The sequence below is a fragment of the Alligator mississippiensis genome, chromosome 2, assembly GCF_030867095.1.
Source record: "Alligator mississippiensis isolate rAllMis1 chromosome 2, rAllMis1, whole genome shotgun sequence".
In the NCBI taxonomy this organism is placed as follows: domain Eukaryota; kingdom Metazoa; phylum Chordata; order Crocodylia; family Alligatoridae; genus Alligator; species Alligator mississippiensis.
In genome coordinates this window covers 82,387,533-82,459,621 of record NC_081825.1, presented here as the reverse complement: position 1 = coordinate 82,459,621, position 72,089 = coordinate 82,387,533, and the positions used below count along the sequence as shown (strand labels likewise).

The window sequence follows — 72,089 nt, the reverse complement described above, 5'->3', positions numbered from 1 at the left end:
ACATTTTTTCTGATGTCCAACTTAAACCTACTCTCCATCAACTTGTGGCCACTGTTTCTGGTTATTCCAAAGGGTGCTCTGGTAAACAGAGCATCTTCTATTCCCTGCTGCCCTCCTCCCCCCAGTTAATTTTTATACTGCCACAAGATGCCCCCTCAGCCTTCTCTTGTGGAGGCTGAAAAGGTCCAGGTCCCTCAGCCTTTCCTCATAAGGCCTTCCCTGCAGGCCTCTAACCATATGAGTGGCTGTCCTCTGGACCCTCTTAAGGTTGTTCACATCCTTCTTAAATTGCAACACCCAGAATTGGATGCAGTACTCTAGCTGTGGCCTGACCAGTGCATCATAGAGGGGGAACATCGCCTCCCTGGACTTGTTCATGATACACCTACTAATGCATGACAAAGTGTGGTTAGCTCTGCTAATTACTTAATCACATTGATGACACATATTCATCTTAGAGTCAACAACAACTCCAAGATCTCTTTCTGTTGCTGTGCTGCTGAGAAGATCATCCCCCAGCCTATAAGTGTGCTAGTGATTCCCTCTCACTCGGTGTGGCACCTTGCACTTGTTCTTGTTGAATTGCATCCTATTGTTCTCTGCCCACTTCTCTAACTTGTCAAGGTCCACCTGGATCCAGTTTCTTTCCCTCAGTGTGTTTGCTTCACTCCATAGTTTGGTGTCATTTGCAAACTTGATCAGAGTGCTTTTCATGCCCTTATCCAGGTTGCTGATGAAAATATTGAACAGCACCAGCTCAAGGACTGAGCCTTGGGTGACCCCGCTGCCCACATCTTTTGAGGTTGGCACCGACCCATCCACCACCACTCTCTGGGTACAACCCTTAAGTCAATTTTCCACCCACATGTTTGTGTAATCATCTGTGGCACAACCATTCAATTTGCTTATCTGAATAGGATGGGAAACTGTTTCGAAGACTTTCTTAAAGTCCAAGTAGATGACATTTACCTCAACATCTGCATCTAAGCTTTTAATGACCTAGTCATAGAAAGAAACAAAGTTAGTCAGGCAGGATCTTCCTGCTACGAACCTGTGCTGGTTGCCCTTCAGCATTATATTACGTGCTGGACTCCTATAAATGTGATCCTTGATAATTTTGTCAAGGGTTTTCCCAAGGATAGAGGTGAGACTGACCAGTCTATAGTTATTTGGATCTTCCTTTCTCCCCTTCTTGAAAATAGGAACCATATTGGCCCTTTTCCAGTCCTCAGGGACCTCACCACGAGTGCTCAAACAGTTATGCCAGTGGCTCTGTTATGACGCTTGCTAATTCTTTCAGCATCCTTGGATGGAGCTCATCCATTCTCACTGATTTAAACACATCCAGCCCTTCCAAGTGTCTCTTTACTAGGTCAGCGCTGACAGTTGGTGGGCTGATGTTTCTCCTGCTTCTGTCAATAATGCATTTGGGAGATTTGTCTAGATCTGAGTTCAAGAATACAGAGGCAAAAAACTCAATGAAGAGCTCTGTCCTTCCTATCTGTCACCAGCTGCCTTTGTTTATCCTGTAGGGGTCCTGTGCTGCCCTGCATTCTAATGCTGCTTTGGCCTTCCTAACTGATTCCCTGCAAGTAGCTACCCCCTGCCTCTATAGCCTGTATGCCTCTTTTTTTTCTCTTAGGCTTTCCTGGATTTCCCTGCTTAGCCAAGAGGGTTTCTTAGCCCCTTTGCCCCCTTTTCTATGCAGTGGGATTGCCTCCTTCTGTGCCTGAAGGATCGCTTCCTTGAGGAACGATCACCCTTCCTGGACCCCCACTTTGTCAATGCTCTTGAGCTTTAATGCCCCACTAACTAATTTCATAAGGGCACACTGTTGGCTCGTATTCAGCTTATTGTCCACTGTAACCCCCAGGTCCTTTTCTGCAGAGCTGCTGTCCATCCAGTCAGCCCCCAGCCTGTACTGGTACATGGGATTGTTCTGTCCTAAGTGAAGGACTTTGAATTCATCCTTGTCAAACCTCATGAAATTTCTTTTGGCCGAATCCTCCAATCTGTTGAGGTCACTCTGAATCCTAGCCCTACCCTCCAGTGTATCTACTACTCCCCACAGCTTGATGTTGTGGCAGAATACCATCCCTGTCTCTCTCCAAAACTCTGCTACCTGACTATATGGTTACCATGGTTACTTCTCTGCCCCCGTCTGTTCATGTGACCCTGAACTGGATACATTCTTGAGGGAGGGGGCAAACCCTCTCCCTCTGTGACTGGCATCACACATCTGGGTGAGGGGCTTATGCTCCCGATTGTTCTAAGCAATGCCAACCTGACTGGGAGGGGGCTAGAGACCCTGCCTGTCTACCCAGCAACCAGTTCTGCATTTCAAATTGTATGGCTGGCAGCCAACAGGTGCTAGCCTCCATTGGACCAGTTAAATGAGGTCATAATGTCTATATAAGATAAGGACTGCCCAGGAGGAGGCGTAGTAGCCAAGATGAAAACTCAGAGAGAGAGAGAGAGAGAGAAGCTAGACCATCTGAAACTTTCTCTCTCTCTTGAAACTCATGATTAATGAACTGCCTGCCTCCAGAGGGAATCTCAACCTACCTCTGGATGATACTTTTAAGTAAGCTACCTGAGATCTAACTAGATACATAGTGTTCAGTAACTCAGATGCTTGATGAAAGGCTATCCAGCCACCCTGTTTGCTCTATGGGATTTCTCTGATATTGCTTTACCCTGTACTCTATTCCAAACCTACTCCGTGTAACCAATAAAGTTCTCCTTTGTACCTAGCATGGGAGACTTATTAGGAGTGGGTTTAGATTATGCCTTGGGGTCACCTTGGCTTGACTGGCTAAGGGAAACCAGTATTTGTGCTTCAGTCTGAGGGAAACCCCCCAAGTTCTTGAAGTGGGTTGAGTACCCTCAAGGGTTACTAGGTCTGTGTTTCCCAGGGGGCACAGAGCCAGGATCACTCCAGACCCTGGGTACTGGTGGTGTTACCCTCAGGCTAGCTTGTGTGCTCCAGGAAGGGTGGTCGGCCAGATGTGAGATGCCACCTCAGGGTGGCACTCAGAGTCTGGAAGGTGGTTGGGCACAGTGAGGTGGGTGGTTCAGCACAGGAGCACCCCCTACTGGCCCGTCACAGGTGTCATCTGCAAACTTGTTCAAGGTGTACACCATGCTATCTTCCAGGTTGTGATGAAGGCATTGAACATTGATTACTACTGTCTGAGCCAAATGCTCCAGTCATTTTTATATCCACTTTATAGTTCATTCATCCAGCCTGTACTTCCTTAGCTGATCTGTGAGAATGTTGTGGGAGAAAGTATCAAAAGCCTCGCTAAAATCAAGGTATACCACAGCCACTGGTCTGCCTGAATCAACAGAGCCAGTCATCTCATCATAGAAGGCAATCATGTTGGTCAGGCATGACTTGCCCTTGGTGACTTCATGTTGACTGGTCCTAATCACCTTGCTCTCCTTCAAGTGCTTAGCAATTGATTTCTTGAGGATCTGCTCCATGACTTTTTCCAGGCACTGGGGTGTGGCTGACTGGTCTGTAGTTCCATGGATCCTCCCTTTTCCCTTTCTTAAATATAGGCACTGTTTGCCCTTTTCCAATTTTCTGGGACCTCTCCTGATCACCATGAGCTTTCAAAGATGATAGCCAGTGGCTCTTTAATCTCATCAGCCAACACCCTCAGCACCCCACAGTACAACCCATCCAGCCCCATGAACTTTTATATGTCCAGCTTTTCTAAATAGTCCCTAACCTGTTATTTCACAACTGTTGGCTGCTCACCTCCTACCCAAACTGTGCTGCCAAGTGCAGTAGTCTGGGAGTGGCCCTAGAAGTTCTGAGACATTGATCTGACTCAGTTCTTTTTCTGCTTTTTTTTATAGGACTAATAGTTTATTATTCAGCTAAAGCAGCAAAGTGGGGTTGCCCTCAAAGATGGTACCACAATATATGCAAAAATGATATGAAAAGATAAGGGGGGAGAACGCAGTTAGCAACTTCAACTCATGCTGCACTACCAAACTGCTGATGTAGCGGAATTGTCGATGAAAGGTGTGGCACCTTGCGACCTGCAGTGCAATCAACAGCTAAAGAAATCCTTTTTGTTCCAACTTGGTGAAATGTGGACTGGTTTGATGCAAGTGACAATAATATTTAAGCCTTCTTTGTGGCCCATTGGGCCATGCACAAAGTTAAACTGAACAACCCCTCCTTTCTTGCAGCTGCAGAAGCTTTCAAGAAATTGTGGTGGTCGAGTGGCAGGCCGAGTCTATGGCCAGTAGTCCGAAATGGCAGGTGGGTACTTTTGACCGATGGAGCAGAATTAGGCACCGAAGCATATTGGTTAAACTAAGATTGTTTTACTTACACTGGTGGTGATTACAGTGCAGGACGGAAAACTGACTTAGGTTACAGTTGCAAACGGAACAAGATGAAAGCTTTCTGAGAACGAAATGAGATGTCCATGAATGACTTACGGGCATGCAGAGCGGGGGATACGTCGGATAGGTCGGTGATGGGGAGTCACTGGTGGGTGATCAGTCTGCCAGGTTTACTCCGAGATGTGCAGAGTTCTCCAACCTGGAGAAATATGCGGAGTTCTCCAACTTGGGCGGAAACTGCTCTAACTTTTATATGACTAACAAGCCAATCGCTAGTCGCCAAATATGAATAATTTGGAATTGGCCAATAGTGGTGTGTGTGTTTGCATAAAGTTGGCGGGAACTTTTTTCTAAGCTGTACTTTTCCACTGTGATGTAGCATTTAGTTACTGGGACAGCAGAATGACTGACAGCGGGATTTTCCACTGTGGCGGGAGATTCCACTGTGCTGCAGGCATCCAGCTACTAATGGGTTCTGACAGAAAACAAAATCTTAAGTGCAGAAAAAGCTGTGGGAGATGGAGGATATGTGGTGCAAAACAAAGCAACAGAACTACAAGCTCTTGTTCATACAAATAACACCCAAGGTTTTTTTCAGGGGTTAAATTCCATCTACAGGCCACAAAGAGCCAATCCTGTCCACTGATGGCACAACCCTCCTGACTGAGCATGATATATTAGAAAGATGGAAAGAACATTTTGTCACTCTTCTCAGTTGTGAGTTGAGCACAAATGATCAAATAGTAGACTTAATTGAGCAAAGACCAGTTCAATATGAACTCAAAGATCCACCAACTTGGGAAGAGACTAAGAACACACTTATGGATATGGCAAACTGAAAGGCAGCTGGAGCAGACAAAATCCCAGCTGAAATGCTCAAATATGGTGGTCCTACACTTCACAGAGCTTTGCTAGACCTATTTACTTTCTGCTGGAATATGAGGCTTTCCCCCAGGATGCCAAAATCATAACAATCTACCAGTGTAAAAGAGGCATGACTGTGACAATTATTGTGGCATTTTGCTCCTCTCTATGGCAAACAAGACCCTTGGTAAGCTGAAAAGGCTCCAGGTTATTGCAGATGATGTACTTCCTGAATCCCAGTGTGGTTTTCATTCATAATGCAGCACTGCCAGCATGATATTTACTACACACCAGCTACAGGAGAAAGCTGCAGAACAAATAACTGCTCCTTGTCAATTTTAGCAAGGTGTTAGACTTTGGTGCCTTCTTGCAAAGTTTGGCTGCCCAGACAAATTCATTAACCTCATACACTGCTTTCATGACAATATGCAGGCCCATGTATCAATGGGTGCTGACTCGTCTGATGCCTTTGCTGAAGCCAATGAGGTTAAACAGGGCTGTGTTCTTGCCCCTACATTATTTACTCTGTTCTTGCCTGGAGTGCTAGAAGTTGCCACATGTACAATCACTGCAGGTGTCATCCTAACAACATGATATTATGGCAGATTTCTAAACCTCCACCGATTTAAGGCAAAAAGCAAATCCCAACAGTGAAGTAAAGGATTTACTGTATGCCAATGACTCAGTGTTTGTCTCACTTTCTGAGAATGACCTGCAATATGTATTGAATTCCTTTGTCCATACTGCAACCCTTTTTTGGCCTTTATATTAATGTGAAGAAAACTGAAGTCCTATACCAACCACCTCCTGGCAGAAACCTATCACCTCCATCACTAACAGAAATAAAATTGAATAACAGCCAGGTGAACAAAATCAAGTCCCTCTGCTATGTAGGTAGCACAGTTCCTGATGACACCAGCATTGACAAAGAACTTTAAACATGGTGAAAGTCAGCTGCCACAGCTTTCGGTCACCTACAAAAAAGACTATGGACAAGATTGTGGGGGGAGGTCAAAGTGTCTACAAAATGCCAAGTTTACAGAGCTGTTCTGTTCCCTTGTCTCCTATACTCATTAGAGACCTGCTGCCTTTATTGTCGCTGTATCAAAAAACTTAACTGCCTGCAACAACGCCATGTACGCAGAATAATGGGAATCAAATGGTCTGACTAAATGACCAACAATGATTTGTCAGTGGAAGCCATACTAGCATGGAAGCAAATGATCTGGGTTGCCCTTGTCATATGTATGGACAACAATCAACTGCCTAAGTGTTCTGTACAGTGAATTTGAAAAAAGCAGTAGGAAGGTTGGCTGTTCCAAACTCCGCTACAAGGACTGCATTAAATGGCACATACAGTTTGGCAGGCTGGACTTAATGTCCTGGAAGGATATGGCCCATGATAGGTGAGCTTGGCACTCTGGTACGGAGGAAGCAGAATGAGCAACAGAACATCATCGCAACACCTTGGCCAGCAATAAGAGGGAGAACATAGACACTAACTTGCCATGGCACATTTCCTGAACTGTACATCTGGAAACTGATTTCCAGTACCAATAGTAGTCATACTAAAATATGAGTGTCAGTCATTATTATTATTATTATTATTATTATTATTATTTAGGCTAAAGCAGCAAAGCGGGGTTGCCCACTATGGCAGTACAATGATTGCAAAAATTATATGAAATCATTCAGTGTCAACATAGAAAGCTGGGAGGAGTGCATAGAATCTTGCCCAATCTGGAACTGGGTGTAGCTCACCATGAAGTGGCTTTGATCCAGAGGTTGGAAGCAGAGTGATAAAGAGGAAAGCAGCATGCTGTAAACTTGGATTCCAACTTAGACAATATATGGATCTGTAAAACTTGTAACAAGCTGTGTCACTCTCAAATTGAACTTGTCAGCCAGAAATGGATTCATCAGGCATATGACTAGACCTCTTATGTGTACACCGTAATCCAGAGGATCGATGGTTGCCTACTAAAGCAACAGCAAAGGCAACCCTTCCACTGATTAGGTGAAACTTCTTTGGCCAGGAACTGGGGGTTTGAATGAAGCTTTCATATGCTCCTTGCCTATTCCTTAACCCTCCCCAATATTCAAGTCTGCTGTGGAGTATGAGTATGCCCTGCTTACTCCTGTGTGCAGGTTCCAAAGCCTGAATAACAGGCTGGGAATTTTGAGAGACTCTTCCTTGACTAGTCATGCAGTCTAAGCTACGGACTAGACCTAAGCATGTACATTTGGGAAGTGTTTCATGAAACAGAAGTTCACACGCAGTTACAGTGTTTACTGCCTGCAGTTTGTTTGTGATCAAAAGCTACACACAGCTGTGACAACATTAGTTGTAATTCTGTCACAAGAGCCTATAAGCAAGTAGGCTGAGGGATAAGAGGAGAGAGAGTTGGGTTGCGCCTGGCTTTTCTTCAGGTGGTATTAAAGTTACTTCAGCCTTATCTAACTAGTACCTGTATCAATATCAACAAATAATAATGTTCCTACTGCAGACAAGGTCATGGTGATCCAGTTACTCGGCTAGTTCAGAGTCTTGAATATTCTTTCTTCCTGATTTTAATTTTCAAATATTGTAGCTTCTTGCTGCACAGCTTCTAATTGGAAGAAATCGGGGGTTGATTTTTGGGGGTAGGATGCAGTGGTACAGTTGAATGTGAGCTGGTTCTAGTTCTCCATGTCCCCAGATGCCCAAGTTCCCTGAAGTCTGGGTAGGAAATGAGGTGAGACCAGAAGGTTGGGGGAGAGGGGTGGTGAGGCATGGCTGGAGCCCTGGCCTCAGTGGAGGCAGGGAGCAGGCACAGGAAAGATGTGCCCAGTAGTGTAACTTGAGGAGGGGATAAGTAGAACACCAGCCCCAGGGTGGCAATGTAGTAGAAGTGCCATAATGGTTCCTTCACCACTCCAGAGTCTGTGCCTTGGCAGCAGAACTAACCCCATGGTGCTGTTATTGTAGCAGTGGCAGCGGCCAGGTACTCGAATACTGTGCTGCTGCTGTTGGAGCAACAACTAGATGTGCAGACCAAGCAGCAGCAGCACACTATGTTTTTTGAGTCCCTGAATAGGTAAGACCCTATCCTCTTCAGAATTCAGCAGCACCTTCTCCCCACCCCTCATGGGCTTTGCCCAGGATGCAAACCCTGTTCTTAGACCCTAGATGACCTGGGCAAGGTGGGGGAGCCCCAGAGTTGCTTCTGTCCTGTTCCAGAACAGGGCTGTAAGGGGAAATGGCTGTGTGAGGTGCCAGCTGAGCCAGGAATATTGGTGATGGGCAGATTCCCTCTTCCTGTTCCTGCTCCTGATTAAGGAAAACCTCCTTTTCTTAATCCTGGATCTGTGCATGGGAGAAATCTGTTTTTATGGAGAATTCTATTGAACGATTAATTATTTTATTTAACAAAACAAATGCATTTACATAATCCATCAACTTCCTTTTGTGTGTGGTGACAAAATAAGAGCCTTTGCTCAGCAGCTGTTTATCTCATTAGAAGCCTTTTCGTCATCTTACCTGTTATGACTTAGTGCCAAATTGCTACCCTGTTCCTTCCCCCACACCTCCCTTGAGCTCTAAAAATACATCACTGAAATCTAGTGTCTCATCAGTCCTCAACCTAAAAGTTTATGAAACAAAAGAAATTTAATCTTTGTAATGGAATAAAATTACTATTGCATGAGGAGAATGGGTGTTTCAAAGTAGTACCTGCTCCTGGTTTGGCAACGTTGTTTATGCAAAAAAAAAAAAAAATCATGGCTCAATATTTCTAACTCTCTCCATTTGCCAGAGCATGTGCTACAGTAGTGAATTAGCTGAGCATGACTGGTAATGTAAGCCTCTCAAGCATAAATTAAAAATGTTCCTAGGCTCAGGGAGCCAAGCATTCAGGAAGTATAACCCTAAATAGATAAAGCCTTGGTTTTTATGAAACTTCACTCTAATGAATGTAAATATCTAAACTATTCAATATTTTTCTTTGATCTTCCATATAACAAGCCATCAGGTAATAAATAGTGAAAATACACATGAAAGCATAAACTGATATTCTTGGCAAAAATGGCCAAAGGAAATAAAGAAAACCAGTATCTCCCATCCATTTCCACATATCATTTGCAGAAGTTACTATTCTTAAATATTTTTATAGCTTCAAGAATCTCTTAGTTGTTTCAGATGCATAAGAAAGCAAGATGTATGCATGGCCAGTTTGTTTAAATAAACAAGTTCAGGATGAGAAGGAAAAGCATTTAAAATCCGTGTGATTGAATGGTAAGATTAAGTGTTTGGGGAACAGTCCCTGCCCCTGAGAAATTTGCCATGTAAGAAGAGAACTGGAAAGAAGAGCCTAATTAGGGGACCAATTTGGCAAGGGGTTCTCTCTTTGGTTCTGACATTGTTTCAGAAACTGACTGACTGCCACAGTTACCTTCATGCCACCAGCTGTCATTCTAGCACCACCACTTGATCCATTGTCTGTAGCCCAGCTCTGCATCACAACAAGATCTGCTCTAATCCCACTGATTGGGATGAACATTTTAAGGATCTGGAGCAGGGTTCCTTTCAATTACAATACAATTCCAAAACTGTAGCGCTCAAATCAACAAAGCCAGACTCAGACCTCACTCTGATCTGCTATGATACCAACCCTGGGATAAGGGCAACAGAATCCCTCTGATGGTACCTAACGCCTACACCTAAAATACCTCATTAATGACTTCCAAACCCTCCTGGAAAAAGTTGGCTTTCTCAAGGTAGCCTTTGTGGACAAACCTGTCCTGGATTACAGACTGTCTCCCAACCTCAAACAGCAGACTAATGAACTCATATCTTTACCAAGGCACAGGCAATGGACCCAAATGCTTGCTGTACCCCCATATCAATACAAACTACATCATTACTGGGCCTAATGACAAGGAATACAACATCCAAGGTTCATTAACTTGCAGCTCTATCAATGTCATGTATGCCATAAGATGCTTACAATGCTCATATGCTGTCTATATTGCACAGACAGAACCATCTGTATGTGTAAGAATGAATGAATATCAGTCTGACATGAGCTGCAGACATATACAAAAGCCTGTGGTAAAACATTTCAACCTTCCTGGACATGCCATTGCTGAGTGAAGAAGGTGATTAGGAACAGTCAGCACAGATTCACCAAGGGCAATTAATTCCTGACCAACCTGTTGGCCTTCTATGATGAGATGACTGGCTCTCTGGATGTGGGGAGATCAGTGACTGTGATATACCTTGAATTTAGCAAGGCTTTTGATATGGTCTCCCACAACATTTTTGCAAGCAAGCTAAGGAAGTATGGGTTGAATGAATGGACTGTGAGGTAGATAAAATAAACAAACAAACAAAAATGGCTGGATCAGCAAGCTCAAAGGGTAGTAATCAGTGGCTCAATGTCTAGTTGGTAGCTAGTATCAGGGGTTGATTCCAGGCCTGGTTTTGTTCAATATCTTCATCAATGACCTGGAAAATAGGATTGAGTGCACCCTCAGCAAGTTTGGAGATGATACTAAGCTGTGGGGAGTAATAGGTGCACTGGATGGTAGGGCTAGAATTCAGAAAGACCTAGACAAATTGGGCAATTGGACCAAAAGAAATCTCATGAAGTTCAACAAGGACAATCTTAAAGTTCTGCATTTAGGACAGAACAATCCCATGTACTGGTACAGGTTGGGGACTGAGTGGCTTAAGCTACAGCCCTGCAGAAAAGGACCTGGAGGTTACAGTGAACAATAAACTGAATATGAGCCAACAGTGTATCCTTGTTGTGAAGACTAATGGCATACTGGGTTGCATTAGCAGGAGCATTGCCAGCAGATTGAGGGAAGTGATTCTTCCCCTCTATTTGGCACTGGTGAGGTCACATCTGGAATATGGGGTCCAATTTTGGGCCCTTCACTACAGAAAGGATATGGATAAATTGGACAACATCCAGCAGAGCACAACAAAAATGGTTATGGCGCTGGGGCACATGAGTTATGAGGAGAGGCTGAGGGAACTGGTTGTTTTGAGTTTGGAGAAAAGAGTAAAGGGAGGTTTTAATAGCAGCCTTCAAAAACTAGCTGAAAGGGGTGATTCCAAAGAGGATGGAGCTAGACTGTTCTTAATGGTGGCACATAACAGAACATGAAGCAGTGTTCTCAAGTTGCCACAAGTGAAGTTTAGATTAGATGTTAGGAAAAACATTCTCACTAGGAGAGTAATAAAGCACTGGAACATGTTACCCAGAGAGGTTTTGGAATCTTCATCCTTGGAAGTTTTTAAGACCTGGCTACACAAAACCTTGGTTGGGATGATCTAATTGGGGATGGTCCTGCTTTGAGCAGGGGGTTGGACTAGATGACCTCCTGAGGTCCTTTCCAAACCTAATTTTCTATGATTCTGTGACCTAAGGATTGATATTCCAAGGCAAAAAAAATGTAAAAGCCAGTTTGAATTGGACACTGTGGAACAAGGAATCATTCACAAAATGGACTGTGTTAAGTATGATTTGAATAGGAATTTGGGATTTTTATCTCATTACTTAGATTATTTTATCTTGCTGGGATCCTATGACCCCAGTTGATTTCCTGCCTCTTGGGCAGGGGGCTGGACTTGATGATCTTCCGAGGTCCCTTCCAGCCCTAATGTCTATGAAATCTTTTGTGACTCCTTTGTTCCTACAGGTCAAGGCTAGGCAATTATTTTGGGTGGGGGGCCCCTTAACAAGTTTTGGTGAGGTGTTCAGGGCAGCATGGGTAGTCCCCTCAATAGTTGCTGGAAGTCCCATCCCCTAACCCCTGACCTTTGCCACCAGAAGTCCTTCCCCTTGCCCCCCAGAAATACTTCTGGGGAGTGGGGCGGGGGCATGTCTACCATCTTGGAATCAGAAAATAAACCAAATCATATATGAAAAGTCAAACACTATAATATTTTTAAATTTATTACAAAAATATTTTGTCATGATTTGTGTTTGCACAGTGTATATAGAGGTAATTGCATAATAACTCAAAATAACTTATTAGTTTTGTATATTGTGGGGGACGGTGTGTATGTGTGGTGCGTGGTATGTGTGCATGTGGGGTGCATGGAGGATTTATATGGTGGGGTGTAGGTGTGAGTATGTGGTAGGATGTGGGTGTGTGTGGGAGGAATTTGGGGATGTGGCTGTGTGGGGGGTGAAGGGTATGTTGGGGGTTGTGTATATGTGGAGAGTTGTGGGGGCAGGGTGTGGGTGTGAGGGAGGGTGTGGGGCCTGGGAGCCTCCCATGTTCCCCCCCATGGCACAGCAGCAGACTGTGTGCCTGCACCCTAAGTGCCCCACCTGCTGCTGCCATCTCCTGCCGGGGCTACGCACCATGGGGGACACGTGGGGGTCCCCACATGCCTCACCCCCCCTCTCCCTCACACCCCACTCTCCTTCATATTCACACACTGCCCACCCCAGCTCCACACTGCTGTTGACCCCCTGTCCCCTGGGCATGGGCTCCATGCTGCCACCAGCCCTAGCCCCATGCTCCCTCCCAGCTGCAGCCCAAACGCTGCTGCTTGCCTACCTGCTTGCCTGCCTTCCCAGAGCCAGCAGGAAACTAGGGAAGCGAACAGCTCCTGGGGGCTGCGGCCATGCATGGAAGCCACATGCTGGCCAGCCAGGCCCTTCTGCCCACAAGGGTGGGTGCCAGGTAATTGGGTATGTTTTGGGGGTTGTGTGTACATGTGGGCGCCTTGCTCCCACCCTTCTGGGTGGAAGGGCTGGGTGGGGCACAATTTGTGTGAGGGCAGGGGCCCTGCAGACCAGATGAAAGTGCTTGGCAGCCCAGATCCGGGCCATGGGCTGTATTTAGCCTCACCCCTGCTATAGGTTCTTTGCTTGCATCCTTTTCTCAGTACTCCCACTTACCCTTCTCCCCCTTCCTCTTCCCATCCTTCCTGTAACTTCTGTTTTCCTGCCTATTGTATTCTAATTTGTCACTCTGCTATATACTTTGCTCTGTGCTGTCTTTTTGCAGCATTTGATGAAGTGAACTTAGGTTTACAAAAGCTTGTGCTTATATGGGTCAGATAATAGATAGATAGTCTATCTGTCTGTCTGTCTATTGCACAAGTTTTTGTGAACCCAAATTCATGTGAAGTCAACACTTCCCTCCCATCCCCCCATACATACATGCTGTGTGGATGGCATGCAGTACATGCCCAGGATCAGCTCCATGTCTTGCATACTGTGCACACTGCAGACCAGCCCTGTGTGCAGCATGTACTCTGGCCCCGTTGCACACCCCAGATGGGCCCCATGTGCAAATACACCTGCCCTGGCCCTGCATACTGCATGCAGTGTATGTGGGGTCCACTGTCTTTCCCATAGGCAACACTGTGGGTCAGATGATAGAGTTCTGCAGGCTGGATCTTTGGCACCCTTGATCTAAGCAGTAGAGTAAGAACACAGATTAAGGGACTATCAACATCTCATAAAACCCTATCCTAGTTCTGTAACCAAAACTACAATTTTATGAAATTCAGTTTGAGCTAAAAACAATTAATGTTTTTTTTTTAGTTAAAAAAAATTACCAGATTCAGTGACCATATTTCCTACATCTGCACAATTTATTGCGAGTAATGCTTCATTGTGGAGTAGCTGGGATGGAATTTGATTTGTGGTGGAAGGTTGTTGCTTCATTTTCTCCCTGCTGCTATCCTAGAACCTAATTTGCAAAACTACCTTCTGGTTGTTTTAAAGTCTTTAAATACCTTGAGGGATTAAATGACTTTGTCATCCTAGAAGAATTAAAATTTTCAACAGGAATTCATGATTTGGTCCTTTGGATTTTTCATATGTTAATTCTGGGCTCCTGTTTTGTTTCAGTCTCCCCAATAAGCCCATGTTTAACTTTATAGCACTAAAGAGAGTTCACGAAACAGGCATCCCTGTATATGTCCACCCACCTACCCACATACAGTCTCCCTCATGTCAAAATTGTTGATACTGTTTAAATCATATGGGATGCCAGAATCTATGATACTTGGTTGTTGTTTTTTTCGTTTTGTTTAAATTCAACCCCAGTAATGACTTGTAGCCACTATGGCTAAGGACAAACATTACACATAAACCGGTTTTAGTGAAACTGGTTTAAACCTATAACAGAGCAGACATTCAGTGCACATAAACCAGTTTGAAAGTGGCTGAAACTGGTTTCAGATAAACCTGGTTGAATATAGTATCAAACTTAACTGATTTGGCTCAAACTGGTTTATCCCAGACCCCTTGCTGGTTTAAATTAAATCAGACTCCCCCAGCATCCTGACATACTCTCTGAGCTGGGCAGAGCTCTGTTCCCTGTTTCAGTGAGCTGGGCTGGCCCCTCCCCTCTGCTTTCTAGCCAGAGCAGGCACAGGGTATGTCCAGACGCTGACCTGCCATGGCCCTTGAGGCAAAATCCCTCCCCCCCCCCCCCCCGGCAAACCCTGGGGACCACAGCTGCTCTTTGCCAGCCCCAGCCACACCTCCATGGGTTGCCTGCAGCCAGGCAAGGATGGAGTTAATTCCTCCCTCTGTCCCCTGAAACCCCTGGGGGTTTGGCTGAAGTCTCTGCAGTTTGGGAGGGGATTAATTCCACAGCATGTCCATGGGGGAGAGAGGCAGATCCAAGCCCTGTGTACAGATCCAAGCCCTGTACATGTGAGCCCATATCTAAGACCTGCAGGACCAGACTGAGAGGTGGGAAGTGTTGGTAAAGACCTGACAATCATCACACATGCTGGAAATGTAGTTGTAGACAGCTTCACCAAAGAATGCAGAGAGCTACATACCTAAACAAAGCCTTTCTGAATGCCTGGCTGTAAGGATTAATGAAAGTAATTCTTGTCTTCCTGGTTTACATTTAAGTTAGTCTAAGTTGTATATCCTGTGTTTTACTGGGCTGTATCTTAGCTTAGGCGCAGATTGTGGGTAGGTCCCTGGTATATGCTTTGCAAATTACTGTGTTCAATATATGACTGCTTCAGAGAAAGGACTTTTTCCCCATCCCCACTCATCAGTCTGATAGCAGCTGCCTCCCTCCCCACCATGCCAAGGGTGCTGGCTGGCATCCTGTGTGTTGTGCTAGCCTTGACTGGTGCCTGGCCACACCTGCTTTGCTCCAGCAGGGAGGGGTGAGAGCCTGGGAGGGTGTCTCTCTACCTTCCCCTTTGGCAGTGGCTGGCAGGCATGCTCTAGTGTCCCCCAGTTTCTGGCTTGAGCACTGCAGGCATGTGGCTGCATTTCCTGGTTTAACAGAGAATGTCTGCCCAATTATTAATCAGTTTAAGCTGCACAGCTTAGACTAACCTACAAAGAGTGAATCAATTCAGGCTTGGGCTTTTTGATTGTCTGTCCCTGGCCTATGAGGCTCTGCAATGTTACCAGGCCCTTTGCTTTTTATTTTAGTTGTTCAGATAGCACATGAGAATAGAATGTAAATAGATATCAATAACAACATCATTTTTCTTAGCAGTTAAGTTCATTTACTTCCTTTTATTAATTCTACAGTTCATTAAGTATATCAATATTTTCCAGTGTCCTAGGTGACACTCTACTTCTGCTCCATAACTAGCCAGTGAATGCTTTCATTGAAACCTTATTTGAGAAGCTACAATATGTTCATCCTTGATACTTAGGCAAATTTGCATTGCAGAGTGATTAATTGCATGCAGCTTTTTCATCCACTTCTAATTTTTCAGGGGACATAATTGGATGCAAATTGGCCAGTGTTAATCATTAGATATCACTAATTAAAAACAGAAGCTGTAGGTAATACTATGATTATTGGTAGAAATAAATGAAGCAGATCAGGTAATACTTTTCTTTGGGGACTCATGCCTTGTGTCTGAGCCTCATTAAATTGTAACATGTGAAGGTGCCCTGCTGGTACAGACTGCAGAAGACATGTATTTAGAAGTAAGTTAAAAGTAATGTATGAGGTCAGTGTCTGAGAAGAGGTGGGGAGGGGAGGGAAGCATTCCTATGGCTCAAGGACTTTGCAATTTAATACATTAGGAACTTTAAAAAAGAAACTTAATTAGGTAGAAATTGGTTTCACATAACAAAATTTGGGTCAAGGGAAGCTGAGGATGTTTCTTTTCTGACCATGTTTCTGAAGTGTACCAAAGCATCGTGCCCTGAACATTTCATAGGCATTATTTTAACCCAATCCTTCAATCTTATAGCACAAGACTTTTATTATTAAATGAAAGTACTGAGTTGTGTTTTTTTTTTTTTTTTTTTTGGATGCTTGAACTGGGATATTTTAAAGGAGACTTGTTTCAGAAAGTGGGTAAGTTACACTTTGTGAAAATTGTACTTCTTTAAAGTATCTAAATTTGATCACTAGTCATCACATATTTCTTTTTTTATCTAATAGTTTGTGATGCTTAGGGTTGTCTCTGGTACTTTGCATTGTAAAATACTGTTTTAAGCTGACTATAGCTTTGGCAAAATGAAGCTAGGTGGAGGCAGAGGGACTTGTGCACTGAATGGGGCCAGGGTCTTGTGGAAGATGGGGTAATCCAAGTAATGATGAATCATCATAGGTACTCATGAAAGGACCAAATTAACCTTTTGCAATCAAATTGAATTTTTGCCTTTTGTTCTTCAGTGCTTGGTTTTGAAAATTCAAGGTCCTTTTACTACTTTGTGCAATGCATATATAAAATAAATGTATAGATATTTTTTATCATGTAGAATCTTTTGATTTAATTAAAGAAAACACCAAAACCTAACTTTTTTGTCAGCCCATGAGACTTCTTTATTGATTTACTTTCCCCCCCAACTTTTTCCTGCAAGACTATTTATTAGGCCTGTGCGAAGTGGCTAGTGTTCGCTCTGGATTCAGATTTGGCTGATTTGGGGGACAGTGATTTGATTTGGTGATTCGAATCACTGTCCCGAATCAATTCAGCTGAATCTGATTTGGAGATTTGGCTGCTGCTTGAATCAGCCAAATCTCTGAATCACACAGGCCCCATCCCCCATCCAGCTTCACCTGCCCCAGCTCCTGGCTCTTTGAAAAAAAACCCAAAAAACTACTACTCCCAACTAACTGGCTGCTGCCTGGTGGGGAGGCGATCCCTGCTGCCCCCCTCTGCCCTGTGCTGCATGGGTGGCTCTGTATGAGGCCCCAGAAGCCCTGAGGCTGCTGCAGCAGTCGTGTTTCTTGAGGGGCTGGAACTGGGGCAGGTGGGGCAGCCATAGGGGGGGTTGGGGGACACTCAGGGGGGCTGGGGGAGCAGGCAGGGGATAGGGCTTGGCAGGGGTCCCCCCATGGTCCCCCTCTCCCCTTCTCTAGCCTCCCCTCCTCCACCCCCTACTTACCAGCATGGAGTCTGGCTCTAGCTCCTTGCTGCAGTGAGTGGAGACTGCCTGAATTGCTGAAGATCTCCAAATCTTTTCCAAATTGATTCAGAGAGCTTCAAATTGATTCAGACCTTTTAACTGGTCCCCTGATTTGATTTGGATTCAGAGATTCGGCCACTGAATAGAGCCAATGTCCTCTGAATCGAATCAGCACCCGAAGTTTTGCACAGCCCTACTATTTATCAGGTGTAAAAAAAAAAAATAAGGAATAGCTATTTATAAGAGCAAGAAGAGAAAATCCATAAACAGTGATGACTTTTTTTTTTGTAATTAATTGTTATAAAAACTTTCTTTCTTTTTAATACTTTTGTTGATGTTAATTACCTGGGTGTCCCTTGGCTAGTCATTTTCATTATTCTTTACAAAATTATACTTTGGGAGTAGGTGGGGTGGGAGAGTAAGTTCATTTGGTGCCACATTATTTCTGAAAGAAATGTTTGTTTTGCAAGGTCATCATGCTATCAAAATCTGATAAAATATTGGGTTTAGCCACTAGGGTTATAGAGAATAGGCATAAATAGGACTTCTATTACTCACGTAAAATAATAGACTCATAGAAAAGTAGGGCACGAAGGGACCTCCAGAAGTCATTCAGTTCAAAACTGTACTTGAGGCAGGATCATCCCTATCCTAACCGCCCTATACAAATCAATTGCCTAATCTATTAGCAAAACTAAACAGTTAACCCTGGCACAGTCACAAGATAATATCCTAACCTGCCACAGGTAAAGAGGGGGACGATGGTGGCCAAAGTTCTGCTGCCACAAAGGTTGTTAAAATAAGCTTGAGAGATGTGAGGAAGAGGACCATATCCCCCACTATAGAAGAAGGCAAAAACTCCCACAGCCCATACCAGTCTGACCATGGGATAAAATTCCTTTTTCACCCCAAATATGGTGATTGGTTTGACTCTGTGCAGGGGCCAAGATCCTCTGGCCAGAAATCTCCAGGCTTAAGTCCCAGAAGGAGCACTGAACACCCCAGTCAAAATCCCCCTACTTGGCTGCAGCTAATAACCAATGTCCCCACCCCTGACACTTGTAGCAGCAGGAGGGGAAAAAAATCCTTCCTGGCTTCATGTGGCACCTGGTAAAGTGCAGAAGCATGGGAAGCACCCATAGGAGAGCATAGGCATAGCTACATCTAGATTATCACCGACCAGTGGCTATCTAATGTCTTCTTGAACACCTCCAGTAACAGAGAGCCCAGAACTTCCCTAGGCAGTTTATTCTATGGCCTTACATTTCTAACAGTGAAGAAGTTCTTATGGATATCCAATCTATAACTATTTTTCTGTCCTGCCAAGCCATTGGTTCATGTCCTGAACTCTGCAGTAAGAGAGAAAAGGTGTTTTTCCTTCTCTTTGGGTACAGACACCATTGCAGTCCCTGCTGTAACTGAAAATGCTTTTCAGGAAGAGTTCTGAGCTACAATGATCCACTGGACCAAACCAAAGTTCACTGTTGCTTCCAGCTGGGGAGGGGAATCTAGCTGCTGGCTGTGAGGCTGCAGCTGGTTTCCCCTAGCAATGGCCCCTGTTTAAGAATGGGAAGGGGTAAATGGAGCAGGGGGAGCTCATTCCAGGGGTTCCCCAGCCAGTGCTGCAGAGTGAGGTGGGTGAATAGGAGCCACCCCCCCCACCTCAGGAGAGACTCCAATATACCTGCCCCACCCTCCCATGGGGGCTCAAAACCCCTCAGACTAAACTCTTTCTGTTTCCTTTCACCCCTCCCATTCTGAAAACAGGAACAGGCTGGCAGAAAGTTACAGAAGATACTGTTTTGAAATGTCTATATCTGACCCTTCATACAATGAGGGTCCAGATTTTTACCCGATTGGGCATTTTTAAAGCTGTCTGAAACTGTGCACTTTTCATCATGGCTATAGACCACTTTCTGTGTCCAGATCAGGTGAAAACTGTCACTTCTGTCTGTGCCCTTTATGGCAGCCCTTCAGGTATTTGAAGACTGTTATCACATTCCCTCTTAAGCACCTTTTCTGCAAGCTGAACATGCTTGTTTCCTTCAGTCTCTCATTGTATGACCTGCCTGCCAAGCCCTTTATCATTTTTGTTGTCCACCTTTGGACACTTTCCAACTTCTCTGTCCTTTTTAAAATGTAGAATCCAAAACTGTATTGAAGAGGAAACCTAACCAGCACTGCATAAACAGGCACTATTGCTTCCTTTGTCCTGCACCTAATGCTTCTGTTCATGCATCTCAAAACCACATTCACTTTTTATACAGCTACATTACACATCATTTAGAGTCTGTGAGCCACCAAGATTCCCAGATTCTTTTCCACAGCACTGCCATCTAGACATGTCACATGTTTTGTATTAGTGGCTTTGATTATTCCTCCTGAGGGTGTAGCACCTTGCTTCATAATCTTAGCTCTAGCTCAGCTTTCCAATCTGTCAAGATCCTTCTGAATTGTGTTCCTGTTCTCCAGTGTGTTTGTCATGAGTGACTGGTGCTTCCTGAATCTGGGGGGCACCCGCAGAAGCCGCTGACCCTGTCGGGGGGGCACCAGCCCTACTGACAGCATCTGTTTCAGCTGTCGGGGGGCACTGGCCCCGTCAGAGGGCGAACATGTACCCCCGTGCACCCCCTACCAGTTGCCTGTATTGTTTGTAGTCCTTCCCATTTCATGTCACCTGCAAAGTTCATGTTAGGTTGTGCAAAACTTCACAACTTATCACCATATGTTGTTTTGTTTGTTTCTTTGGGGTTTTTTAAATAAAAAAGTTGTTTTGATGACTTTGAACTCAGGGATTCATGCATGTATCATCACAAAACTTTTTTCTGTGAGACAATACTACTGCTGCTTTGATCATGTTATGCATTTCATAGTACTTCATAGTACAAGAGATGAGCTCAAACTTTCATGAACATTCATCTTCATGGGTTTTGATTCTAAAGTCTCCTAACGCAGTAGAACAAATGTTTCCTGCTGTATAGTTAGAGTGAAAGTTTATTCATGTTTGTTCATAATATAGCCCCATAGAAAAAAAGAGAAGAACTGGGGGGGTAGGGGAGGAGAATGGGTGGATTACTGTTTGTAATGACATTCCTTCCAGCAAAACATTTTAATACTAAAGAGTACAGTATACTCTCAGACTAAATTGCACCTTCTATCTCAGGGCTATAGCATTCCAGAGTTAACCATTCAAAAAAAGAAATTTCCAAAATTGTTAGTCACTTAAGAAAATCTTGGAATAGGATGACTAAATATTCTGCAAAATAACCTAGAGTTTCTTCAAGTTGTTCTAGTTACTGTATGCACAGGGTATCCATAAAAACTCTTGCACTGGATGCAAATTTAGTTACATTTGAAAGTTACAGCAAAATGACATTGTAAAGATTAATGACCCTCTGATTTCTAGCACATGATGCTTTTGTAACGACATTGATTGTATCACTGTAACTGTTACACTGATCAATTTGAAGAGTTGTTTTACTGTATTGTGCAGCAATGTCCTTGGGTTAGGTTTTGCTCTTAAATTAATGAAGTCAGTTCTGCATCTTTCAAGTAACTGGTAGCAGACAGTCTCATTCATCCAAATACAAGGCTCTTTTTGTTTTAAATACCAATGGGAATTCCTGTATTACTTTATAGGTTTATGAAGATGTTGTTTCTTGAGAGGTTTGTACATTTATAGCAGATTTGGTTAATATTCTAGATAACATGCTGAAGAAAAGATTCTCTGCCTTGTAGAAACAGGAGGAAATAATTTCAGACTTGAAATGAACTGATCCCTGAGGGCTTCACTGTAGTTTTACTATGAGCCTTGTGTATGGAGCATCATGTAGTTACACTGTCCAAGAAGCAGTGTGAGAAGTCTCTCTAAGGTTAGGGACAGAAATTGCACACAAACCAGTATAAGTGATTAGAAACTGGTTCAGGTCTGTTACACAACAGAAGTTCAGTGCACATAAACTACTTTCCAAATGGTTGAAACCAGTGCAAGATAAACCTGGATGGATGTAGTATCAAACTTAACCGATTTAGGTTAAATCAGTTTATTGATCTTCTGTCCCAGATCCCCTCCAGATTCAAGTGAACTCAGAGTCCCCCAGCATCACAGGATGCTTTGCACCTACCCAGCAAACGCCTTCTTTGGGGGGGGGGGAAAGGGGGGAGGGTTGGTGAGGGGGTAGCCTTGGCCCAAGCTGTCTGCTTCAGCCAAGTAGGATGCTGTGCTGTAGCAACTCCCAGCTTCTGACCCGAGCCACTGCAGACATGTGGCTGCATTTCTGGAATCAAAAGTGAACTTCTGTTCACTTGCTTATCAATTCAATCAACTCTTCTTAGACTAACCTGAGAAGACTGAACCAATTCAGTTTTGGCTTTTTGACTTTCTATATGTAGCTTCAGGGTTTATCTACATTGCTGGCTGCAGTTTAGTGTTTGGGTATCGGAACTGGATTTAACTGAGCTAGCTAAGGTACTGGAATCAGTCTGGCCATGGCAGCACAGAGCTCCATGTATGTTTTAAACCCCCCCCCCCCCCAAACCCCCAAAATCCTCCAGTGGGCTCTGTGCTGCCATGGCTAGACTACTTTGGTTAAATCTAGTGCAGATGCTGCTATGCTACACTATAGCCTACAATGGAGATACCTTTAAAAAAAAAAAAAGATAGTTTCCTTCCTGCTTTCTCTTTACTCTGGTGGAGGGGGAAAGTGGGAAAGGAAAGGGGTCTTATAGTAGTAGACAGACACTCATTTTGTCTCTTCTGTTCCATTTCAGTACTTGAAAAAAATAGAAGCATCATAAGTAAGCTAAGGAAATGAAGCTGAGAGGAAATTACTATAAGGTGGATATGGGGCTTTTCGAATAATTTTGCTTAATGTTGTCCTCAATTTCTTGATGTTGCTCTGGTGGGAGGGTACCAAATGGAGTTCCCCAGGAATAAATCTCGCCTCCCAGTTCTGTTCAAACTGTTTATTAATGATTGGTAGGATGGAATGAGTGCACATTTAGTGCATGTTCAGAAGACCTCAAACTAGACGGAAGAGCAGACACTTTCTGGGAGGATAGGATTAGAATGAAGAATGACCTTGATAAATTGGAAAAATGGTCTGAAATTAATGGAATGCTACTCAATAAGGACAAGTCCACAGTAATCCAGTTAGTATAGAACAATTAAATGCACAAATGCAATTGGAGATCAATTGTCTAAGATGCAATACTACAGAAAAGGACCTAGGGATTATAGTGGACACCAAGATGGATGAATGACTTGTTCTATTTTTGCCAAAACAAACAAACAACCTCTCCTCCCCAAATACCCAGTAGCATACAGGTTTGTATTAATAAGAATATGGCCCTTGGATCATGGGAAGTGATTCTTCTACTCTATTCAGCATCAGTGAGGCCTCATCTGGAGTACTGTGTCCAGTTTTGGCACTGTGGTTAAAGAAAGATGTAGAACAGTTGGTAACAGTCTTGTGGAGAGCAACAAAAATGATTGAAAGTCTGACAAGCAAGGGAAGGTTGGAAGAACTGGGATTATTTAGCCTGGAAAAGAGAAGACTGAGTAGGGATTTGATAACAGCCTTCAAATACATGAAGGGCAGTTATAAAGACGATGGTGATTGACTCTCCTTGTTTCTGCAGGGGACAGGATAAGAAATAATGGTCTTAAATTGCAACAAGGGAAATTTAGTTTGGATATTAGCACTTTCTCATTATGAGAGTGGTTAAGCACTAAAACAGATTACCTAGGGAACTTGTGAAGTCTCTATGCTTTGAAGTTTTTAAGACCAGGTTAGACAAATTGCATGGATGATATAGTTTAGAAAGGGATGATCCTGCCTTGGGCAGGGGGCTAGACTAAATGACCTCTTGAGGTCCCTTCTAACTCCATTTTTACGATTCTATGAACTTGGTTATGCACCTCTGAAAAGGTTTTCCTCTACAAACAGCTCTGGCTATGTCTGCTTCCTTTATGACTCTGGTGCTTTGGGGCATAGTTTAGCCTTCAATGTTAGAGTATGTTAGGGGGAAAAAAATGTGGTGGGCTTTAGTTGCCACACAGCAACCTCAGATCTACTGACACCAGTAGTACAAACTAATTGTTTGCTAAAGATGGGGCAAAATATATATTATGTTTATTTTTTCTCCAGTTTCTTTTCTTTTTCCTTTCCTTTTTTGGTGTCTGTTGCTACTGTGGCTCAGGTCACTGGATCTGAAAATAGATAAAATATTTGTGTGTGTGTGCCTTCGTGTATGCGTGTGTGTGTGTGTGTATGTGAAGAGCACTATCCTCTGCTCTTTTCAACTTCACATTGTAGGTATTATTCCAAGCTTAGCCCTCTCTGTGGGTTTTTGCTTTTTTTTAAGTGTGGTAGACATTGTGGTGATATGAGGTATTTAACCCCAGTCTGATGTGAAATACAAATTTACACACCTTGTCATTCCTGCTCATGGCAGCCAAAAGTATAAGACAGATGTGTTACCTTCGGTGTTATCACAAAGGACATGCTTCATTTGTCTTGTTATTACCCCAAAATTGGTGTGTCCCCATCAACAGTGGAGCTGATTTAATTACTCATTGCAGATGATGGATGTGATGAATTTAGCTCCGTTTTCTTCTGTTCATAAGTTGTTCACAAAAAGACTTAATTTTTTTGCAAACTTAATTTCTATTTCTAATCACTCAACTAATATCATGTGAGCAAATCGGAGACATTTTTTTGATAAGGGCTGAGGGGAATGAAGATGAGGAGTTACCTAGGGCAGAACAAGCCCCAGGAGTCAGAACAGCATGAGAGTAAGAAGTATCTTCATAGCTCACTGGATACATGGAATCTCAGCAGATTAAGTCATGATTAAGGATTTTGTGTTTTCTGATAGGATGTTTAGTTTGGTATCCTCTCTCTTTCTCCCAATGATGTGTTTTGGTCCTAGTCTCACTTCTCTCTAACAACCAAAGCTTTTTAAGGACTCCTTTTTCCTCCTCCTGCTCCTTCTTTCCTCACCAGTCTTAGAGTTCTCGTGATTAGCAAAGACCACAAAGATGTCTGAAGTGAATAGCTCTCTTGCTGACTCGCCGTGTCTGAGATGAAGGGCAACAACAGGATAGCAGGGGAGCTGAGAGTTTTCAAATGATCAGGATATGTCAGGTTGAAGTGTGAATCTTCACAGATCCCTGCCCTCCACTAAGTTTGGTTATGCCTCTCACTTACTCCACATTTCTGCCTACATAGTGGATGGGCAAGATGTAAAAAGGAAAAATAGAATATGGGTCTTTTCTCATATATTCTTTCATTTGTCATATTATGTGTCTTCAACAGAAGATTAATACTAATCTAAGCATATTGATTAAATGATGCTTAAAAGTTAATAAGAAACAGAGGGAAAGTCAAAATATGATATGAATATAAACCCAGCATGTCAATATTAATAGTCCTCAGTAGAACTTGAATGGAATCAGAATGCGAGATTACAGATGATTAAACTAAAATTGCTTTAAGTTCCAAGGCTATGATCCTTTGATATATTTTTTTTCTTAAAATGATAATCTCAATATTATACACTTTATAGGCCTTTCTAATTTTGTGAAAAATGCCATGCTTTTGAAGTGCAAATAGTAATGATTGCTTCCCCCTATCCAAAGTAATTAAAAAGGGCTTCTGTGCCCTGCTGTATGTACATCCTCAATTTTATCTGCACAAATCTCTTTTATTAGAATAGGCTTGTAATTGGGTATCTGTGCTTATCCACTATACGGCCTTCTTCCTTCCTTTGAAGCCCCGAGTATTTAATGTGTATGACTGTTTGAATACATTGGAATTTGTCATCCTGGATGAAATTAGTGAATACTTTCCAGCTTTTGTACCTATGTGACTTTTTAAAATTACAATGCACACAGTCATAACATCACATTTACATTGTGAATTAATAATAGGTATGCACAACATTAACAAGGAAAAAAAGCAGGTTATACTGGATAGCATATTCTCATTTCCAGTAAATTACTGTGTTAGCTTCTATAGATTAGGTTCTTAAGAGGCAGGTGTGATCCAACTGTAATATTTTGTGATATTTTTGAGGGATTTTATTTCTTTTTCTCTCCTTTTTTTCCTCTCACATGTCAGCAAAATTAAGTTAGCACTCTTGCATCTAATTTTAGACATAAGCCAGAGTGGCCTATTTTCCATACAAATTTAATATGGTATAATGTGCATTATCCATGACTCGGAATAGCATAACAAAAAAGCCATCAAAGTTTCCATTATGAATAAAATAAGTACTAGATAAGATAAATATTCAAGACAGATGATAGCGGAAATTACAATATTCTAATGGGGTTTATACAATTACATTCTAAATTGATAAAGAACTCTTTCCAACTCCATATATCCTTCATAAATATAATTTATTACACATTTCTGAAACCTGGAGGAAAAAGGTTGTGTGGGTGATATTTTTTTAAAGGAATAATATGAACTAGGTTCTTATCTACAATGTGTGGTGCACATCACTGCACAGTAACAAATCAAATGCTATTGGCAGAGTGCATAGCTGATGGGACAGGCCATGGATGCAGAGCCTTTCATGTCATTTTCCCTTGTAGGATTATGATCCAGTTCAATAATAATCAAAGGGTATTTGTATTCCGTGTGAGAAGAGCTGGTTATTCCAATTTACTTTCAAGTGAAACTAAGATGTCACATAGATGTTACACTTGTTGCTCTGCAGGTACTGCCAGGCCTCTGACCCAGTGGGGGAGGAGGGGGCAGAGCTGCATTCCTCTGACGACCAGGGTCAGCTACATGCTTACTGATAGGTTGCTCCCTTGGAGTAGGAGTCTTCAAGGGCCTTTAGCTTTGTTCCTTACCCTCCTTGCAGGAATGGCATTGAGTGTCCGAGAGCCTGGGTCTCCTGAGGGCTGCCACAAACTGGGAGACCACGGCACCTGGTGATTGTTCAGCATCCTCTCCCACCCTCCACACCTGGGGAAGGGGACAATGGAGTACTGGGGGATGCTGGGCAACTGAAAGACCCCCTGTCACATTACAGAGAAAATTAGAAATCATTTACTTCACCTACTCTACTCCAAAAGAGACCAACTCAGGAAGGAAATCGTCATACACTACAACAACTTAAAAGATAGAAATCCATGCATGTTCCCTGACAATATACAGCGGATACAAAGAGACTATGAAAAACTTTCTATAGCATTCATCCTACATAAAAAGAAGAAATGGAACAAATTACTCCAAGAACAAGCTCCCCAGCCACAAAACAACCATCAGAGGAACAACACCAACACCTTACGACCTTCCAACCTCAGACTTGATGAAACTACAAGTAGCAACCAACCCACAAATATTATCAATCTCTCCACACACACGCTTACCAAAACTGAAAAATCTGTCCTTTCTAAAGGCCTAAATTTCTGTCCAGAAAAATACCCTAATAAAATACTTCAATGTGGAGAACTAGAAGAATTCTTCCGACGCCTGCGCCTCAAAGAATATTTCCACAACCAAACTGAACCCACTCCCAACAACAACTCATCCTCTGACAACATTCAAGAAAAGATCAATGCCAAAAAACCCCCAAAAACATCAGATTGGACACCTCGCAGTGGACGAAACCCTAACCTTGACCGCTACATTGACTACTTCAGGGAAAGAATGAACAATGAAATAATCAGCAACACGCGCCACCACAACAACCTCTCTCTACCAGAGAAAAAGGACATAGAATCTCTAAGATCTAACCACCAAATAGTAATAAAACCAGCAGATAAAGGAGGAGCCATAGTCATCCTAAACCGTGAGGATTACATAAAGGAAGCCAACAGACAGCTCTCTGATACCACCTACTACAAAGAACTACAAGAAGATCCTACTCCCCTTTTCACCAAAAAACTCAACAATACCATCAAATCATTTTCACCAAGATTACAAGAAAAACTACAGACCTTGATCCCCCCGCTACCTAACCCAGGGACTTTTTACATGCTCCCTAAAATCCACAAACAAGGGAACCCTGGCAGACCTATCATATCCAACCATGGGACCCTAACTGAGGAAATATCAGGTTTTGTTGAATCCATCCTAAAACCGCTTGTCACCCACAGAGCAAGTTTTGTCCAAGACACCACAGACTTGCTACGGAAACTTAAACATAGACCACCTTCCCAGCAACACACTCCTAGCCACCATGGACGTTACCAGCCTATACACCATCATCCCACACCAGGATGGCATCCATGCCTGCCTTACATATCTACAGGAACAAGATTACAACCCAGAATACAGACCCAAAGATATCACTGAGCTTATACACTTCATCCTCACACACAATAATTTCACTTTTAATAATCAACACTTCCTCCAGATGACGGGAACAGATATGGGCACTAAAATGGCCCCACAGTATGCCAACCTTTTTATGAGCCACCTGGAAGAAGACTTCCTCAAGAACTGCACCATCAAACCTTTGCTGTACTTACAATATATCAATGACATCATCATCATTTGGAGTAAGAACCTGGAATCTCTGATTGAGTTCCACCAGAAATTCAACAATCACCATCCCTCCATCCGACTTTCTTTAGAATACTCCAACACCAACATCCCCTTTTTAGACACAAGGATCAGTATCCAGAAAGGTAAAATACAGACCACAGTATACAGGATACCCACAGACCAACATACATATCTGCACAGAACCAGCAATCACCTGAAACACACCAAAAAAGCTGTGATATACAGCCAAGCCCTCAGATACCACCGCATCTGTACTTAAGAGAACACCTGGGATTGCCACTTCACCAATCTTAAAAAGGCTTTCACCCAGCAAGGACACTCCTCCAGGGAGGTAGATTGCACGTTTGAAAGAGCCACCTGGATACCACATGAAGAACTGCTGCAGTACAGAAGAAAAACACCCACAAATCGCACACCACTGGTTATGACATATCACCCTTCCCTTGAACCTGTACGGAAAATCCTCAAAAAATTGCAACCCATATTAGAAAAAGACCCTATTCTTAAAAAGATCTTCCCAGAGCCACCCATCCTAGCCTTCAGACAAGCACCAAACCTCGCCAACCTCATCACCAGAAGCAAACTTCCTCAAGCCCAGACCACACCAAAAGGATCCAGACCGTGCCATGACAAGAAATGCAAAACCTGCCCCCACATCTCCACCACCTCCACTATTACTACACCCCACAACAGAGCCATCAGCATCCCAGGATCTTACAGCTGCACCTCCAAGAATGTAGTATATCTCATCCAATGCACCAAATGCCCTGATGGAAGATATGTAGGAGAAACCAGACAACAACTGCGCACCAGAATGAACGCACACCGGAAATCCATCAAAGACAGAAACACTCAGTTACTGGTGGGGGCACATTTCTCACAAGAAAACCATGCTCTCCAATCTCTCAGTCCTGATCCTTGAGGGAAACTTACACAACACTTCCCAGAGACGAGCCTATGAGCTCCATTTCATCAACCTGCTGGATACTAGAGATCAGGGACTAAACATAGACATTGGATTTTTGATACATTACAATCTGCCTGGCAACTGACTCCCCAGCCCAGCCCAGCCCCTGGCTTCTTTACTTTTCATTCCATCCAGGAAGAGCACACACCAACTGCTGAAGCTTCCTTAGCCGGACGAAGGGTTTTTGAACCCGAAAGCTTGCTTAATAACCATTTTCCAACCATTTGGGTTGGTCTAATAAAAGATATCAAATTCACCCAAGGAACCTTGTCTGCCTAGTGTACTGTATAAGCACTCTGTTATGTTATGTAGCACTATAAAATGTATCACTACAGATAAGTCATTGGAATATCCAGCAACATTTCTCTAGCACCATATTTGTTGCATTAGGAGGGGGTTACAAAGTATTTGCAGTGCTACAAATGTAGCATTTGTCCATGACTTAAGTCATCATGATTCATCACAACATTTTTTGTCTCCTATATACTCCCGCCTTCCTCTCACTAAAAAAATTGATTTGCCCCAAGATCAAGTGCTGTATCCTTGTACTACCCCATGAGCCAGTGTTTCTGGGCTCCTGCTTATGCTTGTTTTGTTTTAAGGGTAGTGAAGTGGGAATGTCAAAGAAAGAGCATGTGATGAGGTGTTTGTATCCACAATTAGGCAGAGAGGACTACAGCAAGAAATGAACTTTCCCTCTGATTCCAGGTTCATGCAGGAAAAAGAAAAAATGCATAATTGAGTATCTTATGATTAGGTCAGTCTTGCTGTGCAAGTTGCTTTGTTTTTACCTCTGTTTGTTTCTCTTTGCTGCATTGAATACAGTCTTGATTCTGACTTACCATTGCAGAGAAATGCACCAAAGACCGTGTGCCTTAAAATGACAAGATATAGGGTTTTCCAGTATGCTGCTGATGATGTAGTGTGTGCTTATCCAGAAATAGATCTTCAGGCCATCGTCAACTCCTTTACCAAGGCATATGAGAAAATGGAACTGATTAACATTCAGAGGACTAAGGGCTTCCATCAACAAACTCTTAATGAGCAGTCCCCAGCTCTGGTAATTCATATTCACAGTGAGACTCTGGAGAACACTGAGTATTTCCTGTACCTCAGAAGCCATCTCTTGCAGAAGGCTGACATCGACAAAGACATCCAAAATAGCCACAAGTGTGCAAGTGCAGCCTTTGGATACCTGAGGAAAGGAGTGTTTGAAGATTGTGACATCAGAGCTGAAACCAAGCTCATGGTTTATCAAGCAGTCATGATCCCCACCTTACTGTATGGAGCAAAGACAGGAAACATCTCAAGTCACTGGAGAAATACCATTCACACTGTCTGCGGAAGATCCTTCAGATCCAATGGGAACACAGATGTACCAACTTTAGAGTCCTCTTGCAAGCAAATACCATGAGCACAGAGGCAATGATCATTCAACATCAACTTTGCTGGGCTGGCCGCATCATCTGGATGTCTGACACCAGGCTTCCAAAGCAAATTTTTATTCTCCCAGGTCAGTCAAGCCATATGGTCAAGAGAGAAGGGCAGAGAAAGCTTGAGAAAATGCAACTTCAACATCAACTCATGGGAGACTATTGCCCAGGACTGCCCCAAATAGAGGAAGAGTCTGGTGCAAGGATCTCAGTGCTTTGAAACCTTACAACAACAAAAGATGAAAAAACGGGAGTGGCAGAAACATCACATTGCAGACCGAACCAAGAACCCAGAGCCACCCACTCCACATAGAAGCATGTGCCTGAGCTCTAGCAAGGTCTGTCAATCCTGGATGGGCCTCGTCAGCCATCTTTGGACCCACAGATAAGACAAGCGTGGAAGACAACCCTTCTTGACTGCGAGGGATTGAGATGATAATAAGGTTTTCTAGTTGTTTAAAAAAAAATTGTTTCTGGTTACTTGTCTCCATGGCTTGAGTCATCTTCACGGTGACTTGTTTTCATATATAGGCAGAGTAAGAATTAAGGCTAAATATGTATATGTATAAACTGAACTGCTATCTGCTGTTTGTTCTGGGATGTGCCATTGCAGCATTAGGGCTGAGCCAGAGAATGGGAGGAGACATAGCAATAGCCAGTGTTGTGTGAAGAATGGTTAAGAAAATGTTCTGTGGCTCTAGGGGTGTGAGTTCTCATTAAAGGCTGGTGCCAGTTGACCCAGCTGTAAATAGGTTTCTAGTAATATAGGTTGGAGAGTCAAAGGTGGCTGCATGTAACGTTAGTCAAATTGCCATATTATTTTGCATATAAGACGCACGTTTTCTCCCCTGCAAAAAGCAGTAGTTGGAAATTTGGAGTATATATTATATGTGAGAAATACAGCGAGAGCAGTGTCTGTGCTCAGTGGACAAAAGTGGAAGGAAAGTCTGCAGCGATCCACAGGGAGAAAAACAATGAAGAGATCTAGCTCACTCGGTGCTGCCTACTCAGTTACTTACTACAAGAAAAGATCTCTTCCTGCCTCCCCCCCCCCCCCCCCCCATCTTAATTCCGCCTTTCAAAAACAAGGCACATTTCTTATTCTGTGGTGCACTGTATGCAAGGAAATAAAATAATCCTTCATGTGCTTCTGGCTAAGAAACAAGTATACCATTAACCATACAACCCAGTGGCCTGTTAGTTTTTTTGATGGACCTTTCTCCCAGGCAGGTAGAACTGTAGGGGAAGGAGGAATGTAAAGGGGCAGACTGAGGAAGAGGGGGATGATATGACATGAACCAGGAAACCTAAAGGTGCTGTTTGGTTGGGCTTCTCAGTCTGGGAATGGAGAGTGTCTTGGAAGAGGCAGAAATGGCATGTGCTCAGATGGCAGGTCCTGGGACAGTGAAAAGAATGCAAGGGATCTGTGGGAACAAAAACAGAAAAAGCTTTCTCCCGCAGAAATCAGAGACAAGATGAAAGAACTGGCAAGCCCTTGCCCTGAAGAGTCTGAGTGGACAGAATGGGTGGGGGAAGGAAGTCGTAGTATCCTCATTTTGCAGAAAAGGACTAGAGAAATTAAGCAACTGACTCCAGTCTCTTGAGCACCAGCTGATGTTTAACTACTAGTTTATCTTCTTTCTTTTCTACTTTTCTAGAGATGAAAACTTCTAAGTACTTAATGTTTTAATATGGATAAAAGGCTTTCTGTCTCCACCGCTGCCATTCATTATTCTCATAGTCCACCTAGATGTGTTGAAGCTAGAAGCAGGAGATCAGAATGCAGTGACCACATGAGAAATTTTAACTTTTGTTTAATAGAGTGAACTCAAACAATGAGTGCTAAAGGAATACATTGAGAACCATGACTGCTGTAACTAGAAATATTGAAGGAGTTGTCTGAATTGTTAGAGAATCTCCCTCTCTTTAATGTTTTTGCTTAATTGGCCTCAGGGCATAGCTACTTTTCAGGGAAAGATAAGTGAAAATGAAGATTTCTAAGTTCTTGAAGCAGGCAAGAGGAGTTTGTCCTGCAGGCATGAATGACTATAATGTAACTTATCCTGAGATTGATTGTAGTTGTGCTGTGGTCCTTCTCAGCAGGAATATAGGAACAGCAGCAACTATAGCGTAACTTATTGTTCCCACTTCTGCATATAGGCTTAAGGATATAAGGCAGCATTTTATAATGACAAAAAATGCTACCCCCCATCTCATTTGTCTTCTCTTAAAATAGTTAACAATTTCCTTGGAGATCATGAGACATTAAGTGATCTGGAAAAATAAATTGTCTCCTATTACCACTTTAGAACCCCTTTGTGTACAGCAGAAACTGCGTATCAGTACTAATTAAAATTTGCTTTATTCATACACTGAACCGAATTGGCTCATTCATAGACACTGAATATTATTTCCCTGTTGATAATGATGACTGTGTTAATTATCATGATAAAGCAAAGGGTACAGTAGTGGCAGCATCAGATAGGAGAGGGAGTGAAAGGGACAGAAGGGGAACTGATTAACACAGAGGAAGGAAGGGGTTTTCATACATTCTTACCTGATTGATCTTTTTTTAAAGGCCCTTGCTGCTGGTCCTACAGGAGGTCTGTTTGCCTTGGTGTAGGGAAAGAAGTTGGGAGCAGGGGTGCAGCACCAGTTGCTACTCCTGCAGCCTGCCCCTTTACAAAATTTTGAATCTGTTCATGCCTGAAAATGCAGCATTTTCATTTCTGATTGCAGTCTTGATGTACCTTTAGTCTGTATGTGGTGCACTGCCATGCTTTTCACAGTCATAGGGAAGTAGGGTTGAAAGGGTCATCCAGTCCAGCCCCCTACTCAAGCTAGGATCATTCCCATCCACCCCCCTGCCCTCTGCCAAGGGTCTGTCCAACCTGCTTTTGAAAATTTCCAGGGATGGAGATACTACAACTTCTGTAGGTAGCCTGTTCAAATTCTTGACCACCAGGAAGTTGTTCCTAATCTCCAAGCTCTATTTCCCTTACTACAGCTTGAGGCCATTACTCCTAATCTGTCTAGGGAAAAGCCCATTTCCACAGATATTTAAGGACTCCTATCAAATCTTCCTGCCACCACCTCAGTCTTCTTTTCTCCAAACTAAATAGCCCTAGATCTTTCGGCCTTTCCTCACAAGCCAGGCCTCCCAGACTGTTGGCATTGGATTTATGACCCAGATACCTTGTTCTGGGTGGACCCAAACCCTCAGACCAACCATGACCTCTCTATTTGATAATAGGCACATTTTATTGATACACAGTAATAGGAGATGAGAATAAAGCAAACAATTCTATATCTACTAGTCCCAGGGTCACAGAGTCAAGGTACATCTAGCCAGTATGCGAGCTTCACTCTGACACTCTGAGATTCTCTTTTGAATGTCATATATCAGCAGCCTGGAGATCAGAGGCTGAGATCCCCCGCCTCCCCACTCCACCCACATTGGGGTGGATGAGGTGGGCTGGTGGTATGCCCTCTGTCCATGGTGGCCTCAGGTTCCCCTCTTGGGGACTTTTTGCTGCTCTGAAATTCTTCTTTTAGTATCTTTTCCCCTCTTTGATGGCTCTTCATCTCTGAGCACTGCTGATTGTAGTCATCCATACTATCCATGTTTTGTCCTGTCAGCATATTTCTTTGTTTCACAAACCCATCACATGCACACATTCTAATTTGGACTTTACCAGTTTCTCATTTGGTCCATTTACCAAAACCAGAAATCCCAAGGATTTTGCACTTGCATTCTGTAAGGGGCACATGGTTTCTCTGGCCTTTCTTTGCTCTTGACATACTTATAGGATCCCTTTTTATTGCCTTTTATGTCCTTGGCAATTGCATCTCAAATTGCCTTGGCCTACCTAATTTTTCCCTGCACACCTGTACAATATTCTTATACCCTTTCCTAGTAATATGATCAATTTTCCACTTCCTAAAAGATTCTTTTTTGAATTTAAAGTCATGGAAGTGATTACTGTCAGGCCAGACTCATTCCCTCCCCACCCCCGTTGCACTTTCCATTCTTCAATCATATTGGGATAGCTTGGTCCTGTACCCTCAATACAGCCAGCTCTCCTAGATTCATTTTCCTCTCAGACATGCCTTCTAGACTTGCCCACCCACTGGTTCCCTGATTTTGCTAACGTCTGCTTTTTTTAAAGTCTAGTGTCTTTATTCTATGGCTTTCCTTCCTTTCTTCCCTTGAACACTCGTTTCATGGTCGCTGTCATCCAAATTACCTTCCATCATCGCATTCTTAACCAATTCCTCCCTGTTTATGAGCAGCAAGTTGAGAAGAGCTCCCTCTGGTTGGCCTGGCTACCATCTGTATCAAAAAGTTTTCCTCAACACGCTTTAAGAATTTGCAGCACTGTTATGTTTCCCTCCCAGCAGATGGCCCAATAATTAAAGCCCCCCATGGGAACCATTTGCAGCAATCTGAAAGCTTCCTTAATTATTTAAAGAAGGCCTCAGCCACCTGCTCTTGGTTTAGTGGCCTGTAGGAGATGCCCACCATAACATCTGCCCCTTGCTGCTCTCCCCTTTGCTCTTTACCTAGAGGCTTTCAATGGGCCTTTCAGTTTGTACTGCACCTCAGAACACATATGGCAACACCTTCTCCTTTCTTTCCCTTCCTTTCCTTTCTGACCAAGCTGTACCCATCCATGACCATATTCCAGACATATGAACTATCTCACCATGTCACAGTAATCCCAATTAGATTATAATTCTGTGGTTGTACTAGGACCTTCAGTTTTCCTGTTTTGTTCTTTCTGCTTCTAGCATTAGTATATAAACATTTCAGATATCTAACTGATAGTCCTGTCTTCTCCCTGAGAAGATGAATGTAAGGACAAATCATGCCAAACCAAGTAGATTTTCTTCTTTAATAGTGTAAAGAATTGAGTGGATGAAGGGAATGCAGTGGACATAATATACTTGGAAATTAGCAAGGCTTTTGATATGGTCCCACAAAGAATTCTGTTAAGCAAACTGGAAAAAATTAGGCTGGATAGAATTACTGTTAAGTAGACATGTAATTGGTTGAATAACTACAAATTGATTTTGGTTAGAATAGCAAGACATTTCGAGTAGGACTCCACAGGGGTCCATTTCAGGTTCAGTGGTAGATGGTGAAATAGTTTCCTGACTGAGTTTGCAGATACCACAAAGCTGGGAGGTGAGAAGGGTTTGCAAATACTTAGGTATGGAATTAAAAATATCTTGAAGAATTGGAGAATGGGGCAGTAGGCAAGAAAATGAAATTCTATAAGGTGTCTCACACATTGGAAGAAAAATGCATGAATATATAATAAAAGATAATTGGCTAGGTTTTTGGGGTTTTGGTGGATTGCAGATGCATCATAAGTCAGCAATATAATGCAGTCATTAAAAAAAAAAAAGCAAATTTGAGGTGCATAAATGGAAGTTTTGTATGTAAGAGGTGATAGTAATACAATACTTAGCTCCAGATAGGCTTTGGCCAGAGACTTGAGTGCAGGTCTGGGCTCTTCATTATAGGGAGACTGGACAGAATCTAGAGGCAAACAACAATCATAGAAAATTAGGTTTGGAAGGGACCTCAGGAAGTCATCTAGTCCAACCCTCTACTTAAAGCAGGACCATTTCCAACTATATCATCCCCACCAAGGCTTTGTCTGCTCAGATCTTTAAAACCTCTAAGGATGGAGATTCCACTACCTCTGAACAGCCTCTTCCAGTGCTTGCTACCCTCCTCGCGAGATAATTTTTCCTAATATGTTACCTAAACTTCCCTTGGTGCAACATGAGACCAATGCTCTTTGTCTGTCATCTACTACCACTGAGAACAGTCTTGCTCCATCCCCTTTGGAACTTCCCTTCAGGTAGTTGAAAGTTGTTATTAAATCTCTTCTCCAGACTAAATAAGCCCAGTGTTCTCAGCGTCTCCTCAAGTCATGTTCCTTAGCCCTCCAACCATTTTTGTTGCCCTCCACTGGACTCTAGCGCCCAGGACCTAGCGCTCACTTTGTCCACATCCTTTTTGTAGTGAAGAGGTGGGCCCAAAACTGGACATAATACTCCAGATTTAACTTCACCAGTGCCTATAGAGGGGGAGAATCACTTCCCTCAATCTGCTGGCAATGCTTCTGCTAACACAACCAAGTATGCTGTTAACCTTCTTTGTAACATGGGGGTACTGTTTGCTTATATTCATTGTATTGTCCACTGTAACCCTAGGTCCTTTTCTGCAGAGCTGCTGCTTAGCCCGTTAGTCCCCAGTTTGTACTGGTGCAAAATGATGATAAAGTGCTTAAAATGCAAGCCTTACAAAGGAAAGCTAAAATAATTTGGTATGTTTAATTTCGTAAAGGAGACTGAGGGGACAGCAATAACAGTTTTCATGTATTTGAAAGGTTGCCATAAAGAATAAATGTTTTCCTTCCCTGCAGAGGGTAGGTCAATGGATTTAATCTGAGACAAAATACACACTTAGATTAAATCGTAGGGGGAGGAGTTGTGGGGTGGGAACCAAATCAAACCAACCGAACAAACCAACAAAAAGCTTACTTCTCATCAGAAGAGGAGACAGATGATAGAACAGGGCAAAATGTGGCCTGTGGACTGGATCTGGCCCACCAGCTGATTGGATCTAGCCCACAAAGGGTGCCCACCAATTCACTGGATCCAGGCTGTGGCTGGCCCAGAGGGGCTTCGTATGGAGCTGAGCCATGCCCAGAGCAGCCAGTGCTGCACCCCTGCTTGTGCCCACTGGCCCCAGTCCTAGCCAGCGCATACAGTTTTGGGCAGGGCTGGTCCCAGTATGGCTGCAGCTGCCCAGATGCTGCTTAGCTCTCCTCGCCTCCAGTGGTGGCTCCTGCTCCTGACCCTGCTGCACTTCTCTGGATAGAAAGGAAACTTCAACTGGGCAGCTCCTGCCCCAGCGTGTGGGGATCTGGCTCTAGCTCTTGGTTGCCTTCCACCCACTCCATCCACCCGATGCAATAAGCAGCTACATCCAGTTGAGCGGAGGTAGTGAAAGGTGGCTGGGAGCTGGAGCCAGAGCCCAGTACACTGGAGCAGGAGCTGCCTGGATGAAGCTTCCTTTCCACTTGTAGCAGTGCAGCAGGGGCAGAAGCAGCAGAAGGAGCCACCACTGGAGGCAAGGACAGTTGAGCAGCACCTGGGTGGCTGCAGCTGCATCGGGAACAGCCCCACTGGTAAACTATGCATGCTGGCTGGGGCTGGGACCAGGGCCAGGGCCAGGTGGGAGTGCGGCATGGGCTGCCCCAGGTGGGATTGGGTGGGGCTTGACCCCACGCAGAGCATCACGGGGGTAGCTGCTGACCACACTGCCTGGGTGTGCTCTGCTGCATGCATCCCCTGCTCCCTTCTCTCTCTCCTCACCCCTGGCCAGCGCCCAGGCTGCCCCCCTCCCACACACACATGCACACACCTTCTACCCTCCTACATACCCCCCCTTACACCTCCTTCCACAAGGCAGGGGTGTACAGGGAGCAGAGCACAGCTTTGTCTTGGGCCCTGGCCCCCATTCCCACACATCCCTGCCCACAGAACTGTGGTTCTTCCCCAGTCCTGCACTATCCTCACTCTACAATTTGAGGGTTTCCATGGAAACCATGCAGGCAGGGTATGCAGCTGGACTGGGAGCTGTCTCGGGCTGGGATTTTGGGGCATTGTCAGCGCAGGGCCGGGGCTGGGGCAGAGCTACAATCTGTTCCCTACGTGCCCCTGTGCAGGCCGGGTCAGGCCCCAGGCCCTTTTCGTCGCTCTGCACGCGGGCTGTGGCCGGCAGCCTGGGCAGGCTGGGTCGGAGAGGGCTGGCGCCGAGCTAGAATTAGGCACAGACACGTAACGGTTGATTTTAAGATTGTTTACTTACACCGAGATGGTCGCGGTGCAGGCTGAGAACTTGCTTGAGTTGTGGTTACAACAGAAAACACGAACACACGTGGAGTTTGCTAGGCTCCACGCAGACAGAACTCGAACAATCACGTGGAGTTTGCTAGGCTCCACGCAGACAGAACTCCGGATGTCTAGGACAAGCGCGCATAAAACTTGTCAATACGTCTTATAGAAGGTTCCGTTCGAAGACGGGAAGAGGTGGGCGGTGGATCAGGCCGCCAAACTCCTCTGAGCAACACACAGGGTTTCTATTACCCTGCCGCGCACACCCAGAGTCCCCACGAAATGGATGTGGAGTCCTCTTTGGCTTGGGCGGAAACTGCTCAAGCCTCTTATACGGCTAGCAGGCCAATCGCTAGCCGCTACGTGGGAATAATTTAGCACTAGCCAATCGCGGGGCACAAATTTGCATGCGAAGAGCGGGAACTCCTTTGCACTGTGCATTTCTGTGCTGCAAAGAAAATGCACCCTGCAAAGACCGCTGCAAAGTGGCGGGAACACTCCTTTGCACGCGGGTTCTCTGTGCAGCAGAACTCCTCCGTGCAATGAAGCTGTAATCCCACGGGGATAATTCTTAGTGCTGAAGCATACACAAAAAAAATCAGACCTTTGGGTCGTGACAGCCCCAACCTGTCGAACCTGTACCCATTGCAGGAGCATGCAGGCTCTGTCCTGGGGCCTGGATCCATGCTATGACTGCCCCATGACCCTTTAGCAAAACCCCCAGTTTTTCTTTTTTTTTGTTACTTAGAAATATGAAATCCCCTTTTCCCCGTCATTTCTGCCTTTTTTTCTCACCTCTTGTATTCCCTATGGGTATGTATATAAGTAGTTATAAGTTAAGTTGAAACCCTGTGTACATAAGTCCCCTTTTATAGTAACCATGAGCTGTTGTAATAGTGTTTTGCTGTGTGTGTTGGATTACTGTAATGTATTACACTGTACGGTTATTGTGTTCTAAGTGTCTCTATGCATATAGGCCTGCAATGTGGGTTGGCATGAGTGATATCGAATATCCATTTTGTGTGTGTCAGATTCCCACCTTGTCCCCATGCCCTTTTGTGTAAGTATGTTGCAATTATGACTCGCGTTTAAGTCTGTAACCTCTTCCATGTAAATTGGTTTTCCTTGAATGCCTGAAACAAAGGCGTGAATGGATGAGTGAAACATAATGATAGCAGGACCCCCTACTAAATCACCCCACCATCAAAACCAATACCTGGGCAATGACCCAGCCATTGGAACCATCCTCAGTGTTCAAGAAATAAAAGATGAGGCAACCCACCATTGTGCCAAGGCTGCACATGCTCAGTATGAACATCTGGAACATGGCTGACTTTGCCTGGACATGCCCCCCCATAGGAGATCATAGGTAGTCTGCCCCAGAAAAAGGGGTAGTGAGGACTGACTTCTTGGGATGCCATCTTCACCTGGACCAGACCTGCTCCATGTCACACTGCCTATCAACCCAGAGGCTCTGCCAGCGACCCGCTCTGGATAACACCTGCTGGAGAAAGACCCTGACTGGCCATCGAGGACCCACTTCCAGCCTGGATAGGTCATGTTGCCCTCCACTGGATTATCACCCCCACCCTCTCTTCGAACAAGGACTTGGACTCTGTTTCTCTTCCCTACCTGGACTCCAATCCTTCCACTGAGTCTCTTTGTCCTGATACCATTATGTGAGTGAGTGTGGGAGTGCTTGTGTGAGTGTGTGTAGGAACCAAGTTGTCCAGTACAGTGTTCATTTAATAAAACTTTTATTTGGACCCCTGATTTGGGTTTTGCTTTACTACGGTTCCGGCCCTGCTGCAATCTCTAATCCTTGCCTCTCTAACTTCTGTCTCATTTCTCCCTCTCCTGCTTCTGGCTCACTGCCACCTCCAACACCTGTCCCATTCTCCTGTGGCTCCAGCCATCTTGAGCTCCTCTCTGCCTGCAAACCCCTTTCTTTGCTATTGCCTTATCCCCACTGCCTTTTCCCCAATCTCTGCCACTGTTATTGCCTTGTCCCCACTGCCTTTTCTCCTGATCTCTGTCACTTGCTCTTTAGTTGCCAAGCACCCCAAGCATAGGTGCCACAGGCACCAACACACACACTGTCACCTGAGTCAGTGTTTAACCTGTGTGTATATGTGTATGTGTATTGTGTATGATTTCATGTCATTATCACTAGAGTGTGCATGTGCTTAAATTGGTGATAGGTATGCCTAGGCTGGTAATCTTGGATGTGTATGTGCCTGAGTTGGTTGTGTGCGTGTATGCACCTAATTTATTTGTGTGTTTGTATACGTGCAATTGTGTCACACCCTCCCATCTAACAGTGCAATTTTGAGATCCTGAGAGTCGGCCTGACTCCACAGGGCAACAACCCCACCCCATGATCTTGGCTTCACCTGCCCATCCCACTCCCAAACACTGCTCCCTACCTGCCTGTGGCCCATCCCACATAGGGAGTTTTGGTGATTTGTTGCATGGCATCTGGGGCCCAAATAATTGCCCAGCCCTGTGATAGAAGCTGCCTAGAGAATCTTCTTCCCTGGAGGTTTTCAAGAACAGGTTGAATAAGCACTTGGCATGTATGGTTTAGGAGTAGTGCATCCTGAATTCACCTGGGGCTTGGACTAGATGACCCTTGAAGCCCCTGTGATTCTATGTGAGACTGAGAGAGATCTACTCAGATTATTTTTAAACATGAGTGACTGGTGCCTTCTGAATCTGGGGCGGGCACCTGTAGAAGCTGCTGACAGCAGTGGCCCTGTCAGGGGGGGCACCAGCCCTGCCGACAGTGTCAGTGTCAGCTGTTGGGGGGGGGGGGGCATGTGCACCCCCACGCACCCCATACCAGTCACCTATGTTTTTAAAGTTGAGAAAATATATTTTATGGCACTCAGCTCAAACACACCTGCAAGGATTTTGTGCAGACTGAAGGAAAAGCATGCTGGAACAAGCATAGAAGGCTGTTTTTGGAAAATTATGATCAGTGAGAATGGCAGGTTGCAAGGAAAACTATTTTGAACCCTTAACTATTGCAGTAACTATCAGCATAATAATATAATACTTAGAAAGAGTTGCTTCCTCTTCAATTGACTTTCTGAAAGTTGTTACTAGGCTTGGTGCAGTCAAATTAGTGCTGATCAGGGAGGAAGAGGACAATGTAAGGAAGGCACAATAGGTTCTTGGTGGTGGTTTTTTATAAATCTGGTGTACAACAGGGTTAGGCAACCTTTCCTGGCTACAGGCCAGGCTAGAAAGACCCTTGCTCTAGATCAGAGGTGTTTGGGCTGGTACTTGGTCCAATGGCAGCATGAGAGAAGTGCTCACTGCCAAAGCCCCTTTGACACTGAAGCCACACATTTGTGGGCTGGATCCAATGGCTCTGTAGGCCAGATGTGGCTCATGAGCCATAAATGACCAACCCTTGATGTAGGTCAACTCTGATGTAGGCTAGACAACATGGTGCTCTATATATCACCAGCTACCTAGAGCGTTACCTACAACATTACTTCCTTATCTGCTTCTGTTGGTGGAGGAAGGAAAGATGGGAAACATTTCAGGAAAATGGGGAGGGAATCAGACTGTGAACAAGAAGAGTGATGCAAATGGTAGCAATAAGGCTGATCTGGTAAATCAATAGGGGTCTGATCCATCTGCTATTGGAGTTGGTGAAAATCTTTCTATTGGCTTTAGGGGAAGTTGGTTGGGACCATGAATCTTATGACTACCTGAGCTAGAGATAAATTTGGAGCATTGGTTGCATGCAGTGTGGCACTAAGGAACTCGAACATTCACTGAAATGTGCTTGTTTCCTCTCTTCTATTCAGTGTCTCATTTTAAAGTTAAGTAAAATGGTAATAAAGTACAAGAGCTTATCTCTGTATTATCTTGAGTACAATCATCTAGGCTTATTGTCAAAACTGATAAGTACTATCCAGGGTGTGCCTTGGCTGGAGAAATCCACAAATCTATGCTTGAGTGAACCCAAGAGTTAAAGGAATTATAATAGTGAGGCAGGTGCATTAACTGAATGACAGGCCTTTAAAGAGCAACACTTTGTAATGTGTCAGTTACAGGGTATCAAAATCCATTGCCGAAAGTTAAAGTTGCAGTGAGCATTGGACTCATGCTGTGAATACACATGAAATCATAAATAAGACTCTCCTGACTCTGATTGTCTAATATGTCACAAAGGTGATCAACTGCCCCAGAGACATGGAACTTGGGAGCTTGCATAGCTATGTAAGGTCTTTATCACTGGTGCAGCATATCATTAAAAACTCAGTGCCTGATATGCCTGAAACTCATTGCCTGAAACTCAGTAGCATATTGCAGCACTCCGCTTTCATTAGGTGAGAGTGATGACTACTAATGGCTAGGAAACTTTTCTTTTCTTCTTCTTACTCTTCTTCTTTTTTAATAGAATTGAAAACGAAGAAAACACATAGTTTAAGCCAGGGCAATATTAAGTGATGTTAATGAGACAAAGTTTAAGGGTATATATCTAGGCTTGTACTTTTGGCGTCAGATCTCTCACCTGATTGTAGAATAGTTCATTCTCATCTATGCTATTTTATTAGATTAATAAATAAAGTTATTGTGATATTCCTCTGAAGTTCCTGAGCCTAGGGTCAAAGACCTTTCTAATTACAGTGTTGTATTAATAGGTAGCTAACTTCTATTATGTATGCAACTAGCAAAGTGACCTTCAATATGCAAGTAGTAATAATTACATTACATTGTTTTTAGTTAATAGGTCTCTTCTTTTTCTGGATATAACCTTTCACTATCAGAACAGTTCCAAATTAGAACATGAACAAACCATTTTCAGATTTTAAATGTTGGGGCTGGCTAATATATATTGGTGCATTGATTTAATCATTCAGCTTAATAAACATATTCCCAAGAAACAGTCTGGTTGGATGACATGTGGAGGAAGCCAGAACAAAGTTTATAAATCTGTGGTGATTTTAATAAACACATCTGATATTTGCATGTACAGATTGTATTATTTATAATTAACTTACCAAATCATGTATTTTGCAGCCTTCTAATTCCCTCTGTATCCTTCTGCCTCACTGACAAATTTGGTCACATTTGACAGGCCCAATCTGGGATTTTAAGTATGACAAAACTAGATATGACAACCATTCTTTAAACAACTTACATGGGAGTGAATATAAGAAAATCTTCAGCTCTGCTGACGGTCACTTGCCTATGGCAGTCAGATCAGATGTTCCAAGGCTGAACACTCTTCTTTATTACACTAATAACACCAGCTGCGTTTTGATTAATTTTTATCTATAGAAAAAGGAGCATTAGATTGCCTGTCTGTCCCTCTTTAAACTTATATGATAGTCAATAAATGCTACAGACAATGGGCAGTTTGTTATATTCAGCTCAGTACACCTCTGCAGCAGTCTCAGTCAGTACTGGTGTGAAAAAATACAGAAGATTTTAAATCTTGGAACACAGAAAATTTATAAAAATTCTCTTGCATGCTCAGTCTTTCTCCATCCCCCAGTATCAGCTTTCTTTTCATTGTGGCTAATACTATTTCTTCCTGCCTCCTTTAGATGTATGTGATCTTCCATATACTGTTCCTACTTCATTTCATGACACTCTTGACCATTTTTTCCAGTAGGACAAAAGATAATATGATCCCAACAAAATCCCACTAAAGCCAATGGAAAGACTTTCATTGACTTCAATAGATTGGACCCTTGTTGATTTGCCAGATCTGCCTTATTGCTGCCATTTCTGTCACAATTCTTCTTTATCACAGTCCAAATTTGTGATGTAACCTACTTTTCTGTATATGGAATTGACAACAGAGACCAAGAGCAGGAGGAAGAGGAATGCATAAGGAGAGAAGATGATCAAAGTAAAGGGGATTCCTGGCTGTCTTTCAGATAGCATGGCTCTCTTTCAGAAGCGGCATAAAACCTTTTCATTTGGGCAGGCTTTTAGCAGGTAGGGTTGTTTCAGGTATTTTTTGGGGTACTGTGTTACGGTTTTTTATTATTTTATCTGGCACTCTGATCCTTTCTGGGGAGAAGGGGATAAAAATCAAATAAATAAATGGAAGGGAGGAGATGAGATTTAGAATCTTGATCTCACTCCCTGCTCACAATGGGATCTACTGTATTTACTCAAATATATGACAAGTTTTTCCCTCAAACAGCATGGGGAAAAAAGTTCCTTCTCTTACATTGGCATACAAGGAAATCCCAGTAAATATACTGTGGGCACATCTACACAAGATGCTTTACTGCACAGACTAATCTACTTTGCAGTAAGGTGTCACCATGTAACCATATGCAGCAGCTACTGCACAGTAAATTAGTCTACTGTTCAGTTAGCTGGTACGTATAAATACAGGCACTAGATTAACTGTGGAGTAGTTACTATGCAGTAGCACTTGTGTAGATGCTGACAGGGAGCAAATTTGCTGAAATTTCTGTAGATAAAAATTAATTTGCAGGAGCTGGGAGCTGATTAGCACTGGGATAGGGACACTATGCACTGCCCCCACCATTCCCATTTCAGCGCTTCATGGGAGCTGGGAACTGAGCACTGCTGGGACTGGGGAGCTGCTTTCCCACACAGCCAGGGGCTCACCAGCAGCTGTCCCTCTTGTTGGGCACCTGGCAGTGATATCTGGGCTGGGTGGGGAATCCCCACCCAACTGAGGACTTTCTGCCAGCTGCCCCACCATCCAGTCAGGGCAGGGGGCTGGGAAACACTTTCTCAGCCTCCTGCCTTGATTGGGTGACTGGCATACAGGGCTGGGAAACAACTGTGGGGGAGGGGACACTTTCCCAACCCCATGCTGTGGGTCTGGGAAACAGCTGCCCCAAAGGTGGGACACTTCCCTCTGCTCCCCTGGAGCCCAGGCCTGACTCCAGTGCCCCCTGCCAGCCTGGGGCTGGCACCTGGGGGAGCCTAGAGCTCCCCCTGCCTGCTGTAGTGGTGCAGAGCAGGGCATTAGTAGCCCTGGTCTGAATTGCTTTCATTGGGAGCAAATTTGCTCTTGACGGGCACATATGTAGATAAGCTCCCAGAGAAAGCTTACCGCACAGTATTTTACTGAGCAGTAAGCTTACAGTGCATTAATAGTACAAGTAGACATGCCCAGTCTGTCATTCAACTGATGTCAAAAGCAGCATGTGCACAGTAATGGAAGCTAACTGAAGTTGATTAAATGTAACCAACACTGAACATGGTTATAAAACACATGACCCATATTGGGCAAATGTGCTGATGGGAACCTATTTTCTTTTGTGGCCCCTTAAAAAAAGAAAAAACAAAGACATAAAGAAATACCAGCCTGGCACCAAAAGGGCTAGAGCCAGACCTGATAGCCTGCCCCGGGGCCAAAAATATTACATTTGATCTTAGCCAAAAATACTGAGATGCGGCTGGGAACCTACCACAAGAATAGGTTAATACAGCTTATCTGAAGAAATTATGTGGCAGTGACACTTGCACTCAGTCCCTCTCTGCAGCGACTCTTTCTAAAGTCATGGTGAGCCACTACATTGAATATTTTTTTACTTACTTTTCACTCCCAGAACTAAGCTGTGCCTTTCTTTCCCAAGTTCCAATGATTCCTATTTCTTCACCAGCTTTAAATGCATGGTGAACTTAACCAAATTGGGCCCTAAACAGTTTGCCTACAATCCCTCTGTTGCCCCCTCTTTCAGCCTGGTCGTATATGATTAGTTTGGCTGCATCCTCCATGAGTTGGAGTCAGACCAGGTTGCCTGTGACTCATCTGATTTATTTTCTATGCTGTAGCAGTTGGAGGGGGCAAATTTAAGGCAAACCTCCAATAATTATATTCTACACTGGAAAATCATAGCAAATCTATAATTTTTCTATATATAGAATCTAACTATTGGGGGGGCATCTTATATTCAGGGTCATCTTATATTTGAGCAAATATAGTAAATTAACCAAATAAATAAATTAGGGTAAAGAATATATATAATAAATATAAACAAACTTAATTGAGTATTTCTTCTCAACAGAATAGCTTCATGGCTATGTAAATTTGAGTTCAAAGGTTCTTGAGATTCCAACACTAATTTTTGAGATTTATTGTACGTGAACTAAAGATGTGACATGTATGAGAGAAGGGAAGAAACTGATCTTTAGTTGGATGTGTATTAAGAAGAATGTCATAAAAGGTTAGTAACCCTCCCATATTTTCAAGTTAACTATAGGTAAAACAGACCAAAATAGCAACTGGAAGCAAATACTACAGCTACTTCATGAGACAGAAAAATAAAAATGTCAAGTTGGATGTCTGGATATTAGATACTTGTCAATAATGACTATATCTGAACCTTAGGAGATTTTTTTAAATCAATATTCGTCTTTATGAACCTCTTCTTTTGTTGTCACTTCTGTTGCTGTTGAGGTGCCCCTGTTGCTTGTTACCTATTTTTACATCATGATGTTTTGGATTGTCAATGATTGTGTGTGGTTCAGTCAGCCAACAGTACCAGCTGCCAGAGAACTATTGTGCTATTGATATTTTATTTAAGTGTGTCCTGTTTCATCTGTGTGATTGACTTTTAGAGGTGGTTATGCCACAGCACCATGTTGCAGGTGGTACTTTTAGATTGCCAACTATTATTTCTTTGAAAGCCATCGTTCTTTCTTGCTTGTAGCTGTATTTGTTTTAACATAATATTTCTTCTATTCTAGTCTTCTGGCAGGTGGTTAACTCTGTTAAAAGTCGACACTGATCTACATTGGTGATCCTAATAAAGAAGGGGATATACAGTTCTAAGTATAGATTCTGGGTTTTTTTGTTTCAAATGAAGTTCTTTGCTATTTTCAGTGACTAATGATAAAAAAGTCTGTACTGGTGTAATGGTTATAGACTAGTCTTCCAAGAAATGTGCTTAACTGGAGAAAAAAAGTACTTACTTGGGATGTTAAAAGTCCTTTATTTCCACCACTGTGTACCATAAGTCTTTTGGAGTGATGTAGCAATCTCATGAGACTTAAATCTATTCTGTGACAGCTTCTAGTCAGATATTTATTATGTGAAACACTCATCTTGGCAGAATTTTGATGGGTTCTATCATTTTTATGTAGAATCTTGCTGTAAGGAACTGCATTTATTGACTGTCGGGTGAAAATGTGATATTTATGCAAACTTATTTTGTAAAGTAACATCTGCTGTTTGCTTTGTGGGGCCATATTCCCATAAAAGTCTCTGGAAAGCTATAAGAGGTGGTTAATTTAAGATGAAACATCCTTTTTAACACAGCCTCAAGTAAATAATCGAACTTTTCAGGAGGCAAAAACTCTTACATTTGTTTTCAGAAAATTGAGGCTGAACTGTACCATCTGATTGGACATAGAGTAAAGACACATGGCAGGTACATCTGCTCCACCCTTACACTGGTATAAATATTCACATAGGCAATTCTACGCAGGTGTCAGTGATTCCACTCCAAGGGAAATTTATCCCTCAAAGTTAAGAGTAACTTATACTGCTGATGTGTCTTCACCTCCTGTCATTCTCATCCCAAAACAGCCACTTGCACAATACAAATAGGTTGGATTAGTGCCTTCTACTTGCATCTATCTAGGATCTGCTCTGGACTTCAGTATAACTAATTCTTCAGGCACCAGGAAAGCTCTAACAATACAACAAACCAAACCAGTGTAAATGTTTATCTGTCTGCCCCAAAACATTAATCTATGCAGTGATGCTAAGAAAGGATCACTTAGGTCAAGTCAACTAAATACTGATATAGAGCTTTTCATCAATACTGAGGCCAAGATTATTTAAAGATTTAAAGATTATTGTTAAAAAAAAGAATCAAGGCCTCCTCCTCCCCCCCCACCGTTATTTTATTTATTTTGTGTAATACAGAAACTTTCACTCTCAAAAATAAATGGAAGAAAATATCAAATCACCAAACCAGAATAACACATAAGGGGAGAGTATGGTCTAGTGAACTGGTTGCAAGATGTGCAATCTGGAGATAAATGACCTTACTTTGCAATCTTGTACAAATCAATTACATTTTCTATGCTTCCATTTTCTTACCTATAAAAAGAGAAATATTATCCTTTATCTTTGAAGCACTTTAAGGTCTTGAGGTGTCCAACATCGGAAACTGCTGTTGTAGTACTATTATCTATTGCTACTTGTACCAAAAGTAAACATGTTTGTGTATACGTACTTACGTGTGCATGCATACATGGTGAGTTTGGGGCCATGTGCCAAAGGGAAGAGTGCTATGCATGTGGGATCATGCCTATGCAGTGCAGCAGAGGAGGAGCACTGTATGCAGGGGTGGTGTGGGTGCCCACGAGAGCATATGTGTGTGTGTGTGTGTGTGTGTGTGTGTGTGTGTGTAAGTTTATATGTATTATGAAGTTGTAGGCTTTTATTCTTTTGTTTTTAAAATGTTAAAATCTGCTTACAATCTCACATGTTCTATATGCGATGTAGCTAATATTTGTTAGTACAATTATAATAAAAAATAGTATTAACAATATATAGCGTATAATGCATAATGTTAAGAAGAGGGGCAAATGAACAGTTAGAGCAGTGATTCTCAACCAGGTGCATTGAGATCCTTTCAAGGATGTCACAGTGTGCCATGCAATGTTAGCACTGTTAGGTACCACTGTTAGGTATTCTCAAAATAAAACCAGAAATTTCAAATGGGAATCCACAGTGTTAAAACTATTCTGCCCTGCTGTTGTCTGAGTTCATTGTTACCAAAGAATTTCTCCAATGTTTTTCTGTAGTCAAAAAATTAGTGAAAACAAGGAGCTGGTAGTTTCCAAGGAGGTGCCTTGAGTCTCATGAGGGTTCACAGAGTCTAAAAAGGCTGAGAACAACTGGCTTACATGTAGGAGTATCTCTCCTAGGCAATACTCTCTTTCAAATAAAAGACATCTAGGACAGATTCCCAGCTTGTTTCAATTACTTTTAATATCAGTGCTGCTACATTGAATTATAGTAGCTAAGAATCTTGACTAGAAGGGAAAACTTGTAGTGTCTGTGACTACTTGGAAAAATAGTTATGTTGCATGAACCTCACAAAGTTTGCACTAAAGTTTAAGGTAACCCTACCTTGTACCTTTGTTTCATACAACACTTAACTTTGTTTTTTCTTCACTTGAGATTAAAAGAAAAATGACACCTCAGTAGTGCAGTCAAAATCCATACATGAACACCACCAAACTTGGACTTTATATTATTTTCCTTTGCATCAGGCTATGAAGAGATTCTTGTCTGCTTTGCTTACAAAGAGCCAGATGCTCCAGATAAAGTCAGTGTGTCTTTCACCTTAAGTTCGTTGGTCTTAGGCCTTTTATATAAAGAGGATTTCAGAGAAGCAGCATGAATGCATCATGGACACTGGACTAACTTTTTTGCCTTCATTTCAATCGGCTTTGTGGGCTCACTGCTGTAGAACAGTAGGGTACCCATGCGGCTAACCTCTCTACTCAAGTTTATCACTCTGATATAACCAGCCACAAATTTTGCATGTGAAAACTAATAATGCCCTGAAAAATAACTCCTTGTACAAGTCAGCTCCAGTTGAATAATTGTGATATATAGCAATATTAGACCAGCTTTGTTGTTAACATAAATCTAAATTACATGTTAATAATCATACATCAACTATGTCTTTGTAGCAGCCAGGAACCAGCTACATTATTTAATATACTGTACTTTCATAATAAAAATATAAGACTTCACATTCAAAGTCTTAGAACCTCCTGGCTTTGAGTGGAGGTTTGTGATTGGTATGCCAGGTCCCTTGCTCTGTAGGACTTCAGAGTATGGTAAATCCCTAGAGCATTTCACCTCCACTGTTTCTTTTGACAGTCTTTCATAGAGCTTCTGCTGATTAATTGTTAGACTGAATATGCTTGAACTAAGTCATTAATTTTGTCTAAAAGGGAATAGTTCTAGAGCACTTTCTATAGCAAGATGATCTTGCTTGCATTATTAATTACCTTCTCTAGTGGCTCTCTGTCTCCACACACACACACATTTTCTTCTTCCTGTTCAGGGACTTAAGCAATCAATAAGTATGAAATTTTTAAAGGTGTCCAACATTAGAAACTGCTGTTGTTGGAATTTCAAATAACAGTAAAGATTAATTCTGTTACAGGCTGAGTATTTTGGTGCTGCTTTATCAGTTGGATGGGAAGAAGCAGTTATTTTTTCATCCACAAGGACCCTATTTTTAATGTAGTTTTGACATATGCTCTTTGAAACAGCTCAGGTACATATCTGCAGCGTGTGTGGTTTTGTAAGGGCAGAATTAGCTGGGAGGTGTAGAAGAGATAAAGGTTAGTTACAGACCCAGTAATTACACCTGGTCACTTGCTTTGGACATTCTGATCCTTTATTTTGTTCCATCATTTTAAGTACAATGTAAATCAGGTCTGTCCAACTGGTGGCCTATTGGCGACTTGTTGCCCATGAGGGGTTAAGTTGTGGTCCCTGAGCTCCTGTCTGATCACCCCTCCCTGCATCGCTCTGCTATAACAGCATCCAGAATCTCTGAGCTCCTCCTACCTCCTTTGACTGCTGCTTCCTGCCTCTGCCCAAGGGGGCATGGCAGTGTGGCAAGTGGCATGAGGAGCTGAGTGTGAGCTTGGGGTCACATGCTGAGAGGGCACACTGCCACACACAGGGGATCATGCCTATGGGGTGCAGCAGTAGGGGGGCACCCTGTATAGGGTGTTTTTGAAGACATGTGTTGTAGCAGAAGGTGGAATGATCTTGTGCACCTACATGTTGTGGGAAGGGGGAATTGTTATTACCCATCTGCACATTGTAGCGGAAGTGTGGGAGGGATTGCACTTCTGTGCTCACACAGTGAAGCAGGAGGTTGGGTACCTGGTTTAGTGCTGGAAGGGTGGGATGCTCATTTGAGTGTACAGGGCAATGGGGTCTGGGTGGGGGGAGTGTCAACACAACGTGGTGGCCTGTGAGCTGAATGGTGAGGCTCCTGCTGGTCCCTGGGCACATCTTTCCCACAGGCTTAGAAGTTACACAGCCCCGATTCTATGCTTTGGCTTCCATGCAGATTTGTATCAGTGTAACTAAAGGTGTGATTTTAAATTGGAGTAATTAAATTGGTACAACTTGGTTTTTAGTTACTGAAAACAACTGATATATGGTTTTATATAGAACCCAGTTATTGTTTTGGGTTGCCTTTGTAAATATACACAAACACACATGCACACAGATTTACAAAGGCAACCTAAACTGATAACCAGTTTCAAGCAGAGAGAAGTATGTCAGCACAGATTTGCACTGATTTACCCTAACTAGATTAATCAAACTACTGCAAGCTTGTTACAAGACTTTTGTCTTGTCTCCTTTTGAAAGCCACTGGAGGTTAAGTACCTACCTACCATTTGTGGCTTTGAAAATCTGCCTTGTCAGACCTGAATCAGCAAAATGCTCATGCGTATACTTAATTATAAAGAAAGGAGTATTTCCATTCCTATCCAGAAAAACCTTTAAGCCTATACTTGAAATGCTTTTGAAGGAAAGGAAATAGGAGAAAAGAATAGGAGATGCTCTGTTTACCAGGGCACCCCTTGGAATAACTAGGAATGATGGCCACAAACTGATAGAGAGCAGATTTAGGTTAGACATCAGGAAGAACTTCTTTAGGGTAAGGGTTGCCAGAATCTGGAATGGGCTTCCAAGGGAGGTGGTGCTCTCCCCTACCTTGGGGGTTTTTAAGAGGAGACTAGACATGCATGTGGCTGGGGTCATCTAATTCCAGCACTCTTTCTTGCCCAGGGCAGGGGGACAGACTCTGATCTACTGAGGTCCCTTCTGACCCAAACATCTATGAATCTATGACATTAAAGAAATGTGAGTAAATAGCACAAAATGGGATATGGGCTTACCAAAGGTAGGTCACACCAGACTGGGCCCCAAGGGGCAGCCATGACACCCCCAGGTAGCTCAAAGGCTATGCCCCGCACTAGGTCTAGCTACCCTCCCTTTATACTTTCCTGCCACGCCTTGATTTAGTGGTTGATTTTTTTTTATTTAAAGGGAAGCTGCCCAAGAGTCCTAGAGCAGGCTTTAATCCTAGCTTTGCTAGCAACCCTGTTACCTTAATCTGACCTTCCAGACCCTGCTAGCACAAATCAAATCCTTCGCTAGATGGGCCCTTCCAGCCAATATGTGTCCTAGGGCACCCATTGCCTTATGGCCTCCAATCTCCCTTCCAGCCATGCCTATGTCTTGCAGGTGTTACCATTTAGTCATCTCAGGGGTAGTTGGCCCCAGTCCCTTATCAGGTTGTTTTAAGTCTTTATTTCCCTTGTTGGGGCATCAGCCTCTTTGGCTTCTGCCTCTTTTCTCCTGCTGGGCTTGGCTTCTGGACTCCAGTGACTGTCTTGTCCTTTCCAGCTCTTCTTGGCCCTGGGCCAGGCTCTTGCTCCTTGAAGCTTTGAGTTCCTGGCCCTAGTCTTGCCTCTCTTGGCCTTTGGTTCCTGCTTCTCTGGGCTTTGGGCCCCTGGACCAGATTCTCACCCCTGCCCCTCCTGGGCAATGGTTACACTTCTCATGGGCTTTGGGCCCTTGGCCCTAGTTCCTCCATTTCTAAGGCAATTCTGGGTTCCCTAGTCCATGTCTACCTTACGGCTCTGGGCCCTCTGGCTTGGTCAGTGCTTTGAGCCTGACTCCTTCCATGGCTTAAGGAAGTCATGTGCCACTTGGGCACCAATGAGACTTCTAAACCGCACCTCACAATCCCACCTAAACCACTAGAATGCCATCACACAGGAAATGGTTTGGGTTACTATGACAAAAGAATAAACCCTCAAGCTACCACCTAAACACTCCCTGCACTGGGTCTGAATATCAAACAAGCATCCTAGCCATACATGTGCTATATATAGCACAATCCTTCAGGAACTCGTGTCCATGTTGTATGTATATGTGTGTATATACATACATACGTACATACATAATGAAAGGGGGGGGGAGGGAGAGGGAGAGAGTAGGGAAAAGGGACAGTTAGGAGAAGCATACAAGCAAAAAGTGTATAGGAAAAAAGGAGTCACAAAAGCTAATTCAGGTAAGGGGATAAGAATCATACTTATTAACACAGTCCAGTTTGTGGATAAATGGAGGAAGTTAGTCAGCTGGAGTCCCACAGGTATGATAATCATTTGTTTGCATTTGGTCAGGAAAAAGATACCTGAATGCACATGAGCAAGTTTCTTGGTTCAATTGATTACAGTTGTTTTTTTTGCCTGAGCATGGTGCTATCCATGAGCCGAGAGGTAATTAGCTGTGTCATTTTGAAGTTGAACAGAAAGCAGAGTAGATGTATATTATTTGGTTAGTCTATAAGGTACATATAAAGAGCACAATCTTTCAGAACACATAACTTATATAGATTTTTAAATATCCAAGACTATTAATGTTATTGTCTGCCACAACTTCCAGAATCTTCTCCATATTGTATTACAGGGCTGCACAAATACAGCATTTTGGTAATATCCTTTTGGGGGTGTGTTAATATTTAAAAAATGAATGCCTTATCTTGCCTAATTTACCTATTATTTAACCTACCTGTTGTAATCCCCCAATCCTATTTAGTTTAAATCTTCTGATAGTTCAACAGATTTCTATAGGGGGAGGATAAAAGCTTAACTTTCTCCAGAAAAGGTGCGACTACTGATTTGAAATGGGTGGATTTTATCTTCCAAACCTTCAAAAATATCACAATACCTCCTTAGTAAGTCAGGATATGTCTTGGATGGCTGATATAACAGATAACTCTCCCATATGGGTGGAAATTGAACAGGCAAATATGTTTCCCCTTCTATTATCAGCTATCTTGTAGAAAAACTGGCCAACTGTGGCCTTGGCTACATCACAGTCCACTGGCTGGGGAATTGGCTCTGAGGTCAGACCCAGAGAGTGGTAACTGATGGAAGTCAATCCTCATGGTGTGTCGTGACCAGTGGGGTCTCCCAAGGTTCTGTCCTTGGGCCTATACTCTTTAACATCTTCATTAATGATGTGGACATTGGTATCAGAAGTGGACTGGCCAAGTTTGCCGATGACACCAAACTTTGGGTAAAGCATCCACACCCAAGGACAGGACGGTGATCCAGGCCACCCATGACAGGCTCATAAAATGGGCAGAAGAAAACCTGATGGCGTTCAACACCGAAAAATGCAAGTTACTCCAGCTTGGAAAGAAAAAGCTGCGGCATGCTTATAGGCTCAGCAGTACTACACTAGCTAGCACCATGGCTGAAAGGGACTTGGGGGTCATGACTGACCACAAAATGAATATGAGCCACCAGTGTGATGTTGCAGCTGGTAAAGCGAGCAAAACTCTGGTTTGCATCCATAGATGCTTCTCAAGCAAATCCCAGGATGTTATCCTCCCACTGTATTCGGCCTTGGTGAGGCCGCAGCTGGAGTACTGTATCCAATTCTGGGCTCCACAATTTAAAAAAGGATGTGGAAAAGCTTGAGTCCAGAGGAGATCCACATGCATTATCAAAGGACAGGAGAATAGGCCTTATAATGAGAGGCTGAGAGCTATGGGACTCTTCAGCCTGAAAAAGTAGCTCAGGGGGAAACTGGTGGCTGTCTATAAGTATATAAGTGGTGTATATCAGGATCTGGGGGAATGCTTATTCACCAGAGTGCCCCAAGGGATGACAACGTCAAATGCTCACAAACTTCCCCAAGACCATTTCAGGCTAGACATAAGGAAGAACTTCTTTACTGTCCGAGCCCCCAAGGCCTGGAACAGACTGCCGCCAGAGGTGGTGCAAGCACCTACTCTGGACTCCTTTAAGAGACATTTGGATATTTATCTTGCTGGGATCCTTTGACCCCAGCTGAATTTCTGCCCCTGGGGCAGGGGGCTGGACTCAATGATCTTCTGAGGTCCATTCCAGTCCTAATGTCTATGAAGTCTATGAAGTACATAACTCTGTAATCCCTACAATTTTTGCAGCCCTATAAGCTTGGGAAAAAAATTGGCAAACTTATTGAAGTTTCATCCTTTGTTGCATCAAGAGGTCTCTATTTAGGGCAATTTCTTGTTGAAGTATGGGTCCTACAAACTGAGGTGGAAAAAGTGGATGGATAAGAGTATTGTGCATGTCGAACAGTTTCTAGTAGGAAATTGTTAAACTCTTTTCTGAGTTATGTGAGGAATTTGACCTTTCAGAAGCAGTTGAATGACAACATATGTGGTTACATCAAATATTAAAAAATCAGTTTGTATCTAAAGCTTTAGGTGTAGCAAATATTCCAGAAGACATTATTTTTTGCCTTTGAAATGTGCTTCTCTTTCCCATTCTGTGCTATCACTCTGTGAATATGTAATTGCACATAGCAGGCTTGATACAGACTATTTAAGACTGGAATGGAATGGAGACTGAGGTATCCAGATGACAGAATTTCACTGGAAATCAGCAGTTCACAATAATGGTCATCAACAATCGGTCTTAGTTTTATACAAGAAAATATCTGTCTTTGTCTGCACTGGGCTCCCTCTGAATTTAAAAAAAAATAAGTATAGTTCCAGTAGATACATATTGGAGATGTGATGCATTGCTGGCAATGCTTAGTCACATGCTTTGGTCATGCATTCTTACCATTTTTTTTCTTTTTTGGAAAGAAATTACAACTAGAGTCAATGTGGTTTTGAACACAGCACTGATACCTTTGGCAAACATATGTGTTTGTAGTTATATTCCCAAAGAATTCAAACTGAATCCTTCCCAGATTGCATTCTTACCGCAGGACTTATTAGCAACTTGCAGAATTGTCCAGGTCCAGGACAATACAGAAAGACAATGGCAATAGCTGGTATCTATGAAGAGTCAGGTTAGCAGGCTTAACTGGTTTGAAAAGTTTGGTGCAATCTGGAGCAACCATTGCAGCTTCCTTAGCCTGACGAAGGGTTTTTGAACCCAAAAGCTTGCTTAATAACTATTCTCCAACCATTTGGGTTGGTCTAATAAAAGATATCAAATTCACCCAAGGAACCTTGTCTGCGTGCAATCTGGAGGGAATTCTTGGAATATTTTGGTAGTTAAATTGTTGCTCATTGCATGCTTCTCTTTTCTTTCCCTTTTATTGCTTATTATTTGTGATCATTTGGTTTTACACCTGCAGTTAATATTTTTTATGATTTGTATTGTATTTAAAAACAATATTTTAATAAGATACAGAAATATTTATCTATAAAGGGCATAGTGTGTCTGTCTGCCCATAACGCTTCTGGCAAACTGCTCATGCACTGCCGAGAGGGCGGGTGGCAATTGGCTGCATGGGCCAGAGCTGTGCAGGCCCAAGTTTGAGCTGCTGCTGGGGCAGTTTGTGGTGGCAGCGAACATGCCCCAACCACCTGAGCAGTGGGGCTTCCCCACACTTCCGTGCCTGAGGGCGAAGGGGGGGAGGGGTCACAGTGGCAGTGTCTCCTGCCACCCAGCCCTGATGCCCCCCAGAACAACCAGCAGGGAGGGGAAGGTGGTGGCCAGGTAGTGAGGGAGGGGAACGGGGAGGGGAAGGGAGGCAGGCAGATGCAGGCCGTGCGGAGCAGGCCAAGGGGGTGGGGGGAGGGAGGCACGGCGCGAGGCTGGACGAGGAGCAGGCAGGGGGAGGAAGGGTGGTGCGGGGTCGGAGATGGAGCGGTGGGGGTGGGAGGCGATGCAGGGCCGGATGCAGAGCGGCGTGGGGGAATGTGGGGCCAGATATAGAGTGGCAGAGGGGGTGGAGCGGGGGGAGTGGAACAGGGCCAGACACATGGTGGTGGCGGTGTGGGGTGGAGGGTAGTGCTACTCCACTCCTGCCCCTCCCCCCCCCCGGTCATTCTTGATGGGCTATTTGCTAGTCATTGATACTACTGTACAAAAATAACATAGTTAAAGGACAATGTTGACAAAAACACAAATGGGAATAAACTGGCTCTGATTTAACTTTAGACTGGAAATTTGAAGATTTCCCACATTCCAAAGAAATTTACTCTGAAAAAGCTTCCCATAAGGAGTATCAGTGACAACACCTGACTAATTTTTAAGATGGGCATTGATAAATTAAATGGATTGTATGGTCTCATTGCAGTAGTAGCTATTGGACTTTATGATCCTGGAGGTTCTTTCCAGCTGGGAGCAGCAAGGATTAGTAGGCAGAGAAACTATATAGATCTACATCCTGAATACACCCTGTCTGCTAGGGTCAGTTTAACTATAGTTGAAGTTCAGTGGTATGTGAGTGCTTTGCTGAACTGAGGTCTTTAACCACCACCATGTAAATGTTGATTTTTTTTATTTACATGGAATTTACTAAATCAGAGGGTATTTTATCCTTGTATTAATGGCTAGATAAGAAATCAGGCAGTGTGAAATTAGGCCTAAAGTGCTCTGCTAATTCATTTCTTCCTAAATTACTGGTTAGTAATTATTGGTTTTATTTGGTTGGTAACAAGTAAATTAAAGGACAATTCTCTAAACTCAGCAACACTGTTGTCAGTCTAGAGCAGCTCAGCTGATTTCCATGTGTTACTTCAGATTATTACTGGTACAAATCAAATCAGAAGCTCTCTCACTGTCCTTAAAAATGTTCCTCTTTGAAGTGAACCCTTAACAATAGTTAAGATAAAATTTGAGAAAATAATACTCTGACAAGGGCCTGTTACCATTTCATTATTACAACCTCTCCTTCGAGGAAATTTCCTCTAGTTTTAGAAAATACTTGATCTGGCCTGACACTTGTTAACATGAGTTGGCCCAGAAGGATCTAAAATGCTTTTAAACTTGCACCCAAAATGAGCAGAGTGAAACCAAAATTATATTGGGTTTATCTGGGGGTGCTCTTTTTCTAGGCAAAAGAGAAGACTCTCTCCTGAATAGAAGTTAGACAGTCACAGTGGTGTAACTAGGGTGGGAGGATCGGGGCAGTCACCCTGGGCTCTGACTTGGTGGGGGTTGGAATAAATTTTGGCTGCTGCAGCTGCACAATCATGCCAGTGGCAGAATAGCAACCAGATGGTGCTACTGCCCCTTTGCATGTCAACTCTTCCCAGCACCTGGCTGCATCATTATGCCTATGGGCAACCATTAGCTTATAGCTTGAAATTGTGCATTTTCACATTTTGAAGAATATTGGTTGGATACAATGAAGGTAATATAGTTTTAGAAACAAATGTACATTTCCTTAAAATTGCACAGCTAATTGAATCAAGAGCTTAACTCCATTTTTGCTGAGGAGATGTCAGTTTGACATCTTCTGTTGAGCTCAGATGAGTGGATTTAATTTGTGTGAAGGACCCCACTGCCATCAAGGTTTGTAATTCTTTTGCATGACTCTTACTTCTCCTATGTCAGTCACAATTGAAAAACTTTGTTTTATTTGATTTTTGTCTTGAGATGACAAAGCATGGGTTGCTCAGGTTTCACTGAAGACATAATTTGGTCTGTAGAAACCTTATTTCTAAAGATGATATATGAGCAAGCAAGAATTTTCAGTGTGGTCTGATAAATATTTCCCTTCTTTATTTGTAAATTATGTGCTTTTTAGTATGAAAATTATTGGGGATCCATGAAATTTCATTATGACATCTTTACAGAGTCATTTCTCATAGCAGAACCACGCCTTAAAAACATTTAAATCAATCAAAATAATACATTTTGGGCAATCACCTAAATGATTTAGTTGATAAGAACTGCTCAAGAATATAAAATATCCTAAGAACCATTTATTCATGCTTTTTGGGGAATATTTGCAAATATTTTATATTAAAATGAGAACTGGTTCATGAATGATTGAGTGACCAAAAACCAAGCTAAATTCTTCAGATATTTTATTTGCATGAACAATTAAAATGCCTTATTTTTAAGGATTTGATCTAAAGACCAATTAGCAAGTATTTTCACCATCCTGTAGACTTTAAAATGCACATCATTTAGTGCATGTGTTCTGCCTTGAGCAAGGGGCTTGACTAGATGACCTAATGCTGTCTCTTCCTGCCCTATTTTCCTATCATTCTATGTACATCTCTTTCCTTGTATAAATCATACACAGTATTTTTCTAGCTATTGGTTTAATAGCTTATAAAGTGTATCAGAGAAATACTAAGCTGATTTCAGGATGGGTCATTTAATACTTATCATTTAGCATCATCTCCACTTTTAGTACCTAAATAGTACATCCTTTTTTGGCCCTAGTCCTTTACAAAAAAAAAAGTAAAATAGCTCTTGGAGAAAAACACATTTAGTGGTGGGAAGTTCATAACGTGGGCATTACATCACAGAGACTTGGCAGTTATGTATCATCTCTGAAAAATTTCTGTCAGTTTCCCGTGATGATGGATCCTGATTTACAAGCTCTGGCACCAAAGGTGAGATGACTGAGTCCTAATTCATTGAACCCAGCAGCAAAAAGGCATTAATATTTAACCAAGATATCAGTGAAGGCAAATGGTTCATTCATAGCTTACTGGTAACATATGCTTCAGGTGAAACAGTGCTCCAAGTATTTTTGTAGATGTTAGGATACTTTTTTCCCCTCTAACTCTATGCATTAATTTTTCCTCCATATCTTCTGAATTATTTTTCAAAAGCTTGACAGTTCAATGAACTTCCATTTAGTGCTTGAGAAATGCATAACTAATGACCGTAGCTTCACAAACTGAAGGTTGCCTTGTACTTTTGAAAAAAGGGACGAATGACGTAAACAAATAGTCGTCAAAGCAAGTATTCTTCCATTTCCTGATTTGTGTGTGCAAGTATGGATCGAGGTATCTTCATACGTACTATCTTCTTCTTTCATAGGTTCACTTGCTCTGTAAGCTAAATTCAGTCTACCCTTTTTTCCTAGATACTTAAATGTGCAACCATTTAGCATGTTCTAGTTGGCATATGTGCATTTTCAACTTTGTGGGTCTATAAAAGCACCCATTTATTCATGTAAATTTTTACCAAGATTCCAGACAGGAATGATAAGGAACATTTCTAGGCCAAAGCTCTACATAGAGAGGGACAGAGAGAGGTATAGGGAGGAGTTTTGAGGATACAAATGAACATTCTGTATCATTTTCACAGGATAACTGGGACATAATTAGTAAAACACTCCCCTTGTTTTCGTTTTAAAAGAAATGCTCTCTTTTTTTGTCACCCTCCTAGAGTGGGAAATGTAGCAGGAGATCTGAAAGAAGTTTTAATTACATACCTCAATGGAATGAGTACTGGTACATCTCACGTGTGATTTTGTATCACAGAAACTAAACCACTCTTTCATCTCTTGAGATTTTGCGGATAACAAGATCATAGCAAAATATTGTGAGAACATGATTGTGTATGCAGACTTACATTTTGAATGATTTTGTTTGCAGCAGTATAGATGATGAGCATTTGATAGCATGTAATGCTGGGCATCTTTTAAAAGATAAATTTAATTCCATGGATGCAAATGTGTTCTGACCAACACTTCATGCAGCTCCCTGACATCAGGGTTTACATCAGTGTAAGTGATATGAGGATCTGGCTCCCTGATTCTAATGCTCTGTGTACTATAGCATGTTAAGCTGCACTGCACTGCATGGAGTATCTTGGCAGCTTTTAGTGCACTCACAATACTTTCAGCGCATCGCCATTCCTCATAGTTGCTCCTATCAATTTTGTCAGGAGATGGCTGTGTTTAGCTTTCTGCACAGCTGTACTGCATGTCATTTACTGTTATCAGATCATGACAAATCATTCTTTTCAAGGTGCAAACCAGGATTTTCAGTCCATGGTATCTGTAGGAATTTCTTTAAGGGCATTGTTGCAGATCTCCACCCAGTCACTTTAATTTTCTTTGCCAATATCCTGCAATTTGCAGATTTTTTTTGTGTGGAGGTAGTACATAAAATGTGCATCCCATTGGTATGTTATTCCTCCAAAAGCAAGCGGGGAATGATCTTAATTAAAGCTTTATGTTCCAGAGCATATTTTTAGCTGTCTGTCTCCAATATCTACTTCAGGGCACACTTTAATAAGGGCAAGAATTTTGTCACACGTCTGAACCTCACTTTATTAAGACGAAAAGATAAACTCAGAAAAAAAGAAGTGTGCAATAGCTGAAAATCTAAGCGTAATCATATACTTTTACTTATTGTAGCTACCAGCTTATACAACAAAGTTTCAGTAGGACAAGGTACAATATTGCATGTGTAAAAGTATCTAACCATAGTCCTTGATTAGGATACCTGAAAAAACCTGTTTTCCAAGGAAAAAACTTTTTCCTTGGAAGCATTTTCTTGAAGTCTTTTGGTGACCATAACACCTTTTAAGGAATAATATATTTTAATTTTGAATCACCAGATTCTGATGTAGTTGTCACACTCTTTAACATGGAAGAAAAATAGCTGAATCCATGGAAACAGATGTCAGCCAGCTAAAACAACAGAAAACTCTATGGAAGAAGGACAAAGCAATGTGAGAGTACACAGCAGCCAGCTTCTCCCAACTTTTCATGTCAGCATCTGTTTTCTTGAGGTAAGCCTTCAATGAGTCCTTGTACATTTCCTACGGCCACTGCAAAAGGCCCCAACTAAGTTGGGAGTAGAGCACTTGGGAGTTGAGAGTCAGGTGGAGAGACATCTGCAAACAGTATCCAGTCCAGCGAAGTTGGTGGTGGAAGATCACCAACTCAGTGCTAGTAACATTGGATTTAGCAAGGATGTTGGCATTTGTTCAGCAATCTTCCCATTTGACGTGGAGATTTTTTGGGAGTCATTGTTGATGATACTTCTCCAGGGTCTTGAGATGACGATGGTAGTGGAAGTATGAGCATGCTTCACATCTGGAGACCAGAGTGGGGATGATGACTGCTTTGATGACGGCTCTGGAAAGACACCCGGATCTTGGTGTCTTTCCAGAGATTCTGGTTAATAAAGACATCCTACAGCAATTTCCTGAAGGAGGCACTTGCACACTGGATCCTGTGCTGAATCTCCTCATCAATGTTCACTCTGAGTGAGATGGCTCCCGAGGTAAGGGAAGTGCTTGGCTACCTACAAGGTCTTTCCTTTGATGGTAATTTGTGTGTGGGGGGGGTACATTAATGGCCTGTAGCAGGATGGTAGAACACTTTAGTCTTCTTGATGTTGAGAGAGAGAGAGACTCAAAGTTCGGTAGGCGTCTCTGAAAAGATCCAATGTGGTCTTCTAGTTTTCCTCAGTGAGAGCAAGGATGGCACAGTTATCAGTGGGTTGATGGTTGTTTGAGTACTTTGGTCTTCAAGTGAAGATGACTCAGATTGCGGAGACCTCTACCCATTTAGTACTCGATGTCAATTTCAGAAGAAAGAACCAGGATGACTGTCAGAAGAATGGAGAACAGAGTTGGGGTGATGATACATCTTTGCTTTGCCTCAGCTCAGATGACAAATGGGTCTGTCTCTGATCCTTGGAATAATTGCAGTCATCTGGTCATGGAGGAGCCAGTTTACATGCCCAGAGATACTGAAGGTATAGGTTTTGCTGGATTTGAAACTTTAAAAATGTGTTCCTATGTGTTTTTCTGGCACTTTATAGTTTTACAAAAATGTTAAAATAAACAACAATTTAGAAGTAAAAATTGAACCATGGAAAAACTTCTGGTTTTAGTTCTTTTTATAATTGAAACACAGGACCAGAACTGCTTATAATATTGGTATGAAATTCATCCTTTCTTTTGAGTCTGATTGCTTTGTGAAACTGTGATTAATTGATGCCATTCAGGGAGACAAAGTTTCTTGCTCCAAGCTGTTCATTTTGCTAGAAGCTGTCAGACAGTGACCTAAAATAATATTTATTTACAAACCTGTAGAAAGAAGACAAGTGGTGTTCATCAAATATTCTGTCATTCCAAAATGGTGATACCCTATGCTTACCAGCTAGGAGTCAAGGAGATTACACTGTCTCTCCTCCTAGACTTTCTAGACTTGCTCCTCAGCTGCTATACATTTGGCAAACTTCTGTTGACTTCATTACACAAACAGATATTTTCTGAGGTCATCTGTGTCTACTTTAACTTCTCCAGTTTTGTGCTTTGTTTTCTTCTTATCACTGTAGCGGTAGTATTGAATTGGCAGAAACCCAGTCAGCTATGTTCAGGTTATTAATGTGGATGGTGGTCAGCCAGCATATATTTGATAGTAAGCAACTGGGTCAGTAATCCATAATTCATTGATACCGACAGACACGGGCCATTAGGGGATTGTAAATATAATGCTGGCATAACCTTAATTATAGTCAAGATCAGCAGCACTGCCAGAGTTAAGTATGAGTTGAAGTATCCTTTATAAAATCTGTTTTTCAGTGGTTTATAGGATTCAGTTATGGTAATTTGCATTCAGATAAACCTGGCATAAAATTGTCAGCTCAAATGCAGATTTCTTTCTAAAAATGGTTCAAATAAGTGTCTGGCACATAGCAATCAGCTAAACCATCATTATATAGAGGAAGATTTATGTGGCCAGCGATAGTTAAATTAAAAATAAATTTTACATGCTCACAATTTGCAAGCAATTATCATTGATTGACTTATCTTTGTGTATTTAGAATAAATATTCTGTAAAGATGTCTGCTTCTGATCTTATAATACACCAGCTACAAAAAAAAAATCCAGTCCAATTAACTGTGTTACAGCGCTGGAATATGGTTCAAGTTAAGTGAGAATCCAGCCTCATGTTTTTGTACCTTTAAAAAACAGCTACTATGTCTAATAGGTGTAGTGCTAATATAGATGGTATTATTCTTAACTTTCAGTGTTCACTTTCCAGAGTGCTGCTGCTTGTAAAGTTTGTATTCCCAAATGTTCTCAAGAAGCAAATACAAACAAATCAGGAAAAGATCTGTAGCTAAATGATTTAAAAATGTGTCTTATATAAAGGTCTCTCTCTTCCCCCTTCCCAGTAATGTAAGGCCTAGTCAGAGTTGAGTGCTTGTATTTCTTGGAATGGTCCTTGTCCAATCACATAACTTCATCATTATGAAGGGTGTCCTTCCTACACTTCATTTAGAGTTTCTCCCCTCCCCCAATATGGCAAAATGAGAAGCTGCAGCGAGAGGTCACTAGCCAATCAACATAGTGAACTGATTGTCTAACCTAAGTAATTACTGCAGTCGCCACAGGTAATAACTTTTTGCTCCTAGTGACAGATCTGCACGGCCCTATGGTAACCAAGGTCATCTAAACAGCTTAGCTTGTAGTTTAATATTGCATCACAGAATAGAAAAACTTGCTTTATCAAGTAGATTCTAGTTAAAAGCTTAAGATCATTTTCTTGTATAAACCCCTGGAGCTCAATAATAGATTCCTTGTCAAAGTTCAGATCCCATGTGTATAAGTGCATTAAACTTAAAAAAATCTATGAATATAGCCTGTGCTTACAGACATACATGTGTATATGAGCATACACACACACACACACACACACACACACACACACACACACACTTTTTATTTATTTATTTTTTAAAGAGTTTGGGAATTTTAAAGGTTAAGACTGCTTAAGTTTGTAGGAAATGTGCTGCTTATTGAACAAGCTTTTCTTTCTGTCCTACTGGCCATTTGTTGCTGTATTTACTTTTTATAAGTATCTTACTTGCATGCTACTTTGTGAAATACCCTTCAATCCAAACAGAGTACCCTCTCGACCCCATTTTCATTTGAGTCCATATTTTCTTAAAGGTGTTTTCCATTATGCAAAAGTCCTACAAAATTCAGTGGAGATTAACCTGATAAGATTTTTTTTAGAAATGTAGTAGGTTTCTATTAGGGCTGTGCAAAGCTTTGGATTGTGATTCAGATTTGGAGATGATTCAGACAATTTGGAGGCTGAATCTATTAATCTGAATCAAATCACTAGAAGCTTTAGGCTTTCTGAATTGATTCAGAAAAGATTTGGCGATTCGGCCATAGGGTATAATGGGGAATCAATAAAATATCTATAACTTTGTTGTTCTTTGCCTGATTCAGATGAAACTTGCAGGGTTGGTAGCTGCTGCTGAGGGCATGAAGTCTGCCAAGTGTCAAGGTGATAGGTGCAGGGGATTCTGGGAAACTGCACCTCAAATCCTGAAAGCAAAACTCATGTCACATGGGTGTGTTAAGCCACAGTCGGGTGAAAACTGCAGGGATGGTAGCCCTGCTGCTGCTACAAAGCCTGCCAGCTGTCAAGGAGATAGGTGAAGGGGGAGTCTTGGTTTTGGGGCCCTGTATCTCTGGCCACAGGCAGACAAAACTCATGACATGGGTGCTTGTGGGACTGTGTGTGTGTTCAGGTGCACTCTTCCTGGTGCTGGGGCCTCTGCACAGCATTGCAGTGTGGCCCCATGAGGCCTCCTCCTCCCGTACAGCCTCGATCTGGTCCACCACTGTAAACAATGGCAGGTCAAAATAAGTTTAATAGATTTCATAGACATTAGGGCCGGAAGGGACCTCGGAAGATCATCGAGTCCAGCCCCCTGCCCAAAGGGCAGGAAGTCAGCTGGGGTCATAGGATCCCAGCAAGATAAGCATCCAGTTTGCTTTTGAAGGTGTTCAATGTAGGCGCTTGAACCACCTCCGGTGGCAGGCTGTTCCAGACCTTGGGGGCTCGGACAGTAAAGAAATTCTTCCTTATGTCCAGCCTGAAACGGTCTTGTAGTAGTTTATGACCATTCGACCTAGTCGTCATCCCTTGGGGCTCTCTGGTGAACAAACGTTCCCCCAGATAGTGGTGGTCACCCCTGATAAACTTGTAGGTGGCCATCAGATCACCCCTGAGCCTGCGCTTTTCCAGGCTAAAGAGCCCCAGGGCTCTCAGCCTGTCATCGTAGGGTCTGCTTCCCTGACGTCTGATCATGTGCGTGGCTCTTCTCTGGACTCTCTCAAGCTTCTCCACATCCTTTTTGAATTGTGGAGCCCAAAACTGGACGCAGTACTCCAGCTGCGGCCTCACTAAGGCCGAGTACAAGGGGAGAATGACATCCCGGGGTTATCTGGCTCAATAGTACCAGCAGCATCAAAGGTATCCAGACGGAACTGTCACAGAACCTTTCTTTTTATAAAGGAATTGACAGCAAGATGTAAAGATGTTGTGTTGGATATGTGTTACTTGTGGTGTGTGATGGCTTATCTTGTGTTTTTATGTTTATATGTTTATTATGAAAAAAAACTGAAATAGTTAGAAAAATATATTTTAGGAAGCTTTTGGTTGAAAAACCCTTTGACAGGCTGAGGAAGTACCTGCAGTTGGTGTGTCTCCTGGTCCTGGATGGAAGGAATAGTAAAGAAGCCAGAGGCTGGCCTGGCATGCAATGAAGACAATAAAGCCAGTCAATGAAAATGGAAATGGAGGTGCCAGTGGGTGAGGGACAGGCTGGGGGTGGGGGGAAGGGGGATGTAGCAGCGCAGGTAAAAGTGCAGAGGTACCTGGGGAGTCAGATGTCTGAGTTTTGCTTGCCCAAGGCCAGAGGTGCAGGGCCCCAGAACCCACACTCCCCCTGCATTTTTTTACCCCCCTGTGCATTAACACACACAGTGTCACCTGTGTCATGAGTTTTGCTTGTCAGCAGTTTGAGGTGCAATTTCGTAGAAATCCCTGCACTGATCTCCTTGAAACATTGCAGACTTTCTGGCCTCAGAAAGAGCTACCATCCCTGCAATTTTCACTCCACTGTGGCTTAATACACCCATGTGACATGAGTGTTGATTTCAGGATTTGAGGTGCAGTTTCCCAGAAACCCCTGCACCTATCACCTTGAAACATGGCAGCCTTCATACTGTCAGTGGCAGCTACCACCCCTGTAAGTTTCATCCAAGTCAGGAAAAGAACAACAAAGTTATAGATATTTCATTGATTCCCCATTATACCCTATGGCCGAATCGCCAAATCTTTTCCGAATCGACTCAGCCAAGTTGAATCAGAAAAGCGATTCGAATTGGCTGATTCCAAAATTGAACTGAATTGAATAGTTGCCTATTTGCACAGGTCTAGTGTCTTTACATATTCCTTTGAATTACTAATTGAAAAGGATCTAGTTACCACCTCCCCTTTTTTTAAAAAACTTGATTGGCTAACTGAAATTCAGAGACTTGTTGCTGACATCAGTGAGGAGGGAGAACCTATTGTATTTACTTGACTCTAAGATGAGTTCCTCCTGTCCCACAGTCAGCACAGCAGCCTCCTGTTCCCTCTGCTTCCTTCCCGTCCTACTGAGAGGCCCAATTTGGCTTTACCTGGGACTGGATTCCCTCCCAGGCACAGAGAAACTCTGACTCCTACTCAGCCAATCAGCAGTGCCACCACTGCTGCATGGCACAGCATGGGCTGTGGTTCCACATGCTTTTCCAGTGAGGAACAGAGCCCAAGCAATGTCTGACAGTAAGAGGGAAGTGGGAAGAGGCAGAGACTGGGGAGTCGTGGGGGAGGGGCAGAGATCATGGAGAGCGGGGGGATGGGGGGGTGAAGGTGGAAGTGGGGCAGGAAGGCTGCAGAGGAAGAAGTGGGGGATCAGAGGGCAAGGAGGCTGCCTGATCCTCTCCACCCACCTGCCCCATACCACTAGCCACTGCTTTCCTTGCTATAGTAATGCATGGGGACAAATTTAAGACAATGATTCAATAATTAGATTCTAGACCTGGAAAATTATAACAAATGTATGTATTTTCCATATATAGAATCTAATTGGCGGGGTTGGGTCATCTTAAATTCATCATCATCTTGGATTGGAGCAAATATAGAAAAATGAAGTTGAGTATTCCTTTGCAATCTTGATTGTTTACACAGAACAAAAAAGCCATGGGGCTTTACTTAGCCCTAAATTGAAGTGTTATTTTTAAAGACCCACTGCTTCAATTTAGGAAGAATTAAACTGAAGTAAACCCCCATGACATGTACAAATGCCCATAGGCTTCACCTGAACTAAACAAGAATCAGACTGCTAGCACTTGAAATTAGAAAGATTGTTAGATGGGTTTCATACCAAATGCTGAGGGGAAACCTGGCAGCTGTGGAGAGAGCACCTAGGTTGGGTGGATACACTCATTAAGGATGGTGTCATAAAAACCTACATCCTGTTAAAGAGGATAGAAAAGAAGGAGAACTTGTACAGGGAGAGGATAACGAAGCAGTGGCATAACTACAGCAGGGCCACCAGGGCAGCCCCTCTGTGGGGAGGGGGCAGAAAAAAACAGCTGCCACCCAAGCTATGCAGTCACACCAACGTATGGCAGTAACCGGAAGCTGTGTGTGTGGCAGCTGCCCCACAGGCCCAGCCACATCTTTGTGCTGCTGTAGTGAACAAAAGTTAAAACCAAGACAACGACAGTTAAATAGGGCCCATTAAAAAGGAAAAATAGGCAACCAGTCAAGGGCTGAATGTATAAGTGCTTCTGTATAAACTTGGGAAGCCTAAGGAATAAGATAAGTGAACTAGAATGTCTGATATTTTAAGTGATATTAATATAACAAATATTTTTAAAAACTGATGAAAGAATGGAAATCAGTTGGACACCCCAATACTTGTATACACATTGTATAGCAGTGAGAAAGTAGATGATGCTAGGGTTGGGATCAAACACAGTAAACAGAAAATTAACTGAAGCTAAAGGTACTAGAGAATGTTTATAGCTAAAATTTCTATACTTAGATAAGGAATGTAAACTATGGGTCAGCTGTTAAGGATAGTGAGGGAAAGATCATGAAATGCTAAGGGAAATTATAGAAGCCACAAAAGCAGGCTACCTGTAACAACTTCAGCTATCATAGATTCATAGATGCTAGAGTTGGAAGGGACCTCAAAAGATCATCGAGTCCAACCCCCTGCAAGGGAAAGAGTGCTGGGGTCAGATGACCCTAGCCAGATGCCTATCCAGCCTTTTCTTAAGGATCCCCAAGGTAGGGGAGAGCACCACCTCACTTGGAAGTCCATTCCAAATTTTGGCCGCCCTTACCATGAAGAAGTTTTTCCTGATATCTAGCCTAAATCTGCTCTCTGTCAGTTTGTGACCATTGTTCCTTGTTACCCCAAGAGGCACCCTGGTGAACAGAGCATCTTCAATCCCTTGCTGCATTCCCCTAATGAATTTGTAGGCCGCCACGAGATCACCTCTCAGCCTTCTCTTGTGGAGAAGAGGTCCAGGTCCCTCAGTCTCTCCTCCATAGGGCTTGTCCTGTAAGCCCCTAACCATATGAGTGGCCCTCCTCTGGACCTTCGCAAGTCTATCAACATCCTGCTTGAAGTATGGCACCCAAAACTGAACGAAGTACTCCAACTGCGGTCTGACCAATTCCGCATACAGGGGAAGTATCACCTCTTTGGTTCTATTTGCCATGCATCTGCTGAAAGTGCCGTTAGCTTCGGTGATGATTTCATCACACTGATGACTCATGTTCATCTTGAAGTCCACTATGACTCCAAGATCCCTTTCTGCTTCTGTGCTGCTGAGAGGGTCACTTCCCAGTCAGTAGGTGTGCTGGATATTTTTGCGCCCTAGGTGCAGCACTCTGCACTTGTCCTTGTTGTACTGCATCCTATTGTGTACTGCCCACTTTTCTAACCTGTTCACAGGTCTGCCTGCAATTGTTTCCTACCCTCCAGAGTGTGGACTTCACCCACAAATTTAGTATTGTCTGCAAACTTGGACAGCATGTACTTCACATGCACATCCAAATCACTGATGAAGATATTGAAGAGTACAGGTCCACAGACTGAACCCTGTGGGACCCCACTAGCCACATCCTTCCAGGTCAATACCAACCCATCTACTACCACTCCCTGGGTGCAACCACTAAGCCAATTTGCCACCCACTGGACCGTGTAAACATCTATGTCACAGCCTCTTAATTTATTTATGAGAATGGGTTGAGATACTGTATCGAAGGCCTTGCTAAAATCCAGGAAAACAACATCCACCTCTACTCCTGCGTCTAAGCATTTTGTGACCCTGTCATAAAATGAAACCAGATTGGTCAGTCATGATCTACCCGCTACAAATCCATGATGGTTTCCCTGCTGCATTATTTTTCCCGCTGGACTCCCACAAATATGTTCCGTCATAATCTTTTTCAAAGACCTTTCCAAGGATGGAGGTGAGAATGGTCGGCCTATAATTACTTGGATCCTCCTTCCTCTCTTTCTTGAAAATAGGGACCACACTGGCCCTTTTCGAGTCCTCCAGGACCTGACCTGAGTGGCACAAGCGCTCAAACAGCCGTGCCAGTGGTTCTTCTATGATACCGGCCAATTCCTTCAGTATTCTCGGATGCAGCTCATCTGCGCCTGCTGATTTAAACACATCCAGTCCATCCAAGTGACTCTGCACCAAGTCAGAGTCGACAGTTGGTGGGTAGGTGTCCCTCTGATGCTCATCTAAGAACCCATTAGGAGACTTACCTTGACTCCTGTTCAAGAACACTGAGGCAAAAAACTCATTGAATAGCTCAGCCTTGTCCCCCCTGTCTGTCACTAATTGCTCCTTCTTGTTTAGTAGGGGTCCTATGCTGCCCTGCACCTTACTTTTACTCCCTACATACCAAAAAAATATATTTTTTATTGTCTTTAATTTGTGTTGCCAGCCTTAGCTCTGTAGTTGCTTTGGCTTTTCTGAAAGTGTGGGCCAAGTAGTTATACTCCTCCTTGGTAGCTTCCCCCCCTGTTTCCACTGCCTACATGCCTTCTTTGTTGTGCTTAGGCTCCCCTGGATTTCCCTGTTTAGCCAAGGAAGTTTTTTGGCTCCTTTCCCCCTTTTCCCTCATATTGGGATCATCTCCCTCTGTGCCTGAAAGATTGCTTCCTTAGGAACAACCACCCTTCCTGGACTCTTATCTCACCAATATTCCTATCCTACAGTGCATCATTGACTGGACTCCTAAGCACACTGAAGTTAGCCTTCCTAAAATCAAGCACGTCCACTCTACTAGTTACCTTACCCACCCTACGCCATATGGTGAATTCGATTGATTGCTGGTCACTATCCCCAAGGTGACCACAAATCTGTAGATCCCCTACCAGGTTATCTCCCATAGCCAACACCAAATCCAGTAAGACATTCCCCTAGTGGGACCGTATACCTCCTGTGTTATGCGAAGATCCTGCATGCAGGTTAAGATTCTACGTGAATGGTTAGATATGGCTGACTGCTCCTCCCAGCAGATGTCAGGGTAGTTTAGGAACCCTATGACAACCATGTCCCTAGACTGTACAGCCTCTGAGAGCTGTCTCAAGAATTCCAAGTCTAGCTCTTCCTCTTGATGTGGTGGTCTGTAGCAGACCCCCACCACCAAGTCCCTTTCCCCTCAACCTCCATGTATCCTACCCACAATGCCTCAACTTTCTCCTCCTGTGATCCCATTTTGATTAGGGTAGATGTATAATGCTCCTTTACATAAAGAGCAACCCTGCTCCCTTTCCTCCCTACTCTGTCCCTTCTGTACAACCTGTAGACCTCAATGTGTACTGCCCAGTCATGGGTAGGGTCCCACCAGGTTTCCATTAGCCCCACTAAATTGAAGTTATTATCTGCAAGCAGAAGTGTAAGTTCTTCCTGCTTGTTCCCCATGCTCCTAGCATTAGTATAGAGGCACATGAGCCCTCTGAATGGTGCCTTTGATGCCCACCCCATTCTGATGTCTAAT

At 43.0% G+C, this 72,089-nt stretch overlaps 1 long non-coding RNA gene across 2 annotated transcripts; it reads left to right on the top strand.

Annotated features, from left to right (window-relative positions):
• The first annotated feature begins 16,056 nt into the window (after window positions 1-16,056).
• LOC132248331 (uncharacterized) lies at window positions 16,057-64,740 on the top strand. 2 transcript variants are annotated; one of them, XR_009459505.1, is made up of 4 exons: window positions 16,057-16,160; window positions 61,805-61,978; window positions 62,240-62,475; window positions 62,785-64,740. It is a non-coding gene; the product is annotated as an uncharacterized LOC132248331 (long non-coding RNA). The 2 variants fall into 2 exon arrangements; XR_009459506.1 differs by lacking the exon at window positions 16,057-16,160 and adding an exon at window positions 16,232-16,536.
• Window positions 64,741-72,089: the final 7,349 nt, after the last annotated feature.